The 72089-nt window shown below is 46.8% G+C and overlaps 1 protein-coding gene across 1 annotated transcript; it reads left to right on the top strand.

Moving 5' to 3' along the window:
- Positions 1-59405: 59405 nt before the first annotated feature.
- Positions 59406-59831, top strand: LOC310661357 (cytochrome c oxidase subunit 5B, mitochondrial-like; the record flags this gene model as incomplete). The annotated part of the gene is made up of 1 exon (XM_083407206.1): positions 59406-59831. One exon carries the CDS (start codon positions 59406-59408, stop codon positions 59829-59831), a length of 426 nt encoding a protein of 141 aa, XP_083263332.1.
- Positions 59832-72089: the final 12258 nt, after the last annotated feature.

Here is a 72089-nt window from a genome sequence, read left to right as displayed (position 1 = left end):
GCGCTATTAGCGGTTTAGCGGTTTAGCGGCTATTAGCGGCTATTAAAGGCTTAAGGGATTAGCGGATTAGCTGCTAAAAGGCTATTAGCGGCTATTAAAGGTTTAAGGGATTAGCGGATTAGCTGCTGAAAGGCTATTAGCGGCTTAGATCAGCTGATAAGCGGCTTAGATCAGCTGTTAAGCGGCTTAGCGAACAGCTGAAGCGGCTTAGGGGCTTGGGAAAAAGGCTGGGAGGGGGGGGGGGAAACCCAGGAATCACAAGACATTTTCGTCTTGCGAAGCAAGCCCATAGCAAATTCGTTTTGCGAAGCACCTCCAAAACAGAAAACCCTTTCGTCTAGCGGGTTTTCCGTCTTGCGAGGCATTCGTCTTGTGGGGCACCACTGTATTGAAATAAAACAAACCACAGATAATGCTCTCTCACAATTGGCCTCGTGAACATGCAAGTACAACTGAATGCTAGAAGATTGAGGATTCCATCGCACAGGGGATACAATTAGTCTAGGAGCACGGGTCTTGCAGATAATCATTGTGGACACATAAAGTTTTGATTTAGCTCACCCCAACTTCCATCCCCTTGCAGTTTGTTCCCAACCCCTGCATTCTTGGGCTACCCCTGTTGCTGAGACCCACTGGCAGAAGGGAGGGCGAATGAAACCATGAAAGCCTTTCCTCCCCTTCATTCATCCCCCACTGCCGCCATCTTGGCCAAGAGCAGGAAGCCCCCATTTCTTCACTTGGGGGTGGTGTGTGAAGAGAAAAAAGAGTTTTCACCCTTCCTCCCCCCCCTTTTCATCAGTAGTGGTGCTGTGCATGAGCAATCAATCGGCAGTATGATCCTAGGCAAGTCAAAATATTGGATAGAGAGAAATACAGTATATAAAGAAAGCATAACAGTATATAGAGGAAACAAAATAAAAATAAAATAAAATAATTCCTTCCAGTAGCACCTTAGAGACCAACTAAGTTTGTCATTGGTATGAGCTTTCATGTGCATGCACACTTCTTCAGATATCTTCTTCAGGTATTTTTTTTAAAAAACAGACCATAAAATTTGTGGTAAGGTAAAGGTAAAGGGGAGGACGCGGGTGGCACTGTGGGTAAAACCTCAGTGCCTAGGACTTGCTGATCGCAAGGTCGGCAGTTCGAATCCCTGCGGCGGGGTCAGCTCCCGTCGTTCAGTCCCAGCTCCTGCCCACCTAGCAGTTCGAAAGCACCCCTAAGTGCAAGTAGATAAATAGGTACCGCTTTATAGCAGGAAGGTAAACGGCGTTTCCGTGTGCGGCACTGGTGCTGGCTCGCCAGATGCCGCTTAGTCACGCTGGCCACGTGACCCGGAAGTGTCTCTGGACAGCGCTGGCTCCCGGCCTCCTGAGCGAGATGAGCACACAACGCTAGAGTCAGACACGACTGGCCCGGACATGCAGAGGTACCTTTACCTTTACCTTTAAAGGTAAAGGGACCCCTGACCATTAGGTCCAGTCGTGGCCGACTCTGGGGATGCGGCGCTCATCTCGCTTTACTGGCCGAGGGAGCCGGCGTACAGCTTCCGGGTCATGTGGCCAGCATGACTAAGCCGCTTCTGGCGAACCAGAGCAGCGCACGGAAACGCCAGTTACCTTCCCGCCGGAGCGGTACCTATTTATCTACTTGCACTTTGACGTGTTTTCGAACTGCTAGGTTGGCAGGAGCAGGGACCGAGCAACGGGAGCTCACCCCGTCGCAGGGATTCGAACCGCCGACCTTCTGATCGGCAAGTCCTAGGCTCTGTGGTTTAACCCACAGTGCCACCTGCGTCCCATAAAATTTGTGGTAGTACCATGCAAAAATGACAAAAAAAATAGTTGCGGTGGAGGCAAGGGATGGGGCCCGCGGACCCCCTGAGTATGTTCTGTGGACCCCCTGGGGTCCCTGGGTCCCTAAGTGTGAACCACTGGTACACAGTATATAGGGTGAGCTGCCCAGAGGCCTTTGTGCCTTTTATTGGGACTGTTAAATCATCACGTGGGTATCACTTCTACTCTTAACACAGGCTTCCCTCACCTGGTACCCTCCAGGTGGCATCCGAATACCACCATCCCTGACTATCGACTTCCCTGGCGGAGGCTGATCTTAAAACCCCAACCCAGAAAGACCAGTAAAATGTCCTGGGGTTGATCTGTAATTGCTAATACAGTGGTACCTCGGGTTAAGAACTTAATTCATTCTGGAGGCCTGTTCTTAACCTGAAACTGTTCTTAACCTGAGGTACCACTTTAGCTGATGGGGCCTCCCTCCGCTGCCGCACGATTTCTGTTCTCATCCTGAGGTAAAGTTCTTAACCTGAGGTACTATTCCTGGGTTAGCGGAGTCTGTAACCTGAAGCATCTATAACCTGAAGCGTCTGTAACCCAAGGTACCACTATAAGTATCATTTTTCACATATTAGGGCTGTTATTTCTATTTTTTTTAAGACCTTATGAAATCATTTCGACGACTCATTAAAAACAACTTCCCAGTGGTGAGCCCAAAGTATAGGCGCTGAAGGAGCATGTTCCTCCCTTGGAAAGCACACTTTTGCTTCTCAGCTCTTTTTACTGAGTTATTCTTTGGTTATGTACATGGCCATTAAGTTTTTATGAGGGACCTTTTATGAAAGGGGGTGGGAGGGTGGGAAAGTGGGGGTTTGTCTCGGGGCCGCTTTTCCACATTCCTGCCTTGGCTCTGCTTGCCACTTTTCAAAGTGGGAGGAGCGCTCACAATGATTCTACCTGATCTCAGCCTGGCGTGCTCTGGTCCATGGGGTCACAAACAGTCGGACACGACTAAACGACTAAACAACAACAACATAAATCTATCCCACCACAGGCGTATACTTTTATCCCACCTCTGACACCAACTTTGTGGCGTTCGTACAGAGCCTCTGGTCATCTCACGGACTATTGACCCGTACACCACTAATCCACTGCCACCAACCAGGTCCTCACTTAGTCTCAGTCAGGTTCTCACGTTAACAGTGTAGTTTATTGCAGACACAAACAAACTTTAACTGCATTCCAAACGTTGTTATTCTTTACCTTCTTAGTCTTATTTTATTCTGTCTTTATCTCTTCTACCTCCCCTCACCAACTGCATGAACGGTCTCTCTATTTCCAACTGCTTTTCCAACTGCCTTTCCCAACCAACCAACCAACCAACCAACCAACCAACCAACCAACCCACTAAAACCAACCAGCTAACAACCAACAACTAACTCAAACCTCGGGCTAAGCCCTTTTATATACAGGTAGGCTCCACCTCCGGCTTTCCTATTGGTTTATATATTAACCCTTTCTCTCCCCCAGTACAGACATTTTTTCAAACGAATGGGCAAACGCCACAGAACCCTTTCAAAGTGGACTGGAGAGAGAGGCCCTGAAGCTCACTGGTTGACCTCGGACCAGTCGCCATGTCTTGAGGTAGCCTACCTCACAGGGTTGTTGTGGAGATTAAATGAGGAGGAACACCATGAAAATGACCTTGAGCTCCTTGGAAGGAAGGAAGGTGGTATATAAATGTAGTAATCCAGGGGTCAGCAAACTTTTCCAGTAGGGGGCTGGTCCACTGTCCCTCAGACCTTGTGGGGGGCCGGACTGTATTTTGAAAAAAAATAATGAACGAATTCCTATGTCCCATAAATGACCCAGAGATGCATTTTAAATAAAAGCACACATTCTACTCATGTAAAAACATGCTGATTCCCGGACTGTCCGCGGGCCGGATTCAGAAGGCGATTGGGCAGGATCCAGCCTCTGGGCCTTAGTTTGCCTACCCATGTGGTAAACAAGTAAATACTTTTTGGTGGGGTGAGAAAACAGAGTGCCTAGTCCCTTCTTAAAGTTTTTTATTAACAATTTCAATATAACAAAACATCAAAACATATCATATTCATTCTTTCCCCCTCTTTTTTCCACCTCCCCATCAAACCCTCCCCCTCAAGACTTCCCTCAGCTCCTCTCTCTGATTTCTCAACACATATTATTCTCTGCATACTGTAAAATTGTATAAATCCTTATATTATCTGTCTACTATGTTAACAATCAATAAATTTGTGTATGTTTATTTAAAACCTGCCAAGGAGTCCAATTCATTGTGTTGTCTTTTTAAGTAATTTGCAAAAGCCCCTTCTACCCCTCCATTGCTGGGTTCCATGCTCTGGTCAAAGAAAATTTGCCTTAAAAACTCACACGCACCATAATCTGCCAAAGAGATTGATCAGAAGTGAAAGGTGAGGAGGAGATGTTGTTGTTGTTGAGTCGTGTCCAACTCTTCGTGACTGTAATGTACTGAAGTTCTCACTCTGGGCCAGCAGGGGGGATACTGTAGATAGTTATGCAAATGAAGGATCGAAAGTGAAGTTCAGTGACTGGATAGTTTTAGAAAGTTGTTACAGTAACGTGGTACTGGAGCTCTATATAAGCAGGCTGACTGAGCCCTTCAGTTCAGTTCTGTCCTGGCCTGTGAATAAACAAGAGCTGTTTGAAGAATCTCTGTGTCATCTGATATGTTCACCCACAACTTAACAGTGACCCCATGGACCAAAGCACACCAGGCACTTCTGTCTTCCCTGCCTTCCGCAGTTTGATCAGACTCATGCTGGTAGCTTTGAGAACACTGTCCCACCATCTCATCCTCTGTCCTCCCCTTCTCCTTGTGCCCTCCATCTTCCCCAACATCAGGGTCTTTTCCAGGGAGTCTTCTCTTCTCATGAGGCGGCCAAAGTATTGGAGCCTCAGCTTCACCATCTGTCCTTCCAGTGAGCACTCAGGGCTGATTCCCTTCAGAATGGAGAGGTTTGATCTTCTTGCAGTCCATGGGACTCTCAAGAGTCTCCTCCAACACCATAATTCAAAAGCATCCATTCTTCGGTGATCAGCCTTCTTTATGGTCCAGCTCTCACTTCCATACATCACTACTGGGAAAACCAGAGCTTTAACTATACGGACCTTTGTTGGCAAGGTGATGTCTCTGCTTTTTAAGATGCTTTCTAGGTTTGTCATCGCTTCTCTCCCAAGAAGCAGGCGTCTTTTAATTTCTTGACTGCTGTCACCATCTGCAGTGATCATGGAGCCCAAGAAAGTAAAATCTCTCACTGCCTCCATTTCTTCCCCTTCTATTTGCCAGAAGGTGATTGGACCAGTGGCCATGATCTTAGGTTTTTTTGATGTTGAGCTTCAGACCATATTTTGCGCTCTCCTCTTTCACCCTCATTACGCATGTGAATTTCTGCAGAAGTCACTTTCCAAGAGGACTGAACAAACAGGCAGGCTCGAAACACCCTCTCCGTATCCACCCTTTGTCCCTCCTGAGAAACCTTTATTCCAATCTCAGCTGCTTCCTCCTCAAGATCTGAGAATCCCTCCCTTGTAACAGATGAAGGGCGTCCGGCTCCACCTTTCAAAAGGGAAAAACTCCTCCATCCCCCTGAATCCTTCTCCTGGAACCAATTCCCATGAGAAGAAGTCTGGGGATGCCGCAATCTTCAAGACAGACACCTTTTCTTCGTACCCAGGACAAAGAGTTCACGACCCCTTTTTAAAAGTGGAATTCCAAGGGGAACATGCAACACTCACAACTGCTGCACTGTGAGAAACCTAATCCTTTTTTTTTAAAAAGCAAGAACATTATTCTGTTAATTGGCTGGAAAATCAATCTGTAGGTCTGATCTCTGTCCGGACAAGTCCTATAATTGAGGGAAGGGTACCACCCCATTTTTTATTATTACTGATTTTTTTTAAAAAAGTTTCAAAAACAAACAAACACACACTTCACGGCAGAGGAAGTTATTAAAGGAAGTAAGTTCAGGATGTAAGAGAGGCAATTGTTTCTGATAACAGACCTTTTGATGACTCAAGGTTCACGTTGCTGGTCTGAGTCCAGGCCTACTGTTTCGCCGAGGGAAAGTTTATCTTCCCAATAAGAACGGACGGGAGCGAGGGGCAGATGTCTTCATGGCATCATTGTTGAGAAACGAGCTCTGGAAGGGAGATTGGCAGCGCCCTCTGGGTGGTCCAGCCCTTTGGGCATTGTTGCAGCTTCTGGGAAAATCGGACATATCCGCTGATCTGAATTTTCTCTTTGGGAGCTGTCAGCCTCATCCGATCCCAGGGAGGGTGCAGGATTTTGCTGCTTCCAAGTCTTTGCTTTGGCTTACTGTATGAAAGGAACTCTATTCCTAAGGACAGTCTCACATTAACCTGGAGATCTGCAACCTTTTTGGGGGGGGGTACAATTTAGAAATATAACATGGTGGTGATAATATGCCATATGCTTCCAGCATATGTTGTTGCTTAGACAGGCACTCCTGTCTTCCACTGCCTCCCGCAGTTTGGTCAAACTCATGCTGGTAGCTTCAAGAACACTGTCCAACCATCTCGTCCTCTGTCGTCCCCTTCTCCTTGAGCCCTCCATCTTTCCCAACACCAGGTTCTTTTCCTGGGAGTCTTCTCATGAGGTGGCCAAAGTATTGGAGCCTCAGCTTCACGATCTGTCCTTCCAGTGAGCACTCAGGGCTGATTCCCTTCAGAATGGAGAGGTTTGATCTTCTTGCAGTCCATGGGACTCTCAAGAGTCTTCTCCAGCACCATAATTCAAAAGCATCCATTCTTCGGCCTTCTTTATGGTCCAGCTCTCACTTCCATACATCACACTTCCATACATATATATAAACATAATAAAACAATAAAAACTTCCTTGTACAGGGCTGCCTTCAGATGTCTTCTAAAAGTTTTCTATTTACTTATCTCCTTGACATCTGAAGGGAAGGCATTCCTCAGAGCGGGTGCCACTACCGAGAAGGCCCTCTGCCTGGTTCCCTGTAGCTTCACTTCTCACATTGAGGGAACCACCACAAGGCCCTTGGCGCTGGACCTTAGTGTCCAGGCAGAACAATGGAGGTGGAGATGCTCCTTCAGGTATACTGGGCTGAGGCCGTTTAGGGCTTTGAAGATCAGCACCAACACTTTGAATTGTGCTTGGAAACATATTGTACTATAGCTTTCAGTTACCTCTCCAGATGTTTGCTATTGGATCTTTTTAATAACTTTAATTTTTTTATTTAGCTTTTTGACATATTTTTCATGGACAAAAATTCTGATTATATTGAATTTTCTAAATCATTTTTTCCACTCCACTTAACAAGCTTATATTGTATTTGGGGGATTGAAGTGATGTCCGGGAAGCGGGTGAGTTTGGCTCGCTTATTTATTTTAAACAAGAGTTTGATATAAAACCCATTGCATTTGTTTTTCATGTAATTTTCTTTTTCTAAAAAATACAATAAAGAGTGGCCCACGCTTAATGTGAAATAGCTGCGGAGTTGTTGAGGAGGGTGGTTAAAAGGGTTTTGATAAGATTAGCAATATTTTTTTTAAAAAAAGACTCCCTTCCACAGACCTTTATTTCTAACGCTATTTGAGTTTTGCCTTCAGAGATCCCTTGTGCCTCTATCAAGCCAGTTCCTCTTTCCTATTCTACAGGCTTGGCTAAGTTTCATATCAGTGGGCCAAAGTCTCTCACTCTTTCTGTCTCCCCAGCCACCCAATTGCTGGGGGCTTCAGAGGCCAGTTTTCCACTCCAGAGTCATTCTCCTTCCTCCCCGCCCCAGCTCAGTCTTTGAAGCCTTGAAGCCTTTCTTTATCAATTGCTTTCAAAAAGAAAAAGCACCACGCCTTGGCCTCCGAGGGTTATCCAATTTTCCTTCCTTCCCATCCCTTTATGAGGACTATTATTCATTAAAGAAATGGAACATATTACACCGGCCGAAACTTTCACGCCTAAACAGGGCTGGTCCGCCGTCCAGCAGGCCTTGTGTTCCAGTAACATTTCCTTTTGGAGAGGCTCGGGGAAAGAGATGTGTGGAGCTGGAACGAATATGGAGGAGGAGCGTGACTTATCCCAGCAATTCCACCCTGCCTTGAGATCTCCTCCTTGCAAAATTGTGGCCTTGGGTGGTCCCTAATTCTATCTATCTATGAATCTATCCATCAGTGCTGGATTTACATATAAGCCAAACAAGCTATAACTTAGGGCCCCACTCTCTTGGGCCCCACCAAAAAAAAAATTAAGGGGAAAAACCGCTACATACAGCAACAGTGCTTTGTGTTCTGTAGGCTCCTATGGTGTATCTATCATCTATCTATCTATCTATCTATCTATCTATCTATCTATCTATATCTATTGTCAATTCATATACACCATCAAGGCAGTGCAGGACAATATTCGCATGCAAACACAAGATACTTTTAAAACAATACCAAATAATCAGTAAATGAGTGCAATTTGAGATACTTTTTTTTTGTAAATAAAACAGCCTCTGAAAAATTTCCAGCCCACATTTCTCCTAATGGACACCTGTTTGTATATCGTTTTCACACACATTTTTGCAATGCAATTTCCCCTAATATAAGGTCTCTTCATATGTCATGTGCATGAATATATGCATTTCTACACACAGATTCCTCCAATATGTGTGTTTTCGTACACATTGGTTGGAGAAGTGTGCTGTGAAATTTGGAGAAGGGCCAGTTTCAAATGACAGCTGTGTTTTAGTTTGCAGACTCACTCACCCTACCTCCCAAGTACCGTATTTTTTGCTCTATAAGACTCACTTTTTCCCTCCAAAAAAGTAAGGGGAAATGTGTGTGCGTCTTATGGAGCGAATGCAGGCTTCGCAGCTATCACAGAAGCCAGAACAGCAAGAGGGATTGCTGCTTTCGCTGCACAGCGATCCCTCTTGCTGTTCTGGCTTCTGGGATTCAGAATATTTTTTTTCTTGTTTTCCTCCTCCCAAAACTAGGTGCGTCTTATGGTCTGGTGCGTCTTATAGAGCGAAAAATACGGTACCTACCTCCCCTTTCTGTATAGCTGCCATGAAGTGTCTCAAGTAGAAGAGAGTGTGCAAGCCTATCCCTTTAGGATAAAGGTAAAGGTACCCCTGCCGGTATGGGCCAGTCGTGTCCGACTCTGGGGTTGCGCGCCCATCTTGCTTAAGAGGCCGGGGGCCAGCGCTGTCCGAAGACACTTCTGGGTCACGTGGCCAGCGTGACAAGCTGCATATGGCGAGCCAGCACAGCACACGGAAACGCCATTTACCTTCCCGCTAGTAAGCGGTCCCTATTTATCTACTTGCACCCAGGAGTGCTTTCGAACTGCTAGGTTGGCAGGCGCTGGGAACGAGCAGCGGGAGCACACCCCGCCGAGGGGATTCGAACCGCCGACCTTTCGATTGGCAAGCCCTAGGCGCTGAGGTTTTACCCACAGCGCCACCCGCGTCCCTCTCCCTTTAGGATAGGAATGGGCAAATCAGTCAACTTTGGCTTCTCTTGCTTTCTCGTTTTTCAAATCCTAAATGAATTCTCCACATTTCCACATCCTTTTCTTGTTGTCATTTTTTAAGTCATCGTGAAAATTCACCAGTGTTTCAGTGTGTGTAATTTTGCCTAATATACTTTTTTTTTTTTTTTTGCAAAGTGGTTTCCCCAATAATGTTATTTTTACTAATATATGTGTTTTAATGCACACTTTACCCCAGTAAAGTGTGCATTTTTGTTTTGGCTTACTTGGCTGGAGAACGGCATTGCAAAATTCAGAGAAATGTGGCTCTGTTACAGATCACAAATTGTTTTTGGAAAGTGTCCATTAGTTATATTCACCTTCAAATGTGAACTGAATTGGATTTCTCCCCCATCCCTACTTTGTGGTTGTGTGAATGTGTGTGTAGTGGAGAGTGTGTAGTGTGGGGCTTCTGTCAGCACAGAAGTGAAATCCTTGTTTGCCTGAATGCAATGATAACTGATGGACTCTTCTTGCTCTGGCAAGTGGATAAGGTTGTGATAATGGGGCTTTCAAGTTTGTGTGTGACAGTTTAACAAAGTTAATGTTGCAGAGTGAGTCAAGAAAGTCAAGCAGAGGCTAGCTACCCATTCCCTTTCCTTTGATTGAACTGCTGTTTCAGGCTGGCAGTTTGAATGATAATGCAAGATTCCTGAAGATCTTTTTCTTAAAGCTCATTGTGCTTAACAAGTTGAACCTGTACAGTCAGAAGTCAGCAGTGCCATAGCTGTCAACTTTTCCCGATATATTGGGGGAAAGTGTGCATCAAAATGCGTATAACTATAACATATGAATAGTGATGTATGGAAGTGAGAGCTGGACCATCAAGAAGGCAGATCGCCGAAGAATGGATGCTTTTGAATTGTGGTGCTGGAGGAGACACTTGAGAGTCCCATGGACTGCAAGAAGATCAAACCTATCCATTCTGAAGGAAATCAACCCTGAGTGCTCACTGGAAGGACAGATTGTGAAGCTGAGGCTCCAAGACTTTGGCCACCTCATGAGAAGAGAAGACTCCCTGGAAAAGACCCTGATGTTGGGAAAGATGGAGGGCACAAGGAGAAGGGGACGGCAGAGGACAAGATGGTCGGACAGTGTTCTCAAAGCCACCAGCATGAGTTTGACTAAACTGTGGGAGGCAGTGGGAGACAGGAGTGCCTGGAGTGCTCTGGTCCATGGGGTCACGAAGAGTCGGACACGACTAAACGACTAAACAACAACATGGTCAGCACTACTAAGTCCAGGGGAGCTTAAAGTCAGGAACCCATGCAGGGGATTGCAGTCATGCTGATCCTAATAGATTGCTATGTTACAAAAAATGTTCTGCTATGTACTGCTGTTTTGTGATGTGAGCGTGTGTGTATAGACACACACCAGGGATGGATAAATCTGTCAATTTCAATTTCCTTCAGTTTCCCATTTTCCCAGCACTACGTCCAGTTCTCAGCCTTTCTGTTTCCGTTTGCAAATTTCTTTGTGAGCCTTATGAAAATTCACCAGTGTTTTAACACACATTTCTCCTAATGCATACATGTTCATGTGCAATTTTGGCACATTTTTGCAAAGCATTCCCCTCCAATATAATGCCCCTTTGTGCATTATTTTCACCAATATTTACATTTGTATGTACACATTATCCTAGTACATGCAATTTTGTGTGCACAGTATCTGCAAAATTCAGAAACATCTGAATTTCAAAGGAGGGCTGTGTTTTAGTTCTCATATAGTTTCAGCAAGCATCAGGTAGGTTCACCTTTAAATGGGACCTGAATCTAATGTTATCCTCATCCCAGACACACAGACACAATTATACAATAGCAGATCGATGCGTAATGGCGTTGCCTGCATATTTGGGCTCTCTTTCAGGGCATGGCTATGAGAGATGTACTCTAAGCTCTTCAACTCTGAAAACCTTTACCACGATGCCTGTGTCTGCCTCCTCGCCCAAAGCCTTCCTGGCCTGAAGTCTCGCCTCGGGGCGTGATGGCAACAAGTTCCCTTCATCTTGAATGATTCACAGGCAGCCGCGTTGATGAGGTGCCAGGTTGAGAATTCGTTCCCTCCATCTCTCACTGGCCTTTTTCAGAGTGGAGGGGAAAAGTAAACACAAACAAGGTCTCTCCGGGTTGGAGCTGGGCTGGAAAATGTTACCACCTGCCCGGCTGACATCACCCTGACATCACACCGAGTGCTGTTGCCAAGTAACACAGGCTCACCACCACCTTCCTTATTTATTAGAACTCTTCCTTGTCACCTGGACACGACCCCCAGGTCCACCTCCATCACCCAAGAGGCTCTTGAGAGCTGCTGTAGACCGAGTCAGATTATATCTGGATGCTGCCTTGGTTCCAGGGATGGCCATAGCTCAGGGGTAGAACATCTGCCTTGCATGCAGAAGGTACCAGGTTTAATCCCCTGCACCTCCAGGTAGGGCTGTGAGAACTTCCTGATTCAGTTCAAGGCAGCTTCCTGTGTCCTTAAGTATAGGGAGCTGCCTTGGGTTAGGCTACATTTGTCCATCCGGCTCAAGGTTGTCCACTCAGGCTGGTACTCTAGGGTCTCGCTTGCTACCTGGTGCCAGGGACTGAATCTGGGGTGCCTTCAGCCATCGCCAGAGGGCCTTCTGGCAGTTCCCTCATTGTGAGAAGCAAAGCTACAGGGAACCAAGCAGAGGGCCTTCTCGGTTGTGGCGCCCACCCTGTGGAACGCCCTCCCATCAGAAGTCAAAGAGTTAAACAACTACCTGACATTCAGAAGACATCTGAAGGCAGCCCTGTTCAGGGAAGTTTTTAATGTGTGATATTTTAGTGTATTTTTGGTCTTTGTTGGAAGCCGCCCAGAGTGGCTGGGGAGGCCCAGCCAGATAGGTGGGGTACAAATAAATTATTATTATTATTATTATTATTATTATTATTATTATTATTATTATCGCAGTGCACCTGACTCCATCTCCATCCCTGGAGACCCAGGTGACCTCGGTGTCTAGGAGTGTCTTCCTCCACCTTTGACTGGCAAGGCAGCCTTTTCTGGACCAGGATAGCCTGAACACTGTCATCCATGCACTTGTAACCTCAAGGCTGGACTACCGCAACGCTCACTTTGTGGTGCTACCCCTGAGGTTGGCCTGGAAGCTGCAGCTAGTGCAAAATTCAACAGCTTGGCTGCTCACTGGGGCAGACCATTGCCACCATGCAGGGCCTCTGCTGAAAGAACTGCTGCCAGTTAGTAACCAGGATAAGTTCAAGGCGCTGGTACTGGTGCATAAAGCCCTACACAGCTTGGGACCAGACACTTAATTAATGATAATCTCATCCCATATATATATATATACCCAGCTAATCACTACACTTTGCAGGAGAGGATCTCTTGTGTATACCATGTTATCAAGATGTCCATTCTCCACCATATAGGGCCTTTAGTGTGGTGGCACCTAGGCTCCGAAACTCCTTCCCATTACAAATCAGATCAGTGCCATCTCTATAGTCTTTTTGATGCACGTTGAAGGCTGCCCCTGTCTAAGCGAATATCTTGAAACTGTTTTTGTGTACGAAATAGCTATGTTCTTCATTGTTGCCACTTTGATTGTTCACTGCCAGAAGTGAGCCAGCAATAAATCACACTGAGTGATGAAGTTAACTCTTTATTAGAAGAAACAGGATCTGCTCAGGAGTGCCAGGAAGCAACTCTGCTTCTGTAGGTCTTGCACCTATAAGGCGGTTATGGAGACTGAAGGTCCTCGCCTTCCCACATCTGCCTAACCCACCTCTTCCCCCCGGGTCCTTCAGCAATCTGAGACTACGCCAACGTGTCTGTCTCTGCTCATCCTGCTTCATGCCTCTCCTAGTCCTGGGAGGCTAGGGATGTGTGGGGAGTTTGTCGCAGCAGGAAGGAGAGACTCCCTGGCTTCTTCTTCACCAGCCTGTCTCCCCTCTTCCTCTTGGCCTCCCTCCTTGCCACTGCCCACTTCAGCTTCTACCTCTGATTCTGGACTTCTCTCTGCCACTGACTCTTCCAGTTGACTAAGCCCTGTTACCTCTTCCCAGTCTTTCTCCTCTTCTTCCTCTGACCACACATTGTCATCCCACCACCAGTTCCCTGGCTCTGAGTCTTCTTCCCTTGGGGGTTCCCCAAGCTGGTGCCTCCCACCATTCCTCTGCGTCCAACCAGTCCATGACATTATCTCAGTTCGAGATGTTTGATCTGAAGTCATTTGTTAAAGTGAGGAGGAATTAAAGAACCTTTTAATGAGGGTGAAAGAGGAATATGGTCTGAAGCTCAACATCAAATGAAGAGAATGGTCACTGGTCCCATCAGCTCTTGGCAAATAGAAGGGGAAGAAATGGAGGCAGTGAGAGATTTTACTTTCTTGGGCTCCATGATCACTGCAGATAGTGACAGCAGTCATGAAATTAAAAGACACCTGCTTCTTGGGAGGAAAGCAATGACTAAACTAGACAGCATCTTAAAAAGCAGAGACATCACCTTGCCAACAAAGGTCCGTATAGTTAAAGCTATGGTTTTCCCAGTAGTGATGTATGGAAGTGAGAGCTGGACCATCAAGAAGGCTGATTGCTGAAGAATGGATGCTTTTGAATTCTGGTGCTGGAGGAGACTCTTGAGAGTCCCATGGACTGCAAGAAGATCAAACCTCTCCATTCTGAAGGAAATCAGCCCTGAGTGCTCGCTGGAAGGACAGATCCTGAAGCTGAGGCTCCAAGACTTTGGCCACCTCATGAGAAGAGAAGACTCCCTGGAAAAGACCCTGATGTTGGGAAAGACGGAGGGCACAAGGAGAAGGGGACGCAGAGGACGAGATGGTTGGACAGTGTTCTCGAAGCTACCAGCATGAGTTTGACCAAACTGCGGGAGGCAGTGGAAGACAGGAGTGTCTGGCGTGCTCTGGTCCATGGGGTCACAAAGAGTCGGACACGACTAAACAAAGCACACCCATTGAAGCAGTGTGTGGCTAGGGAATGGCAGGTTCCTCCAGGTACAGTGGTGCATGGTGACCTTTGGGGCAGAAGGCAGGGAGACGAACAGTAGGTTGCGCCAGAGCTAATGAAAAGCAAGGCTGTCTAAGCCCAGTTGTGCCCCCACGTTCCTTCTCTGCTGGGTTCTACAAGGGGCAACACTGAGACTTAGGAGGAGGAAGCCAATAGCTCCTGGACTGGATGGAAGTAAGAAGGTGTGCTGGTCCCGAGGGTCAACCGTGTGGTGAGGTCCGAGTCCAGTCCGAGGTCGAGGGTCTGGTATGGAGGCTGTCCATCAAAGGTGAGGCAGGGTCCAAGACAGGGAGTCGAGTGAGGTCAGGAACTCTGGCAGAAGAGCAGGACAGGGTGCAGGCAGGAACAGGCTGCCAACAATGTTGCTCCTGCAACCTGGGACTGGGGCTGACTGGCTTTTATCTGCCCCGAGGCATAGGGCGGCCCCGGTCCACAGGTGACTCGCTTCTCCTGGCCTGGAGGTGAGCACTCCTCCTGCGGGAACTTAGTTCCCTCCGCCTCTCTGCCCTGAGCCTCTGCAGCTCAGGAGAGGCTGGAGGGTTAACGGACCCAGAGGCAACCTCAGCCTCCCCTGTCAGGGCTGAGAGTGGAGCACCTGCAGGCAATGGGTCCTCCATCACCTCAGGGGCCAGAGCAGATTCAGCTGGTGCCTTCACCTGAGGATCCGGCACAGGTGAGGACCCTTCAGGCTCATGCCCCAGCCCCAGCTCAGCTGGTTCTGGAGGCGGGGAATCCTGTGCAGGCTGGGATCCCTCAGGTTCAGCCTCTGAGTCTGAATCCCAGGCCATCACAGAAGGCAGGCTGGAGGGGGCTGGCTAAAGGCAGACTGAGCTTGGTGTGGCAGTGCCCCACTTGCCCTGGTAGACTAGGCTCCTCTGTGTGGATCCTTCTCAGGGTCCCAGAAGATGTAAGGGCACAAATCATACATTGTGTGTGTGGCCAGAGACTTCCATCTCGACATCATATAATAATAATATAATAATAAAATTTTATTTATATCCCGCCCTCCCCTGTCAGAGTGGCTAACAACAATAAAAGTAACGCAGCATTCTAAAATCAAATCAAATTAATGGAAACCATTGGGCCAGAGTTCTGTGAGGATTGCCAAAGGAGAGGGTCAGGCTGTGTCCTGGCCAAAGGCCTGGTGGAACAGCTGTGTCTTGCAGGCCCTGCGGAAAGATGTCAAGTCCCGCAGGGCCCTAGTCTCTTGTAACAGAGCGTTCCACCAGATTGGGGCTACAGCCAAAAAAGCCCTGGCTCTGGTTGAGGCCATCCTAAACTCCCTGTGGCCCGGGACCTCCAAGATGTTTTTGTTTGAAGACCGTAAGGTCCTCCGTGGGACATACCAGGAGAGGCAGTCCCGTAGGTATGGTAAGGTGCCATAGGGCATATACCTATATTCCTGTAGCAAAGGTTCATGGGATAGCAAAAAGGTCTTCAGTTAGTCCTTCCAGAAGTGTTGACTACTGCAAGAGGCAGCAGCTGTCTCCAAGCCTGAGATCCTTTTGAATGGAGATATAAGGGACAGAGCCAGGAATCTTCAAAGCAAGTGTTCCATCACTGAGCTTTGGACCCTTCTGAATTGGAGAGATTCACCATTAGTTAGCTCCCCGTGACATTTGGCTCTGGGTCCACTAACTGATGGCACCTCTGCTTTCTTCCCTACCATTTCCAATGGGCAACGACCACCATGGGAGACAGTCAGTGAGTTCATCAGGGACAGCAAGCCAGGAACTGAGGTGGGTTCCTTAAATGAATCCCTCTCCTCCTCGTCCCCGTAATAAGATTCTTGATTTAACATCAGACCAGGGCAGTGTTTTGCCACTGACTCAAAAAAAAAGATGAATGTGTCCTCCAAATGATTTTTCCTTGGAGGTCTCCCATCTGCATGTTGGCTCAGTCCCACCATGTTTAGCTTGGATGCCTGAGCTGAATAACACCATTAGGTCGTCGCAGGCTGTGAGGAACATTTGCTTCTAAGTCCTTGTTCTCGATGGAGAACTTTGCTGCTTGAGCTACTGTCCTGCCAGTGACCTTGTGGTTGTTTGGACAGCAACACCCTTCCTAGGGTTCGGGAGTGTTTCCACGTCCAATTTAGGTCAGCCCTGGATCCCGCCGATTGGAAGGCCTTCCAAAAGTGTACTAAGGCATAATGAATGAGCTTCCCCCCAGAGCCAAACTGAGTCAACCCTACACGCCTTGAGAATCAAGGGAGCAGGCGATGATTTAATGCCTGGGTCCTCCGAGGAAGGTGACTTTTGTCCAACGAGATCCAGAGAACAAGCTGCAGTCTTTGCCAGCCGCTCTCTGTCACGAGCGATGGAGGCTTCCATTACACTCTTGTTTTCACTGAAATCAAAACAGCACAAGCATTTTTTTCCCTGCCATGCAGATGTTTTGAGGATACAAGACCACGAGAAAGACCCTCCTAGATGACACCAAGAGTCCATTACATCAAGAATCCTGTTTCTAATCATTGGTCAAAAGAGGTGCTGCTCCACCATTCTCAACTGAGATGTCACTTAGAATCAGCTAAAAGCTTTCTCCTTCAGGATGGAGGGACTAGGAAATAAACCCATAAACAGACTCTGGGAGTTATTTGATCATGTATAACAGGGCTGTCCAACCAGTTGGCTGCAGTCGACAGGTCGATCTCTGGGTGATAGTGGTCGATCGCTTGCTCATTTTGCAGAATGTATCCGCCTCCCGCTTTGCAGTTTCCTTCATTCTCACAGGATCGCTAAAACATAAGACAGAGTTAGCGCTGTCTGGCTTTATATTCGGTGAGTGATTTTTGGCGTGCCCACCCAAATCCCTCCCCCAAAAGCTTTACAACCTTGACCTGCCCCCCTTAAAAAGCTCAACACGTTTGGGGACCCCCGCACAAAAAAATGGGTAGAACGCTGCCAGTTTGTTATTTATTATTTATTTATTTTATTTAGTAGGTCGCAGTCTCTTGTTAGTTGGAATCCTCTGGTTTATAACATTCTAGATGCAACACTTGAGAGGAAACCAGGCATGCCGATCTTCTGCAAATCTGGTTTTCCAAATTCCAAACGCAAATTTCTGAAATGAGAAATTTCGATAGCTCTCTCCCCCCCCCCCCAAAAAAAAAAGTTTGCACAGGCTCTTCCTGTTCAAAATAAGAGCAGGGGCATTATCAATCCTAGGAGAATCTCTCTTGCATTTCTGATACTTACCCCAGACTCTTTTGCCCAGAACATGTGATTTGGGTGGAGATCATAGAATCCTAGAGTTGGAAGAGACCACAAGGGCCATCGAGTCCAACCCCCTGCCAAGCAGGAAACACCATCAGAGCACTCCTGACATATGGTTGTCAAGCCTCTGCTTAAAGACCTCCAAAGAAGGAGACTCCACCACACTCCTTGGCAGCAAATTCCACTGTCGAACAGCTCTTATTGTCAGGAAGTTCTTCCTAATGTTTAGGTGGAATCTTCTTTCTTGTAGTTTGGATCCATTGCTCCGTGTCCGCTTCTCTGGAGCAGCAGAAAACAACCTTTCTCCCTCCTCTATGTGACATCCTTTTATATATTTGAACATGGCTATCATATCACCCCTTAACCTCTTCTTCTCCAGGCTAAACATGCCCAGCTCCCTTAGCCGTTCCTCATAAGGCATCGTTTCCAGGCCTTTGACCATTTTGGTTGCCCTCCTCTGGACACATTCCAGTTTGTCAGTGTCCTTCTTGAACTGTGGTGCCCAGAGATGCCAAGTTCAACATCAGTTGACCAGCAAAGCTCTTCTGTCAGGTGGAAATCCTAACATTGCAGTATCAGTTCACTTCGCTCTTCTTCAGCCACCTGAAAAGAAAAAGGCGGAGGAAGAGGAGGAGGAGAAGGAGGAGGAGGGGTTGTGTCGTTGTCAGACAGGAAAGGATAAAAGTCAACTTTTTATGAAGACTAAACAGGTAGAAGCCAATCGAATCAGAGCAGAAATGTGATTGCTTCATAACAACGTTCTGCAATGTTTCAGCTAAACTCCATCTGCCTCGGTGGCAAGGCTTTATGACTGAGATCAGTGACCATCTGCACCCCCTGCCTGACTTGAATCTAGAAATGGAATATACAAGAGTGTGTGGGTGTGTGTGAGAGAAAATTACAGTAATTCACAAATAAACTGTGGGGGGGGGGGAGGGATGGTGGGTAGGACAAGATCTAGAGCATGGGTAGAGCATGAGGCCCAGGGGCCGGATCCAGCCCAATCACCTCCTGAATCCAGGAATCAGCATGTTTTACATGAGTAGAATGTGTCCTTTTATTTAAAATGCATCTCTGGGTGATTTGTGGGGCATAGGAATTCATTCATTATTTTTTTTCAAAATATAATCCGGTCCCCCACAACGTCTGAGGGACAGTGGACCGGCCCCCTGCTGAAACAGTTTGCTGACCCCTGATCTAGAGATATCACAAGCAAGAGAAAAGATGGAACTGGCACGGGGTCATTCTGGGGCAAAGTCCTAGAAGGTCCTGCGCAATGAACCCAGCATCAAGGAGAAGACATTGAATGCCTTCTCAACGCGTAGTTAAACTATTGAACTCACTTAGACAAGAGGCAGCGATGGTCACCAACTTGGATGGCGTCAAAAGAGGATTGGACGAAAACATGGAGGATAAGGCTATCTCCATGGCTGCTAGCAATGTCGGCTATGTTCTGCCTGCACAGAGCTGGCAATGCTTGCGAATGCCCTGGAAGCCACAAGAGGGGAGAGGGCTCCTGTGATCAGGTCCCACTTGCTGGTTTCTGTGATAGCCTGGGACTTGGGCTCAGACTCGGAACCAGAGGAGTCTCAGTCTGCACCAGATCCTTTGCCTCAGGCATCATCTGAACCAAGTCTGGGGCCTGATCCTGAAGAGCCCCAGTCTGCACAGGTTCCCCTGCAACAAGCACCAGCTGGGCCGAGTCAGGGGCCTGAGCCTGCCCTGGCTCCAGATGCGGGGATGACCTCGTTGCCTTCAGCTGGGCCATCACTTACAGCTGCTCCACTACCGGTTGGGTCAGGGGAGGCTGAGGCGGCCCCTGGGTCTAGGAACCCACCGATGTCTCCTGAGCTACAGAGACTAAGGTCTGAGAGAAGGAGAGACCTGAGTACTCACAGGCTGTCGGACCCCACCCCAGATTGCGGGAGCAACATTGCTGTATGCCAGATCCTGCCTGAGATCCTGTACCTGTCCTTGCCTGGTTTCCTGCCTCGTGTCCTGCCTTGGCCCTGTCAGACTGACTCCTAGCAGAACCTTCGGATTCTGGACCGGACCTGGACCACATTTCTTGGGTTACCCATGGGCCCAGCACAGTTTCTCATGGACATCTGGTTGGTCACTGTGAGAGCTGGACTGGCCTAATCCAGGTGGGCTGTCCTTTCCCTCTTATGTTCTCCCCTACTGCAGTAGGTCACATATGACCTGGGTAATGTCAGACATTCTCCTCCGATGGATTGTGATACAGTCTTGCTTGTTTGGGCAGAGGGAGATACTCATAATATTTTGGAAACACCAAACGTGGTGATATATATATATATATATATATATATATATGCAGGTTTTGGTGTCTTCGGGTGTCTTCCCGTGTAAAAGTTGGGGTGTCTAGGCGACGTTTCGACGAGGTCTCACTCGTCATCTTCAGGCTGGTGCTTTCGGCTTCTTGTTACTGGAACAGAGCAGGATCTCAGTGTTTGAGTTCCTATAAATACTGTTGAGGAGGTGTGGTGTATAGCCTCCAATGTTCTGGGCAGAGAGGAGGTTCCCAGGCTAGTGTGCCTTTTCTTCTTTTGTTCCTTAATTACTTGAGGGATATCTTGAGTGATTTCTTGAGTGATTTCCTGAATCCCACTTAGGTGGGTCATTAGGTGTGGATTAGTTGCTAAAGCCTTCGTGTCTTGAACTCTTGAACTTTGTGAAGAGTTTTTCTGAGAAGATGGCTGTACTGCACTTGGTTGTGCTCTGGCTTGGCTTCGTGTATAGGGGCGAGCTGTGGTTTTGTGGCCTGTGCCAGCCAGATCTGTGTAGGGATTGCAGGGGGGTGCAGCACACAGAACGCCATCACCAATCAACCACACCAGACCCAAACCCAGACCCTCTCCACAGATAAATTACAGACACCATCCAGTAGCCAAACCAGGGTGGCACCGCCGGATGCTGCACCCCCCTGCAATCCCTACACAGATCTGGCTGGCACAGGCCACAAAACCACAGCTCGCCCCTATACACGAAGCCAAGCCAGAGCACAACCAAGTGCAGTACAGCCATCTTCTCAGAAAAACTCTTCACAAAGTTCAAGAGTTCAAGACACGAAGGCTTTAGCAACTAATCCACACCTAATGACCCACCTAAGTGGGATTCAGGAAATCACTCAAGAAATCACTCAAGATATCCCTCAAGTAATTAAGGAACAAAAGAAGAAAAGGCACACTAGCCTGGGAACCTCCTCTCTGCCCAGAACATTGGAGGCTATACACCACACCTCCTCAACAGTATTTATAGGAACTCAAACACTGAGATCCTGCTCTGTTCCAGTAACAAGAAGCCGAAAGCACCAGCCTGAAGATGACGAGTGAGACCTCGTCGAAACGTCGCCTAGACACCCCAACTTTTACACGGGAAGACACCCGAAGACACCAAAACCTGCATTCCTGTACCCGTGAAAATCTACGAAAGCAAATATATATATATATATATATATATATCCCATGGGTATAATTAACTTCCATCTCGGTGGTATTATATGCTTTGCACACACCTATGGGAAGTTCTCTGCATGGCCCAAGTTCCATTACACAATATCGTGTGTCAGACATGTTGACAGCTGAAGCCCAGGCAGAGCTCCTGAACAGCTGGGCCAGGCCTGATGACCCACTGAATCATCAACACATGGGCACCCTGAGATAAAGTTGCCTGCAGCTGAGGATTCCTGACGGTCCGCCAAAGCAATTAATAACCTCCAATGATTGCATAGGTGGCAGGCCCCTCCGATGATTGACTGGTCTTCCCTGGAAGAGACTCTCCATTAAAATGCTTGTTCAGAAGGTCAACATGATCCTGGGAGTCAGTATTTGGAGCCTTCAACATGAGAGCACACACACGCTTCTTTCTTCTTCTTTGACGATTCCTCGTAGCCGAGTAAGATTCTCTTCCATAAACTCGATTTTAACAATGAGTCCGTAAGTGACTGTGGAGGCCAATTCTGGATCCACACGTCCTTCCACAGTGGGGACATTGGTTCCCGGGCAGGAGTTGATCATGGTGAGGTTTGACAAGCATGCCTTCCTCTTAGTACATTTCTCCCTTGTGTCCTGAGCTAGAGTGTCTTCAAAGCCCATGACACCTTTGGTGAAGGCTGTTCTCCAACTGGAGCACTTGCAGGCCAGTGTTTCCCAATTGTTGGTGTTTATACTACATTTTTTTAAAGATTTGCTGTCCTTTAAACTCTCCTGTTGACCATCAGCATTACGCTTATCATTTTTAATTTCGGAATAGAATAGTTGCTTTGGAAGACGATCATCAGGCATCCGCACAACATGACCAGTCCAACGATGTTGATGTTGAAGAATCATTGCTTCGACACTGGTGATCTTCGCTTCTCTGCTTGGGGGCTTTCTGGAGGCATCTGACTGGCCAATGTTGGGAGCAGGATGCGAGGGGTAAGGGACCATCACTCTATCCAGCACCACACAGCCAGGCACCTGGAGATTTATGAAGTAAATTAGGTTCCCACGTAGGTGCCATTATGCTTCCAACAGCTTAAACTGATATTTCAACTGAGGGGAGAGAGAACACATACAGACATGCTATTTTGGGTAGGTTAGTGGCAAAAGTGGAAGAAGACCAGCTGTGGCTCCTTTGCAATTGGTATTTTGTAGTATTGTAGTATTGTACCAAAACCTTTTCAATATTCGCCTCTCCAATTCAGTTCCACTGGGCCTGTTAGCTAGAGATGATGGGAGTTGTCGTCCCAAAACAGCTGGAGGGCCAGGTTAGGCCATGCCTGGACTATGGATACCGTATCTCCTCTCAGTCTCCTCTTTCCCGGGCTAAACATACCCAGCTCCCTCAACTGTTCCTCATAAGGCTTCACTTCCAGACCCTTGATCGTCTTGGTTGCCCTCATCTGCACACATTCCAACTTGTCAATATCTTCCTTAAACTGTGGCACCCAGAACTTGACACGGTACTCCAGGTGTGATACAGCCAAGGCAGAATAGAGTGGAACTATTGCTTCTGAGCTGAACACTAATTGTGGGAGGGAGCACCATAGAGTTGGGTCCACATGTTTTTGGAAGGGTGGACAGTCAGAGGCTACTGGATAAATGCTGGCTTGGTTTGGGAATGGTTACTTATGCTTCAGGTATCTTGCAACTGGTAGCAGTGGTTACATTTTCACATGACCACTCCTCCTTGTGCATTTTTCTAATCTATGGGGTATGTACCTTTGTTCTTCTTATTGTAGTTGTAGCATATGAATTGTAATGTGTGAAGTTTATATAGTTTTCATGTATGCAGGTCATTGTTTCATATTTGAATTATTTCATATTATTTCATATTGAATTATTATGTGCTGAAGAAGATTCCAGTGAAACAGTCACTGTCCGTTGTTATTCACCTAGTTGTTGTTTAGTCGTTTAGTCATGTCCGACTCTTCGTGACCCCCTGGACCAGAGCACACCAGGCATTTCTGTCTTCCACTGCCTCCCGCAGTTTGGTCAAACTCATGCTGGTACCTTCGAGAACACTGTCCAACCATCTCATCCTCTGTCATCCCCTTCTCCTTGCACCCTCCATCTTTCCCAATTCACCTACTACTAGGCCTAAAAAATGTTTTACCGCTTAGCTCACAGGATAGCATCTATTACTTTATTTCAACCATAGACTTTCAAAGCTTGACAGACGTGTGTTCAAATGATTTCAAATATATTAGAGAATTTACAAGTGCACACATTTTGTTTTTGTTACTAAATCATGTATATTATGCAATAAGAATTACTGTGCTATCTAGTATACAGGTCTGCATGTTGCTTGTATTGTTTGTTGTGTTAAGTTTGCAACACAGGGGTTTGTTGTTCTGTATTGGTTTGGCTGGCTTTCCAGAGGCTGGGGGCTAGGCTGTTCTCTAATAAAGTGGATATGGGTTTAAGGTGTACAGTGGTACTTCAGGTTACAGGCGCTTCAGGTTACAGACTCCGCTAAGCCATAAATAGTACCTCAGCTTAAGAACTTTGCTTCAGGATGAGATCAGAAATCGTGCTCCGGCGGTGCGGCGGCAGTGGGAGGCCCCATTAGCTAAAGTGGTGCTTCAGGTTAAGAACGGACCTCCGGAACAACTTAAGTTCTTAACCCGAGGTACCACTGTACTAAGATCCTCCCTGCACCCCAGAAAATGTCCTGCTGGCAAAAACGATCAAAACCCAACACCCAGCTTAGTGAGTGGGTGAAACATTCTCAATAGACATGGAATTTTGCATTTCATGGGGTTTTTTTTGGGGGGGGGGAGGCAGACAACAAGCAGCTGGCTGTAACTCTGAACAGAGCATTCCTTTCTGGAGATGAGGACATTGCTTCTTGAAGGTCCCTTGCGTACATTTGAATATACCAGATGCTTGGGGGGGGGCAGCATGGGAAGGCCTTGCTTGTGAGTGCCAAGAGGAAGCGGAATGATCACCAGAACTCTGAGTCTGATGGACCTTTAGCCTGATCCATTGGCATACAGGGCTATTTTGTCTTCCAACAGTGATGGTGATGACAAACACAATAGAAGAAATAATAATAATAATAATAATAATAATAATAATAATAATAATAATAATATATTATTTATACCCTGCCCATCTGGCTGGGCTTCCCCAGCCACTCTGGGCGGTTTCCAACAAAATATTAAAATACAGTAATGCATCAAACATTAAAAGCTTCCCTAAACAGGGCTGCCTTTAGATGTCTTCTAAAAGTCTGGTAGTAGTCGTTCTCTTTGACATCTGGTGGGAGGGTGTTCCACAGGGCAGGTGCCACCACCGAGAAGGCCCTCTGCCTGGTTCCCTGTAGCTTGGCTTCTCACAGGGAGGGAACCACCAGAAGACCCTTGGTACTAGACCTCAGTGTCCGGGTAGAAAGACGAAAACAATTACAATAAGCACAGCCAATAGAAACCTTAAACAAGCACATGTACCTAAAAGATGGGTCTAGTTTGTATATCCTGCCCCAACAAAGAAGACCACAAATACTTAAAAAGCCTTTAAAATGAGGGCCAAAATCTGAAGGAAAAAGGATAGAGCATTCCAAAAGCAGGGAGCCACCACTGAAAAGGCCCAGACTCACATTGTGTGGAGGAGGCACACAAAGAAGGTATTCAGATGCTGATCATTTAAAAAAATGTATATTTTAGAAACCTTTTGTATCTGTGGCTAGAAACCTGTTACACCTTTGTGCTTTAGGCTAGATTTGGGGGTTTGCCTTTTAATGCAAAGTTACCCGATTTGCATTTCCTGAAACCGGATTTGCATACACTGTGAAGCACAGCTGTTTGTCAAAATTTGCACTTCTCCAAATTTTGCAATCCAGTTCTCCAACCAAACGTGTAAAATAAAAAAAAGGGTGCATAGCTGTGAAAGCAACATGCAATTAAAAATGTGTGCCGGAATTGCATATATCAGGACAAAGCATGAAAAAACCAAAAACTGAAAGAATATGCTTGTGAAAATTAGAAGTAGAAATGCATCACAACGGAAGAAAATTGATTGCAAAAACGTGTATATGGGGGGACGGGGGAACGCATACAAAATCTGTTAGGAGAAATCTGCGATAAAATGTGGATGAGTTTTCATAAGGCGTTCTTTTAAAAAGAAACCACAAACTGATGAGGAAATGTACAGAAAGGGAGATCAGATAAATAAGAAGATGGGAAGGTCATACCTAGACCACGCCAATGGTCCATCGAGTGTAGCATCCTGTTTGCACAGTGGCTAGCCTCCTGCAGAAGTGAGTTCCATAGTTTAAATATGTGCAACATGAAGAATCATAGAATCATAGAATAGAATCATAGAGTTGGAAGAGACCACAAGGGCCATCGAGTCCAACCCCCTGCCAAGCAGGAAACACCATCAGAGTGTTGCCGGAAAAATCCGAGGGCTCCCTTGGACAAAAAGTAAAGACACCAACCAGAGTAAATTGGAGCAAATCAGCAGCCTGTAGGCTTGGCCTTTATTGTACTGTTGCAGCAGGGTGTTCCCCTCACTCGCAGGAGAGAGGAAAGACCCAGAACAATGGTGTGGAAGACCTTATAAAAACTTTTGAAATTCCCCTCCTCTAGGTCAAGCCCACCCCCAGAAACATCATGCATACATTACAGAAAGGAGGGGTTGAGGGAGGAGTTGTGGTGGTAACCTGAGTGTCCTGTCACCTGGCTGGTTCCTCCTTTCTCCCCTCCCCATGAGTACTTTCCAGGTGGCAAAGGGGAGATTGCAGTTTCCTGCCCCCTGAGGGGAAATCCAATCACTGTTCTTTTGTTATAGTCCGTGTTGAATCCACTCCTGTATGCAGTCTGTAGTGTGGTGGATGGGTTTCTGTCTAGGACCATCAGGGTTGGCATAGCAACTGGGCAGGGCTCCTGTGGATGTGCTGGAATGTTCAAGGGATTATGGCTAGCCTGTATCAAACCTTCCCCATTTTGTAGTCCTTCCTTCATGGAGTAAAATAAAAGTGGAACAGTGCAAATCTGATGTATGGTTGATTTTCTATGAATTTATAACAGAAGTGTAGCGTATGTAGTGTGTGAGTGTGAGTGTGTGTGAAGTCTGTACAAACTGAATGATGGGGGGGGGGGGGTTTCCTGCTACAAGAGCACTCCTGACATATGGTTGTCAAGCCTCTGCTTAAAGACCTCCAAAGAAGGAGACTCCACCACACTCCTTGGCAGCAAATTCCACTGTCAAACAGCTCTTACTGTCAGGAAGTTCTTCCTAATGTTTAGGTGGAATCTTCTTTCTTGTAGTTTGGATCCATTGCTCCGTGTCCGCTTCTCTGGAGCAGCAGAAAACAACCTTTCTCCCTCCTCTAGGTGACATCCTTTTATATATTTGAACATGGCTATCATATCACCCCTTAACCTCCTCTTCTCCAGGCTAAACATGCCCAGCTCCCTTAGCCGTTCCTCATAAGGCATCGTTTCCAGGCCTTTCACCATTTTGGTTGCCCTCCTCTGGACACGTTCCAGTTTGTCAGTGTCCTTCTTGAACTGTGGTGCCCAGAACTGGACACAGTACTCCAGGTGAGGTCTGACCAGAGCAGAATACAGTGGCACTATTACTTCCCTTGATCTAGATGCTATACTCCTATTGATGCAGCCCAGAATTGCATTGGCTTTTTTAGCTGCCACGTCACACTGTTGGCTCATGTCAAGTTTGTGGTCAACCAAGACTCCTAGATCCTTTTCACATGTACTGCTCTCAAGCCAGGTGTCACCCAGCTTGTATTTGTGCCTCTCATTTTTTTTGCCCAAGTGCATATTGCAGTACTTGCAATATTTATATACTTTCCTCTCTCTCTCTCTCTCTCTCTCTCTCTCTCTCTCTCTCTCTCTCCCACAGCTGGGTCTGTGGGAAATCAGTTTTCATTAGCATCCTCTCGCAGTCCCGATGACAAGGGTGTGTGCCAAGAGGTTACGTATCGTTCCGTGACTAACACAGCCCAGTATAACGACTTCGCATATCTCTTTGCTGCCTCACACGGGAAATCCTGCTGGCTGGGGAGCACTTCCCGCCCCACACGCCATCCCTCCGGTGATATGTGGTCGGAACAGATTGCGGGACTGATTTACGACGGGAGCCTGCGAAGGCGAGTCCCTCCCGCTCTGGTGCCCACCGTCGTGCCACGGGGTGGCGAAAAGGAAGGATTAGCCATGCAAGGGCTAATCATTCTCGCGGCTGACCTCAGAGCTGTCTGGCCTTCCCCGTCACACTCTCGCGGTGGGAAATTGGAAACAGCTGTGAGCTCCACAACCGCCTCATAGGTGACAAACACAGGGAGAGAAGCCTGAAGGCAAAGAACTAGCTAGTCCACCTCCCTCTCACCTTGACCTCCTCATTGCCTGCTTATATGGGAGTGGGTGGCGCTGTGGGCTAAACCACTGAGCCTCTTGGACTTGCTAGTCAGAAGGTCGGTGGTTCGAATCCCCACGACGGAGTGAGCTCCCATTGCTCTGTCCCAGCTCCTGCCAACCTAGCAGTTCGAAAGCACGCCAGTGCAAGTAGATAAATAGGTACCGCTGTGGTGGGAAGGTAAACGATGTTTCCATGCGCTCTGGCACTCGCCATGGTGTTCTGTTGTGCCAGAAGCGGTTTAGTCCTGCTGGCCACATGACCCGAAAAGCTGCCTGCGGATGAACACCGGCTCCCTCAGCCTGAAAGCGAGATGAGCACCACAACCCCATAGTCGCCTTTGCCTGGACTTAACCACCAGGGGTCCTTTAACTTTACCTTTTTTTTACCTTGTTTGTTTATAGCTCGCTCAGTAGAGTATGAGATTCTTAGTTTCAGGGTTGTGGGTTCAAGCCATGAACTTTAGGCAAAAGATTCCTGCATTGCGGCGGTTGGACTAGATGACCTTCATAGTACCTTCCTACTCTGCAATTCTGTGATTGGTGCTACAGTAGATGCAATAAATCATGGGTAGGCAAAAGGCCCGGGGGCCGGATCCAGCCCAATCACCTTCTCAATCCGGCCCATGGAGGGTCTGGGAATCAGCATGTTTTTACATGAATAGAATGTGTGCTTTTATTTAAAATGCACCTCTGGGTTATTTGTGGGGCCTTCCTGTGTTAAATGGGATTGGAATAGGTTACTCTTGGGAAGCGTTAAAAATGTAAAGGGACCCCTGACCATTAGGTCCAGTCGCGGACGACTCTGGGATTGTGGCGCTCATCTCGCTTTACTGGCCGAGGGAGCCAGCATACAGCTTCTGGGTCATGTGGCCAGCAGGACTAAGCTGTTTCTGGCGAAACCAGAGCAGCGCACGGAAACGCCATTAACCTTCCTGCCAGAGTGGTACCTATTTATCTCCTTTCACTTCGTGCTTTCAAACTGCTAGGTTGGCAGGAGCAGGGACTGAGCAATGGGAGCTCACCCCATTGGGGGATTTGAACCTTCTGATCGGCAAGCCCTAGGCTCTGTGGTTTAACCCACAGCGCCACCCACGTCCCACGGGAAGCGTTACAGCTCTGCAATTCTATGCTATGGATTCTTTTCTCAGGGTCCAGATCTGAGGAGGGGAACATTTTACAGCTCAACCTGCACCTTTCACTGTGGCCAGTCTTTCAGAGGGGAGGTACATAGCAGCAGGGCCAGATTTAGGTGTGATGAGGCCCTAAGCTACTGAAGGTAATGGGGCCCTTTATAGGTCCAGCTGTCCTTTGTCAACAACAAATTGTCACTGGTTTTTTGTGTTGAATATATGCTATATGGTAATTTATGGACCTAATAGGTCTCTAAAGCCATTTGCACATAAGAAAGTATGTATTTTATCTAAGTAATTGTTGAACTGAAATACAATTAAGAAGTCTATGAATAATGAAGGCACCCTATATATAGAAATGAGCAAACCAGTGATATTTTAGGGAGGAGGCTAGCAGGCAGGACCCATAGGAGCCTACACAACCCAAAACACTCTTGCTGTATGTATGTTTGATTTTATTTGTTTTTATATCTTATATTTTGGAAATGTACATCCAGTTTTTTTCCCTTTAATTTTTTTTGGGGGAGCCCCCAAGAGAGTGGGGCCCTAAGCTATAGCTTGTTTAGCTTATACGTAAATCCGGCACTGCATAGCAGTGGTGCCTAGGCAGTGACCGGCCCAATGGTGACCCAGTGATGTTTATAGTTGGGTGGAGATTCGAACCCTGATCTCCCAGGTCCAACACTCCAGCTGCTCGCCAAGGACCAAGTTAGCTGGTCTTTGCCTCACTTGATCGCTTCTTTTCCCCTTTTCCCTCAAGGACAATTTCTCAATTTCTTCCTTTCACAGTCCATTTCCTCTTCTAGAACATGGTTTGGAGCTGATAATAATAATAATAATAATAATAATAATAATAATAATAATAATAATAATACAGTGGTGCCTCGCAAGACGAAATTAATTCGTTCTGCGAGTTTTTTCATCTTGTGAATTTTTCGTCTTGCAAAGCACGGATATGCATTGACGGTTTCCCATAGGAATACATTGGCGGTTTTAAGAAAAAGGCGCAAGACGTTTTCGTCTTGCGAAGCAAGCCCATAGGGAAATTCATCTTGCGAAGCAACTCAAAAAACGAAAAACTCTTTCGTCTTGCGAGTTTTTCATCTTGCGAGGCATTCGTCTTGCGAGGTACCACTGTAATTTTATTATTTATACCCCACAGGGTTGATGGGAGTTGTAGTCCCAAAAAACCGCACAACATCTTGTTGGCGAACGCTGATGCATCACATCTTCCGAAATATTTGCACTCCATAAATAGTTGGGAACAGACCCAAATCTCACCCCCTGCAGAAGGCCTCACATCCAAGAGAGCATCCAGAAGTCCACACCAGGCTCTCGGCCCTGCTTCCCTGCTCTGTATCTTCTGGGGTGAAAGAGGCAGATGCAGCCAATTAGAGGATGACTCAGTGGCTTTCAACAGTTTATTAACCCTCATTAGCAAGCTGTTTGGATTCTTCTGCGAGGCTCGCGTGCAGGGCCATCCTTAGCATATGTGGCGCCGGGCTGCAAAGATTTTTATTATTATTATTCACATATAAAACACATACATTTACATTTACACAATACACGTACACAACCCACTACCATATTTTCATAACATAAAACATACCTAAAAATGTAAAGGTACCCCTGCCCGTACGGGCCAGTCTTGACAGACTCTAGGGTTGTGCGCTCATCTCACTCAAGAGGCCGGGGCCAACGCTGTCCGGAGACACTTCTGGGTCACGTAGCCAGCGTGACATCGCTGCTCTGGCGAGCCAGAGCCGCACATGGAAACGCCGTTTACCTTCCTGCTAGTAAGCGGTCCCTATTTATCTACTTGCACTTAGGGGTGCTTTCGAACTGCTAGGTTGGCAGGCGCTGGGACCGAGCAACGGGAGCGCACCCCGCCGCGGTGATTCAAACCGCCGACCTTTCGATCGGCAAGCCCTAGACGCTGAGGCTTTTACCCACAGCGCCACCCGCGTCCCAAAACATACCTACATTACTCTATATAATACCTACCTATACTGTACATATCAACATACCTACACACCTACCCCACACGGACACCCACCAAGTGACTTGACTTCCAGCCGTTCTTGTTACGCTACTTTATTTTTCCAACTAGCTTAAACGTATTTCATTGTTTCTTTAATCTTTTCTTCTGTCTTGACTTTACTCTCCTTTCACTCTAATCATTCTCTGGATTCACTCAATATCTGTCAGAAATTCTACCTTTTCCCACATAAATTTTGATGTATTCCTTAAAGATAGCCCACTCTTTATTTACTTTTTGTACCATATCTCCTCTTATCCTCCCTGTCAGTTCGGCAATATGGAAGTATTCCATCATTTTAGATAGCCAGTCTGTTTTAGTTGGGACGCTGCTGCTTTTCCAATTTTTGGCAATCAATAACCTTGCCGCCGTAGTTGCCTCCTGCAGTTTGGTCAAACTCATTTGGTCAAACACCATTCTTTGGCGATCAGCCTTCTTTATGGTCCAGCTCTCACTTCCATACATCACTACTGGGAAAACCATAGCTTTAACTATACTCTAGGTACTGCATAGGGACGCGGGTGGCACTGTGGGTTAAAGCCTCAGTGCCTAGGGCTTGCCGATCGAAAGGTCGGCGGTTCGAATCCCTGCGGCGGGGTGCGCTCCCGCTGTTCGGTCCCAGCGCCTGCCAACCTAGCAGTTCGAAAGCACCTTCGGGTGCAAGTAGATAAATAGGGACTGCTTACTAGCGGGAAGGTAAACGGCGTTTCCGTGTGCGGCTCTGGCTTGCCAGAGCAGCGATGTCACGCTGGCCACGTGACCCGGAAGTGTCTTCGGACAGCGCTGGCCCCCGGCCTCTTGAGTGAGATGGGCGCACAACCCTAGAGTCTGTCAAGACTGGCCCGTACGGGCAGGGGTACCTTTACCTTTACCTAGGTACTGCATAATACCGTTCCACATTTGTAAGAACTCCGTCTTTTAGTCTTTGGAATCTTTGAAACTCCGAGACCAGGGAGAAGAGTCGGTGGAAGAAGACAGGAAAAAATTTAAAGCCTATCTACAAAAACATTGTAAAATTAATGAATGTTAGAAGGATGCTGGAATGAAGTTATATGGTTTTAGCAGAAATGTAATTAAGACTTAAGTAAAAATGGATTGATAACGGGATAAAATGGAAAATTTAAGGTTAGACTGTTAAGATAAATTATAGACCAAAAATTGAGTAAGATGAAAAGAACTTGCTGAAATAGTTAATTGAAATAGAATACAAAAAAGGGAGGTGTGAGGAGGTTGATGAATCAAGTTAATGAAAGGTAAAGATATGGAATTTTGGATGTGCGTGTTTAATGTATTTTTTTGTATTTTTTTTGTATTGTTGTAGTGGTTTTTTTTAATTGTAATTGTAATGTATGTTTTGTTAACTTTATATTGTTTCCTTTTCTTTCTTTTCTTTCTCTCTGTAATTTCCAAACCTCTAATAAATATTCTTTTTAAAAAAAGGAATCTTTGGAACTCCCCGCCTATTGATATCAGGAAGGCGCATTCACTGTACTCTTTTTGGCGCCAGCTAAAAACATTCTTGCTTAGACAAGCCTACCCAGATGTTGAGAAAGTCAATGCAAAGTTAAATCTGTTTTCCACCTATTGTTATTTTAACTTTTCAAAAAAATTACATTATTTCTTATTGATAGTTCCATTGCCTTATCATTTTTTTGTAAACCATTTGGTGGAATTTTATTTTATTTTATTGCAATCAAGAAGTGTATGAATTGTTGCAAAATAAATAAAATGAAACAATAACACAGATGCTGCTGCTGCTGTTGTTGTTGCTGGAATGACAGCAGTTCCTAAACTCGGTAGCGGTCCTCCAGAAATCTAAAATGTAATTGAGGGTAGAGAAATCCAAACATTTGCAAGCTAATTTGACTCAGGTTAGAAGGGCGGCGGGAGAGGATGGATTCAAACCCCACCCCCCCTTCTGAGAGTCATTTTAGATCTAGTGTGTGTGTTTGTCTAATGAGAGCGTGGGCTTCAAGACGGTGGGAGGGAAAAAACCCCTCCCCCCAGGGTCTGGGGCAGGGGGAGGGAGTTATATTGCGACCCTTGCGGAAAAGAGGCCCTAAGCAAACGAGGTGAACTTTCTGCACCAGCTAGCACAGCTGTATAAACCGAGGCCGCGCGTTCGGTCCTCGGTGGCCAGTTATTCCTGCAATGCAAGCGAGACGCGGAGCGTCACCCGGAGACAGATCCGTCAAGCGATTTTGCACCGTGGCTCAGGCCGTCTGCTCTGAGTGAACGGCGGCAAGGGGTGGGGAGGTGATGGAGAGGGATGCAGCCAGAGGCAAGGCCCGAAACCGATTCGCCTCTTGCAGGCTTCAAATGATGGCAATTTAATGTTGCTGCATGATCTATAATCAGCAAAGACACTTTAGACAACGGATGCCTCCCAGGCTGCCCGTCACAATGTGCTTTTAATCAGAGCACACTTGTGTGCCTAGAGTTTTATGCAAAAGAAGCCTTTTCCCCCTTTCTGTTTGTTTATCGAAGAGTCAACTATGACTTAATATCTCTCTCTTTTTGTTTGTTTCGGGGCTCCTTTTTTTAAATATCCCCGTCACGGGTATTTGACTTTCGATGGTATCTTTTCCCAGCGCAACGAGAGCATGTTTTGTGGGTCTAAAGGGGCGTTTTAAATTTGAGTGCAGGGGCTTAATAACTCTGCCGCTGACCCAATTCCAAAAGGGGCCCCAAGCCAAGAGGGAGAAACAGTATTAAAATCGATATACGTGGCTATGGGAATGGGGAGAGGCAGAGAGTTCAGGTTATGATGTGTAAATCTAAGGCTCAACTCTAGATTTGAATATGATTAAGAGTGGACAAACCTGTCCGTTTCAGTTTCTCTTCCCCCCCCAAATCTTTGGTTCAGTTTCCCACCTTTCTGTATCAGGTTGCAATTTATTATTTTTTAAAAAAGTGCTTGGGGAAAATCACCAGCATTTTATGGATTTCCCTTAATACAGTGGTACCTCGGGTTAAGTACTTAATTCATTCTGGAGGTCTGTTCTTAACCTGAAACTGTTCTTAACCTGAAGCACCACTTTAGCTAATGGGGCCTCCTGCTGCCACCGTCCCGCTGGAGCACGATTTCTGTTCTTATCCTGAAGCAAAGTTCTTAACCTGAAGCACTATTTCTGGGTTAGCGGAGTCTGTAACCTGAAGCGTATGTAACCTGAAGCGTGTGTAACCCGAGGTACCACTGTATATCTAGGCTAATATACATAGCCCAAGACACATGCTTTTGCAAAGACATTTTCTCCAATAAGGAGAGTGGTTAGAGCGCCGGACTAGGACCTGGGAGACCAGGGTTCAAATCTCCACTCAGCCATGGAGCTCACTGGGTGATGCTGGAATCAGTCACTGCCTCTCAGCCTAACCTACCTCACAGGGAAGTAGAAGAGGAGGAGAACCACGTATGACCATCTTAAGCTCCTTTGAGAACAAGTCAGCCTATAAATTCTTTTTTTGTTTTGTTATAATTTTTATTAAAGATTTAAACAAAACATATTATCCAAAAACATGTCATCCTTAATCCCCCCCCCATTTTCCTCCCTCTCCCCACCCTCCCATACAATACCCACCCACCTCCCGACTTCCCTCAGTTCCAGTCTTTGGTTTCTTTGTGAATGCTGTTCTCTGCATGTTACAAAGTTGTAAAAATCCTTAAATTGTTTAACTGATTATTGTCAATAAAAACATTTGTGAACGTTTATTCAAAACCTGCCAAGGAGTCTAGTTCACTTTGTTGCATCTTCAAATACTTTGTAAAGGGTTCCCATTCATCTTTAAAGTCACAGTTATCCTTGTCCCGTAGCTTGTGTGTCAATTTTGCCAGCTCTGCATAGTCCATCAATTTTTCTTGCCACTGTTCTTTAGTTGGAATTTCTTCAGTCTTCCATCCTTGTGCTATTAGGACTCTCGTGGCCGTTGTCGCATACATGAAGATGTGTTTCAATTTTTTTTGGCAGGTCTTTCCCTACAATGCCTAAGAAAAATGCTTCAGGTTTTTTAACAAATGTTAAGTGGAACATTTTCTTCAATTCGTTGTATATCATTTCCCAATTTTTTAAAATTACATTACATTCCCTCCACATATGATAAAATGTCCCCTCCTTTTCCTTACACTTCCAACATATATTTGAACTAGTTTTGTACATTTTCCCTAACTGCACTGGTGTTGTGTACCATCTGTACATCATTGAATTTATAAGACAGCCTATAAATTCAATCAATCAGTTCATCCATCCATCCATCTATTATCTGGGTGATTTAAAAGGTTTGATGGCCTCCTACTTTACATGGAATGGGGAGGTGGCATAATGTTTTATGCCACCTCCAGGACAATGTTTTGATCCAGCCTTGAAGGCCACCTACCTGGTTCATGGCAAGGTCACCCAGTGTCTATGTACCTTGATTTCAGCAAGGCATTTGACAAGGTGCCCCATGATATTCTTGTAAAGAAGCTGGTAAAATGCGGTCTTGACTATGCTACCACTCAGTGGATTTGTAACTGGCTGACTGACCGGACCCAAAGGGTGCTCATCAATGGTTCCTCTTCATCCTGGAGAAAAGTGACTAGTGGGGTGCCACAGGGTCCGGTCTTATTCAACATCTTTATCAACAACTTGGATGATGGACTCAAGGGCATCCTAATCAAATTTGCAGATGACACCAAACTGGGAGGGGTGGCTAACACCCCAGAGGACAGGATCACACTTCAAAACGACCTTGATGGATTAGAGAACTGGGCCAAAACAAACAAGATGAATTTTAACAGGGAGAAATGTAAAGTATTGCACTTGGGCAAAAAAAATGAGAGGCACAAATACAAGATGGGTGACACCTGGCTTGAGAGCTGTACATGTGAAAAGGATCTAGGAGTCTTGGTTGACCACAAACTTGACATGAGCCAACAGTGTGACGCGGCAGCTAAAAAAGCCAATGCAATTCTGGGCTGCATCAATAGGAGTATAGCATCTAGATCAAGGGAAGTAATAGTGCCACTGTATTCTGCTCTGGTCAGACCTCACCTGGAGTACTGTGTCCAGTTCTGGGCACCACAGTTCAAGAAGGACACTGACAAACTGGAACGTGTCCAGAGGAGGGCAACCAAAATGGTCAAAGGCCTGGAAACGATGCCTTATGAGGAACGGCTAAGGGAGCTGGGCATGTTTAGCCTGGAAAAGAGGAGGTTAAGGGGTGATATGATAGCCATGTTCAAATATATAAAAGGATGTCACAAAGAGGAGGGAGAAGCGGACACGGAGCAATGAATCCAAACTACAAGAAAGAAGATTCCACCTAAACATTAGGAAGAACTTCCTGACAGTAAGAGCTGTTCGACAGTGGAATTTGCTGCCAAGGAGTGTGGTGGAGTCTCCTTCTTTGGAGGTCTTTAAGCAGAGGCTTGACAACCATATGTCAGGAGTGCTCTGATGGTGTTTCCTGCTTGGCAGGGGGTTGGACTTGATGGCCCTTGTGGTCTCTTCCAACTCTATGATTCTATGATTCTATGATGGCTGCCGTAAAAGTGCCAAAGTCACCAGATGAAATGCAGTGCTCAATTTCATCCTGAGCATAAGCACATCCAAAAAACACCCACACCATTGTCTGAGTTACTTTCATCTCCACCCTGTGCTCCAGACAATGTCAGCATCAGCCTACTAAAATGCCACGAACCACTCCTTACTGCCTATTCTAAGCGGTTGGCTGTAGATGGTTTGATTAGTCTATCAACAGCTTTTATTTAACTTGTGTTTCCAGGAAGGTCAGTCATCAGCACCAGAGAGGTATTTCTTTCCTTTGAACAACAACAACAAAAAGTTATTTAAACTTTTTTCGGATATCACAGACAAGTCAGCTGGGTTCAGCTTTCATCCAACAGATCATTGGGAAGCAGCCTTTATTTGTTTTGTTCCAAGATCTCTCCCTCTCCACCCCCCCACCCCATCCTTAAGACAAACACCTTTGAATTTATCATTTGGAAGAAAGGAAGGAAGAAAAAGCTGAGCCAAGGATGAATCAGAGCTTATGGTGCTGTTATCAGCCAGCTAGTCCGCTCATTTTCAAGTCTATCCTTTTCACAAATCGACAGCTCCAGATTTCCAAGTCAAATGAAAGGCAGTCCCATCTCAGCACTCTCAGGGTTTATCCATTCTTTCCTTTGCAGAAATCTTCCATTCATGCCTCGAAGAGTTGCATCCATACCACGTGAGTTTACATGGATGGAAGGTGACTCTGGAGGAGACAGGAGGCCCAGAAGAATAAGAAGAAGAAGAGGAGGAGGAGGAGGAGGAGGAGGTGGTTTGGATTTTCTATCCCGCTTTATCACTACCCTAAGGAGTCCCAAAGTGGCTAACATTCTCCTTTCCCTTCCTCCCCCACAAAAAACACTCTGTGAGGTGAGTGGGGCTGAGAGACTTCAAAGAAATGTGACTAGCTCAAGGTCACCCAGCAGCTGCATGTGGAGGAACGGGGAAGCGAACCCGATTCACCAGATTACAAGGCTACCTTTCTTAACCACTACACCACACTGGCTGGGGGAGCAGGCTGTGGTCTTCTTAGTGGGGCATGGCCTTCCACATCACTCCTGATGCCTCTTGAATCTTGCAATCATCCCTCACCTCACAATAAGTTCTAGTGAGGCCTGTGTGCAAGCTATAAACACCCCAATTTCTAATCTCACATCTGCCACAAAGTTTGCTTGAATGGGAAGTTGATGGTGAAGTCCTCTGTGTTCAGACTTTCTTCTCAGAAGGCTCCTGAGCTTTCTCTGAGGGACCTCAAAGCTGAGATAATTATGAGATGAACTGGGGGAGCTCAGGTATAAATGCTAGAAAACAGATTCTGCATGCAACGCAATTTCTTTTTTGAAAGTATTTTGTGCAAATTTCTCCTAGTAGACACATGTTTCTACGCAATTTTCCCTAATACGTTTGCAAACTGTTGTCCTCTAATATAATTCACTTCATATGTTATGTTGTTGTTTAGTTGTTTAGTCGTGTACGACTCTTCGTACCCCATGGCCCAGAGCACGCCAGGCACTCCTGTCTTCCGCTGCCTCCCGCAGTTTGGTCAAACTCATGCTGGTAGCTTCGAGAACACTGTCCAACCATCTCGTCCTCTGTCGTCCCCTTCTCCTTGTGCCCTCCATCTTTCCCAACATCAGGGTCTTTTCCAGGGAGTCTTCTCTTCTCATGAGGTAGCCAAGTATTGGAGCCTCAGCTTCACCAATCGCCTGCCCAATCGCCGCAGCAGCCAACAGCCAGCAGGCCTTGCCGCACCCACCAATCGCCTGCAAAAAGGCCACTGACAATCTCCTCGCGGCAGGCACCAATTGCCCGGCCCACCTCTCCACTATCAGTGTAAAAGACGACTCCCAATTTTTAGCATAATTTCTTAATAAAATAACCTCGTCTTATACATGGAAAAATACAGTGAATATGGAAAGATGTGTAACTGCAAAGGTTATGACAGCCTGGTGACACCATGAAGTCATTTTCCTGGGTTGAGGAATGCAATAGTAGGGATGTGCAAGAAATGCAATTCAGTTTGCATTAGAAGGTGAACCTACCAAATTTGGTAGCAGCTGTGATGGGTGGAGGAAGCTGGAGGAAGCAATGCTTCTGAAGGCCAGTTGCTGGAAACCACAGGAGGTGAGAGCGTTCTTGTGCTCAGATCCGGCTTCCTGGTTTCTCACAAGCATCTGGTTGGCCACTGTAAGAACAGGATGCTGGACCAGATGGGCCACTGGCCTGATCCAGCAGGGCTCTCCTTATGTTCTTACTTTGCACTTTACAAATCAGTGCATGAACTGAAACACAGCCTTCCTTTGAAATCCACACCTTTTGTTTGCATTTCTCCAGCCAAGTAATGTGCACCAAAAACCCCAATATATTGGGGGAAAGTGTGCATCAAAATGTGTATAACTATAACATATCAATAGTGATGTATGGAAGTGAGAGCTGGACCATAAAGAAGGCTGATCACCAAAGAATTGATGCTTTTGAATTCTGGTGCTGGAGGAGACTCCTGAGAGTCCCATGGACTGCAAGAAGATCAAACCTCTCCATTCTGAAGGAAATCAGCCTGAGTGCTCACTGGGAGGACAGATCCTGAAGCTGAGACTCCAAGACTGGCCACCTCATGAGAAGAGAAGACTCCCTGGAAAAGACCCTGACTAAACAACAGGCGATTGGTGGCTTTGTCAACGTGCGTGCGATTGGCTGTGTGCGGGTGAGCGATTTTCGGCAACCCCCCCCCCCAAAAAAAGCTCAACAAGTCTGGGCAACCTCCCCCCATTTTCTCAATTTGGAGTCTTATACATGGGGGCGTGTTATATACTGAAAAATACAGTACTTAGATCACAGAAGGTGTTGGACCATTTCAAGATGACTTCAGTTGTTTTGATGGGGAAATGCAATGACAGCATCTTGTAACAAGCAGTTGCCGTTTGCAAGGATGCATAATATAGACAGCATTGTGCAGCTGTTTTTTATTTTCCTCCGCTTCTCCAAGCTGACCCTACATAAATTTTGGGGGTTTTTGTTGTTTGTTTAAATGGGGGGGGGGGATAAAAGTGAGTGAGAATTAAAAAAGAAAAAAAATACTGTTACCTTACCTTACATTAATACAGTGGTACCTCGGGTTACATACGCTTCAGGTTACTCAGTCCGCTAACCCAGAAATAGTGCTTCAGGTTAAGAACTTTGCTTCAGGATAAGAACAGAAATTGGGCTTTGGAGGCGCAGCAACAGCAGGAGGCCCCATTAACTAAAGTGGTGCTTCAGGTTAAGAACAGTTTCAGTTTCAGGTTAAGAACAAATTAAGAACTTAACCTGAAGCACTCTGGAACGAATTAAGTACTTAACCTGAGGTACCACTGTATACAGATGTGTATATTCTTATTTTATGTGTATTAGGATATGGAGGCAGAGAGGTAAAAATAAACAAAAAAAACCCCTAAGCAACTGAGCAGAATGGAGAACACTGGACTCTCCTCGCCCCCGCCAATCATCAGCTGAATTGCACGAGCCGGTCGCCAAACACATTTGGATTTGATTTGCATCGCAAAGCATCATTTCCCATAACGTTGACTGCTTTCCAACATTTCCAACATTATTTTTCTGGATGATTATTTACTGGTTTTAATGACTGCTGAGAGATGCCGTCTCCCTTGTTTTATGAGTTTACATCCTGGAAGGCAGAATACATTTGTGCGGAATGAATGGAGGCCCTCGGTGATATTTCAAGTGAGGGGGGAGGGAGGCGGTGGTGGAACCTTATGGACTGTGATGCGGTCGAGTAAACAAGACAGATGAAGCAGAGTTTCCATGTCTTGAGAGGCAAAGCGCTGGGATTGTTACGGTCTCGATGTAAAACCTTGGCAAGGCCGAACGATGCAAAGTCTGGCTGGTTGAAAAAGCATCTGCAGTGCAGAACCAGAACTGGTATAGTGGTGCCTCGCAAGACGAAAAGAATCCGTTCCGTGAGTCTCTTCGTCTAGCGGTTTTTTCGTCTTGCGAAGCAAGCCCATTAGTGGATTAGCGGATGAGCGCTATTAGCGGTTTAGCGGCTATTAGCGGCTATTAAAGGCTTAAGGGATTAGCGGATTAGCTGCTAAAGGGCTATTAGCAGCTTAGTGCCTTAGAAAAAGGGCGTGGGGAGCGGAAAAAAACCCCAGGAATCGCAAGACATTTTCGTCTTGCGAAGCAAGCCCATAGAGAAATTCGTCCTGCGAAGCACCTCCAAAACGGAAAACCCTTTCGTCTAGCGGGTTTTTACGTCTTGCGAGGCATTCGTCTTGCGGGGCACCACTGTACCTTTCATTTGCAGCCCCACCTGCTAGTGACAAGGAGATGGTCACCATCCCATTGATCTGCCAGTAGGAATGCTATCATAACTGGCAGGCAGGGTTTCAGGCAGGGGATATTTCCAGCCATACTTGGAGATGGACTGTGAAAGGGCAACCCGAAGGAAGAAATTGAGAAATTGTCCTTGAGGGAAAGGGGGAAAAGAAGCCATCAAGTGAGGCAAAGAACAGCTACCTTGGTCCTTGGCGAGCAGCTGGAGTGTTGGACCTGGGAGATCAGGGTTCGAATCCCCACCCAACTATAAACATCACCGGGTCACCGTTGGGCCAGTCACTGCCTAGGCACCACTGCTATGCAGTGCCGGATTTATGTATAAGCTAAACAAGCTATAGCTTAGGGCCCCACTCTCTTGGGCCCCCCAAAAAAATTAAAGGAAAAAAACCGGGACGTACATTTCCAAAATATAAGATAAAAAACAAATAAAATAAAACCTACATATAGCAAGAGTGTTTTGGGTTGTGTAGGCTCCTGTGATGGAAGTCATGGGCCCCGCCTGCTAGCCTGCTCCCTAAAATATCACTGGTTTGCTCTTTCCTATATATAGGGTGCCTTCATTCTGCATAGACTTCTTAATTGCATTTCAGTTCAACAATTACTTTGATAAAATACATATTTTGTTATGTGCAAATGGCTTTAGATTCCAAGTAGGTCCATAAATTACCATATAGCATATATTCGGCACAAAAAACAGCGACAATTTGTTGTTGACAAAGGACAGCTAGACATAGAAAGGGCCCCATTACCTTCAGTAGCTTAGGGCCTCTTCAAACCTAAATCCGGCCCTGGTAGCATTCATATGAAACCTTCCCATTTCATTTCCATCCTTCCTGAAAGTGACATGTACACCCAGGATATTAAAGGTAAAGGCACCCCTGCCCATACGGGCCAGTCGTGTCCGACTCTAGGGTTGTGCGCCCATCTCACTTAAGAGGCCGGGGGCCAGTGCTGTCCGAAGACGCTTCTGGGTCACGTGGCCAGCGTGACATTGCTGCTCTGGCGAGCCAGAGCCGCACACGGAAACGCCGTTTACCTTCCCGCTAGTAAGCGGTCCCTATTTATCTACTTGCACCCGGGAGTGCTTTCGAACTGGCAGGCGCTGGGACCGAACGATCGGAGCTCACCCCATTGCGGGGATTCGAACCGCCGACCTTTCGATCGGCAAGCCCTAGGCGCTGAGGCTTTTACCCACAGCGCCACCTACGTCCCATACCCAGTATATTAACTATCAGTAAAAGCCACCACCTTCCTGGCAAGGATGGTTTCTTCCATGCACTCTGGAAACAGATTCAGCTTGCTGTGGCTGGGGAAGGGTGAATTGATCCATTTGGATTTCCTGCTTCTCCTTTTCCTAATTTTAAATTCTGTTCCCTACCTTACTTTTCAACATAGTTTTAAAGTGAAATAAATAAAGTAAATCAATATTCTAATGTGAATTTCTCCTAATATACACTTAGCTTTTTGATGCAATCATGCACAGGGGGACGGAGGAATCATCTAATTTTCTTGATCCATTTTGGGGACATTCACAGGGAAACCAAAATGCTTGTTTACAAAGCTATTGTATTACCAATCTTACTATATGCTTGTGAAACATGGACCACTTATAAAGGCCATCTCCAACTCCTCGAAAGATTCCATCAATGGTGTCTCCGATAATTTTTACACATCACTTGGGAAGACAGGCGAACTAATATCAGTGGAAGAAGCAAAGATCACCAGTGTGGAAGCAATGATTCTTCAACATCAACTTCGCTGGACTGTTCATGTTGTATGGATGCCTGATGATCGTCTTCCAAAGCAACTACTCTATTCCGAAATTAAAAATGGAAAGTGCAATGCTAGTGGTCAACAAAAGAGCTTCAAAAACAGTCTCTAGGCAAATCTTTAAAAATGTAGTATAAACACTGACAACTGGGAAACACTGGCCTGCGAACGCTCCAGTTGGAGAACAGCCTTTACCAAAGGTGTCATGGGCTTTGAAGACACTCGAACTCAGAATGCAAGGGAGAAACATGCTAAGAGGAAGGCACACTTGGCAAATCCACACTGTGATCAACTCCCACCAGGGAACTAATGTCCCCACTGTGGAAGGATGTGTGGATCTGGAATTGGCCTCCACAGTCACTTACGGACTCACTGTTAAAACCGTGTTTATAGAAGACAATCTTACTCAGCTATGAGGGATCACCAAAGAAGAAGAAGGTGGTGGGAAGCCTGCAGTCTGGACCTGAACTTTCCCCTCTTGTGATTCCTGGCATTCATCTGGCATTCAGAGGCATACAGTGAACATAGCCATCATCTCATCCTCCTTGAAATCAACCCAAGTCGGTGTCTCTACTACTTCTTGTAGGATCAAATTCTATTGCTTAACCATGTGCTGTGTGAATAAATTATTTCTGTTGTCTGTCCCGAATCTACCAACACTCAGCTTCATTGGATGACTCCAAGTTCTAGTCTTATGAGAGAGGGAGAGAAATGCCTCTCCATCTCTACCACGTCCCACTTTTTCGCTAACCCCCCAAAGCTAACATCATGGCCACTGGTCCCATCACCTCCAGGCAAATAGAAGGGGAAGAAATGGAGCCAGTGAGAGATTTTACTTTCTTGGGCTCCATGATCACTGCAGATGGTGACAGCAGCCACGAAATTGAAAGACGCCTGCTTCTTGGGAGGAAAGCAATGACTAAACTAGACAGCATCTTAAAAAGCAGAGACATCACCTTGCCAACAAAGGTCCCTATAGTTAAAGCGATGGTTTTCCCAGTAGTGATGTATGGAAGTGAGAGCTGGACCATAAAGAAGGCTGATTGCCGAAGAATGGATGCTTTTGAATTCTGGTGCTGGAGGAGACTCTTGAGAGTCCCATGGACTGCAAGAAGATCAAACCTCTCCATTCTTAAGGAAATCAGCCCTGAGTGCTCACTGGAAGGACAGATCATGAAGCTGAGGCTCCAGTACTTTGGCCACCTCATGAGAAGAGAAGACTCCCTGGAAAAGACCCTGAAGTTGGGAAAGATGGAGGGCACAAGGAGAAGGGGACGACAGAGGACGAGATGGTTGGACAGTGTTCTCGAATCTACAAACATGAGTTTGACCAAACTGCAGGAGGCAGTGGAAGACAGGAGTGCCTGGTGTGCTCTGGTCCAGGGGGTCACAAAGAGTCGGACACAACTCAACGACTAAACAACAACAAAGCATGCTCATGATTGGCTTGCACAACCCCTAGTATTTTCACCCACCAGCCCTTCACTGACCATGCAAGCCTTTGTACCCGGGGCAGTTTAGTCAGCTTGGTTACGTTGAGTTACAGGTGTTCGTCTCTGGGCGACTTTTCCACATTCATGGCTTGTTGGTTTTTTGCAGAAGGAAAAAGTTCGCCTTGTTTTTTTTCTGCTTCCCTCAATTTCACCCTCGGTCCTTATTATGCCCCTTTTATGTTTTCTGGGTTCATGAAAGAGGCAGCCAAGAGCCTTGCATTCTTCATCAGGATAACTTTGCAAGCATTTCCTATGAGTTTCCCATAGCTAGAGAAAGGAAAGCAGGTTTTCTCCACCCCACTCATTTTTTTATTTTATTTTTTTTGCAGAAATACACTTTGCTGTCTGTAAAATCAGGTGGTGCACAGAAAAAGTTAAAAGTCAGCAAAATGGTAACTTTTGGAAAGAAAGAAAAAGAAAGGAAGATGACTCAGAAGTTATTGAAAGAGAATTTTGGGCTGGTGTTTGTGCTTGGGACGCGGGTGGCGCTGTGGGTAAAACCTCAGCGCCTAGGATTTGCCGATCGCATGGTCGGCGGTTCGAATCCCCGCGGCGGGGTGCGCTCCCGTCGTTCGGTCCCAGCGCCTGCCAACCTAGCAGTTTGAAAGCACCCCCGGGTGCAAGTAGATAAATAGGGACCGCTTACCAGCGGGAAGGTAAACGGTGTTCCGTGTGCTGCGCTGGCTCGCCAGATGCAGCTTGTCACGCTGGCCACGTGACCCGGAAGTGTCTCCGGACAGCGCTGGCTCCCGGCCTATAGAGTGAGATGAGCGCACAACCCTAGAGTCTGGCAAGACTGGCCCGTACGGGCAGGGGTACCTTTACCTTTACCTTTTGTGCTTGCTTGCTTGCTTGTTTTTGAGGGGGTGGAGGTTGCTTTCTTTAATTCACATTTTGGGTGGGGCAAGGTGGATTTTGAATGTGGGGGTGCATGGCCAATGGTCTGGGAGTTGTAGTCTTACAGCATCTAGAGTGCCACAGGTTATGAATCCAGTGGCCGCTGGGGTTGCGAACGTGATCTGTGTGGGATGCAAGTTTGCAACCCGCAATTTCATTTGTAGGAATCTGTAAACTGCCTTGGGATCTTATTTTTAAAAAACAAAAACAGATAATAATTAGATGCTCAGATCATTCTGGGTAGGCTTCCTCAAACTCGGCCCTCCAGATGTTTTGAGACTACAATTCCCATCATCCCTGACCACTGGTCCTGCTAGCTGGGGATCATAGGAGTTGTAGGCCAAAAACATCTGGAGGGCCAGGTTTGAGGAAGCCTGATTCTGGGTATCTTGGCCGCTTGGTAAACAAAACCACACGCAGGTTGCAATTCAGTGCTTCTGCGCATGCGCAAAGTGTGATTCAGTGCTTCTGCGCATGTGTGACTGCCGAAACCCGGAAGTAACCCGTTCTGGTACTTCCGGGTTTCGGCAGTCTGTAACCCAAAAAAACGCAAGCTGAAGCGTCTGTAACCCAAGGTATGACTATATAAGATTAGCCTGCTGGATCACGCTCATCTAATGCACGCTCATCTAATGCAGGATCCTGCTCTCACAGTGGCCAACCAGATGCCTGTGGAAAACCGTCAAGGAGGACGCGAGCACAAAAGAACCCTTGCCTTCTGCAGTTTCCAGCAGCTGGTGTTCAGAAGCACAACCACCTCCTACCATGGAGAGATACAACATGGCCATCACCGCGGACAGCCACCCCTGGTTTAAAGAGACCAGCTACAGGTCCAGTAATGGGCACCATCTCATTTACTGGACGGACACATTTACCAACACTGACTATCTAGCCGCCTCCCGGCATTCAAGAGTGCCATTTCCACCAGGAGGAAACAAGCCAGGATAAGGTCAACCTCAAAGTGCCGTCTCCTTAGAACCCCTTCCCGTTCTTCTGGCAACAGAAAGGCAGATGTTCCTTTCATCTTGATGGCTTTCTTCCTCTGGGATGAAACCCGTCTGTCATTTTTACGAGCTCTAGAGAAGGAGAGCTGTCAGACCACCCTGACCTGCTTGCAATTTTATTCCCCAGACCCCCAACTTGAGTCCCTGAGAAGCCCCTGTCCTTCAGGGGGGTCAGACAAGCATGTGAAAGACAGGCAATCCACTCAAGTTCCCGCCCCCACACACCCTAGTATTTCAAAATACTGCTGCTTTGAACCACAGAAAGAGGCAACATTGGGAATCGGATGAGGTTTTGTTTACCAAGTGGCCAAGATACCCAGAATCAGGCTTCCTCAAGCTTGGCCCTCCAGATGTTTTGGCCTACAACTCCCATGATCCCTAGCTAGCAGGACCAGTGGTCAGGGATGATGGGAATTGTAGTCTCAAAACATCTGGAGGGCCGAGTTTGAGGAAGCCTGCCCAGAATGATCTGAGCATCTACCGTATTTTTCGCTCTATAAGACGCACTTCCCCCCTCCTTAAAAGTAAGGGGAAATGTGTGTGCGTCTCATGGAGCAAATGCAGGCGGGAGGCTCTGTCAACGCTCCCTTTAAAGAGCTGCATGGAGCGTGTGTGCGGCTTTTGGGGGCTTTTCCCGAGGAGGGAGAATGGCTGCCCTTCTGCGTGCGACTCTGTCCCTTCCCCCACCTTCCAGAAAAGCCCCCAAGAGCTGCCCTCCCTTTAAAGAGTGCTCGGCTTTTGCGTGAGGAAAGCCAGTAGGCTTGCTTTTGCTGAAGCCAGGAGAGCAAAAGGGATCGGTGCGCTCCAATCCCACTTGCTCTCCTGGCTTCAGGGGTAGCCCCGCAAAGCCTCCTGAGCGAAGATGGAGGAGCGCTCCCTCTTAGCTCCGGATGCTTTGCGTTCCTTTCTTATTCCTTGTTTTCCTCCCCTAAAAACTAGGTGCGTCCAATCGTCCGGTGCGTCTAATAGAGCGAAAAATACGGCAATTGTTATCTGTTTTTGGTTTTTTTTAAAAATAAGATCCCACAGCAGTTTACAGATTCCTACAAATGAGATTGTCCTTACAATCTAAAGGAGGATACAACATCAAAGGAAAGATGGCTCCCATTACCTTGTCGCCCCACCTGATGAGCCCCCCATTTCTCCTTACCTTCGCTGCGTAAGGACTGATAAGCAAAGACTGAGCTTGCAAGAGGGTCCTTGTCAAGTTGAGTTCTCATTTCAATGCTCTTTCCATTTTCATGTGGGGCCCTTCCACCGAAGTCTGTTAAAATGCTTTCACTGGCTCTTTATTTTTTCCCCAAGCACTCAGATATTACCTTTCCCTCGAATGGAATCAGGAATTAAAATTATTATTCTTAGACCAAACAGTGGAAGCGGGCTAGAAAGGAAATGGTTCTTTCCTAAATGGGGATGGTTGGAAAGGAGACAAGAATCTGAGGATCCAGAAGCCTTGGTGAGCACATTACAGACAGATCAGGGAGGGGGGCTCCTTTCCATAAAGGTCCCATCTCAGAGCCTCTTCCCTTTGGCAAACATCAAGTGGGAGTGACAGCCGGGAGAGGGGGGTGTTTCAATTGCTCTGCTAATCATATCCTATAAAGTAGTGGCAGCCAAACTTGGCCCTCCAGCTGTTTTGGGACTACAATTCCCATCATCCCTGCCCACTGGTCCTGTTAGCTAGGGATGATGGGACTTGTAGTCCAAAAACAGCTGGAGAACCAAGATTGGCCACCACTGCATAGAGCAACAGTTTTTGCCAACCTCATGCCCTCTAGAGAACTTGGACTGCAACTCCCATCAGTCCCAGAACCATCTAGCAGTCTTCACCAACCTGGTGCCCTCCACATGTTTTGGGCTACTCACATCAACCGTGGTCAGGACAGATGTTGCAATCCAAAATATCTGGAGGATAACAGAGACTGGGCTCAGACTGCAGCCCAGCTCCCACCACTTCTCAGAGGGAGTAGACAACATATGGGGGAACATCTCTGGCCAACCAGTAGTTGTTGGGCTTCAACCCATGTCAGCCTCTGTGTTGAGAACCTAGTCAGGACTGAAGAACAACTCATGAAACACCAGAGCTCTGGAAGGCTGTGTTGCTCAAGTGAAGCTGCATGGCAACAGGAAGTCCTCTTCTACCTCTTCATGTCCAGAGAGATACAGTGACCAGCCCTGAGAAGCTGGTGCCTGATGTTTTGCCACTCAGGGGAGCTGTCTACAGATCCAGCATCTCTCGACGGTTCCTTCCTGTTGGTCTTGTTGCCACTCCCTTTCCTGATAACTGGAAAGAGTGTGTGAGATGGCTGTGCTGGTAAGGAGCAAGAGCAGCAAGACTAAGGGTCTCGGGTGGGTGTGTTAGAATCACAGGATTGTAGAGTCATCAAGTTCAACCACCTGCAATGGAGGAATCACAGCTAAAGAATCCCGGGCAGAAGCCCACCCAAAACTTCACATGAAGCAGAGGCCACCACCTTCCAAGGTAATCCATTCCACTGCCGAACCATCTCCTGTCCTGAAGTCACCTGATTGGCTGCTGTGGGAAGTAGACCGTTCATCTCAATGGACCTCTGGTCTGCTCCAGCAAACCTCTTCTTATGCACCTATGGAAATTTAGCATTGCAGAGACTTCATGGTGACCCTTCCCCATGGTAGGAAACCATCAGTGGAGACTGGTCCGTAAGGGCAAATGGGGCACTGCCCCACCAGCCTCAGTCTGCCCTCAGACAGCCCCCACCTGCCCACCTTCTTACTTACAATGCCCAGTCCAGGGAGTGACCTTGGCTGTCAGCGTCGTCCTCCTTAATCTCAGTGTTGCCTTTATAGAACTCAGCAGGGAGGAGGATGAGAGGGAAGCTAGATTTAGTTGCCTGTCCTTAATAATAATAATAATTTATTATTTATACCCTGCCCATCTGGCTGAGTTTCCCCAGCCACTCTGGGCGGCTCCCAATCGAGTGTTAAAAACAATACAGCATTAAATATTAAAAAATTTCCCTAAACAGGGCTGCCTTCAGATGTCTTTTAAAGATAGGATAGTTGCTTATTTCCTTCACATCTGAAGGGAGGGTGTTCCACAGGGTGGGCGCCACTACTGAAAAGGCCCTCTGTCTGGTTCCCTGTAACCTCACTTCTTGCAATGAGAGAACTGCCAGAAGGCCCTCAGCGCTGGATCTCAGTGTCCGGGCTTAACAATGGGGGTGGAGACACTCCTTCAGGTATACAGGACCGAGGCTGTTTAGGGCTTTAAAGGTCAGCACCACACTGTGAATTGTGCTCGGAAACGAACTGGAAGCCAATGCAGATCTCTCAGGACTGGTGTTATGCGGTCCGGGCAGCAACTCCCAGTCAGCAGTCTAGCTGCCACATTCTGGATTAATTGCAGTTTCTGGGTTACCTTCAAAGGTAGCCCCACGTAGAGTGCATTGCAGTAGTCCAAGCAGGAGATAACTAGAGCATGCACCACTGGCGAGACAGTCCGCGGGCAGGGAGGGTCTCAGCCTGCGTACCAGATGGAGCTGGTAGACAGCCGCCCTGGACACAGAATTAACCTGCGCTTCCATGGACAGCTGTGAGTCCAGAATGACTCCCAGGCTGCGCACCAGGTCCTTCAGGGGTACAGTTACCCCATGCAGGACCAGGGAATCCCGCACACCTTCCCGCCCCCTGTCCCCCCAAAACAGTACTTCTGTCTTGTCAGGATTCAACCTCAATCTGTTAGCCACCATCCATCCTCCAACCATCTCCAGGCACTCACACAGGACCTGTCCTTGGCTCTGATGCCACCAACTCTTGGTCTTCTTGCCTGCCAGTCTCAATGGGCATCAGCCACAATTTCTCTGCCCACCTGGTGAATGCCGACACTGCCTCTTATATTCCATAAATTGCGGCTGAGGACAAAAGTAGAACGAGCTGCCTCTGCCTATCATTGGCTCTGACTCTGGTGCCCCCTAGTGCTGGGCTCCCTGCCTTCTGCCTCACCAGTCCCAAAGGGTACCAGCTACTGCTGGCAAGCATGCCAAGAAAGCTTTTTGGGACAATCAGAATTTTGAGGTTGGGAGGGGCAGGGAAGCCCCCTTGCCCCCAAAGCTTTGCATTCTCTCTCTCTCTCTCTCTCTCTCTCTGAATGACAAACCGGAAGGCATGCCGTTCCTTCTGTGCTGGCAGCGTCCATCCACCGTCCTCACCCCACTCTCACTGCCATGCTCGCCACTCTGCGACGACTCATTAAGATGCCGCAATCCAGTAGTACAAAAGTGGCTACTGTTCGGTGTGCTGAGCCGGAGCCGCGCATTTGCCTTGGCACTGCGGGAGACGATATTTGGCGGTTGTTGATTCAGAACTGTTAACTGTATTAATCATGTAACAAACATTCCCCCGGCCCTGCCAGCCCTCGTAAATCCATCTAGCGTGCAAACCTCCCATCGTAAACACATTCAGAAACACTTAAGCAATCCCTGCGCCTGGAAGGGGTGAGCGCGAGTTTCCCATCACGTGCCTGGGTGGCTGGGGAGCCGGGCGGTGGCAGCGGCGAGGCCGGGAGGGAACGACGTGCGAGTGACGGAGCGGACGGTCTCTTGGACCTGCATGGCTTCCCATTTGCTCCGAAGGAGTCCCTCGCCTTCCAAAGGCCTGTCAAGGGAGACTGGTGGACTCAGGACTCGGCACATAGCTGAACTATGGAACTCTCTCCCACAGGAGGCTGTAATGGTCACTAACTTGGATTACACAAACTCATGGAGGGAAATGCTACTAGTGACTACTAGCCATGAGGGCTATGCCATGCCTCTACTGTCCACAGTCATTCTTCTGAAAGCCACAGAAGGGGAGAATACTTGGGTCCTGCTATCTACGGGACCGCCTCTCCTGGTATGCCCTGCAGAGGACCTTAGGGTTCATGAATAACCATAGTTTAGAGATCCCGGGCCCTAGGGAAGTCAGATTATCCTCCACCAGGGCCAGAGCCTTTTCAGTGATGGCTCCAACCTGGTGGAATGCTCTGTCCCATGAGACTACGGCCCTTCAGGATTTAACCTCCTTCCGTCGGGCCTTTAAGACAGAGCTATTCCGCCTGGCCTTTAATTTGAATTCAGCCTGATCTCTTATTTCCCTTCTCTTTCCTCCCCCTCCCCTTTTATGAAGTTTACCCACTCTGAGACCCCACAGCTAATTCTCCCCTGGCCCAAGTAGGACCAATTCAGCCAGCTAGCCCTGGGGATTATCTAATTGATTTTTGAATTTTATTGTTATTCATGTTTTTATACTGTACTTTATGCTGCTTTTATAATTAAGTGTTTTAAATTTGTTGTTAGCCGCCCTGAGCCCGGCTTTTGAACCGAGAAGGGTGGGGTATAAATAAAAAAATATTATTTATTATTATTTATTATTGTAAGTTTCCAATAATGGGCATCTGGTTGGCCATTACCAATGGGCCATGACTAGATGGGCCATTACCCTGATCCATCAGGCACTTCTCATGATGTCATGCATGGGAAAGGTAAAGCTACAGGTGCCAAGGAATCATGAGGTGGGTCTACCAGGGTTCCACTATAACCAGCAACCTCTCCATCAACGCTGAGGTGGACAGGTGTGTTGGAGAGGCAGCTACAGCAAGGGCTTGCTTCTCTGAAAGGTTATGGGAGAATGTGATGCTACTGACCGATATCAAGATGAAGGTCTACCAGGTCTGCATTTTGAGCACACTGCTTTAAGGGAGTAAGTCATGGGCTACTTACACCCATCAGAAGTGACTCCTCAATGCCTTCCAGGAAGATTTTGGGCATCACATGGCAGTCTCAAAGAAAGATGTGCCCACATACCTAGTGTGCTGGTCCCATGGGTTACCCAAGAGGGGAGGTCCAAGTCCGGTCCGTGGTCAAAGGTGCAACATGGAGGCAGTCTGTAGTAGCTGAAGCTGGGTGCAGGGCAGGGAGTCGGGTGAAGTCAGGAGCAGGCTTGCAAGCGGGGAGCCAGGGCGGGTCAGGAGCTCAGGCAGGAGAGCAGGACAGGGCTCAGGAAGAACTGGCTACCAACAATGCTGCTCCCACAACGTGGGACTGGGGCTGGCCGGCTTTTATCTGCCCCGAGGCATAGGGCAGCCCCGATCCTATGGTGACTCATCTCTCCTGACCTGGAGGTGAGCACTCCTCCTGCAGGAACTTAGTTCCCTCCGCCTCTCTGCCCTGAGCCTCTGTAGCTCAGGAGAGGCTGGAGGGTGACCGGACCCAGAGGCAACCTCAGCTTCCTCTGACAGGGCTGAGAGTGGAGCACCTGCAGGCAATGGGTCCTCCATCACCTCCGGAGCCAGAGCAGGCTCAGCTGGTGCCTGCACCCAAGGATCCAGCACAGGTGAGGACCCTTCAGGCTCATGCCCCAGCCCCAGTTCAGCTGGTTCTGGAGGCGGGGAATCCCGTGCAGGCTGGGATCCCTCAGGTTCAGCATCCGAGTCCAAATCCCAGGCCATCACACCTAGCATGTTTGCACTTCTGTCTCGGCGACGTCTACGCTGGCTTGCTCATGTCCACAGAATGGAAGACGGCAGGATCCCTACGGATGTTTTTTAAGGGGAGCTGGCTTCAGGCCCCATTGGCAGATCAATTCCGCATTACAGAGTCGTCTGCAAAAGTGACATGAAGGATGGTGACATTGACCCCTCCGTGTGGGAATCCCTTGCAGATGACCGCAGTGCCTGAAGACAGTCAGGTCATGTATCCACACCAGTGACCAGAGGAGGAATGACCCCTGGGAGGACCACAGAAAGAAGAAATGCCAGGATGCATCTGTAGCAGCACAACTGGATGCCTGCATCGGTCCCTGCTGCTATAAAACATAGAATAGAATCATAGAATCATAGAGTTGGAAGAGACCACAAGGGCCATCGAGTCCAACCCCCTGCCAAGCAGGAAACACCATCAGAGCACTCCTGACATATGGTTGTCAGGCCTCTGCTTAAAGACCTCCAAAGAAGGAGACTCCACCACACTCCTTGGCAGCAAATTCCACTGTCGAACAGCTCTTACTGTCAGGAAGTTCTTCCTAATGTTTAGGTGGAATCTTCTTTCTTGTAGTTTGGATCCATTGCTCCGTGTCCGCTTCTCTGGAGCAGCAGAAAACAACCTTTCTCCCTCCTCTAGGTGACATCCTTTTATATATTTGAACATGGCTATCATATCACCCCTTAACCTCCTCTTCTCCAGGCTAAACATGCCCAGCTCCCTTAGCCGTTCCTCATAAGGCATTGTTTCCAGGCCTTTGACCATTTTGGTTGCCCTCCTCTGGACACGTTCCAGTTTGTCAGTGTCCTTCTTGAACTGTGGTGCCCAGAACTGGACACAGTACTCCAGGTGAGGTCTGACCAGAGCAGAATACAGTGGCACTATATCTCTCCCATGTCAGTCTCTACAGCCACAGCAGGCGCTGCAACTCTCCAGTGGTTTGACTTTACCCCACTAGTGTAAAGTCCATTGTCTGTAATGGTGTAAAGTCCATTGACTTTACCCCGATGGTGTAAACTCCATTGTCTCTCGAGGCAAACGGATGCCAACAAACCTTCACATACACATTTTTTGCAAAGCCATTTGCTCTTATACATTTTACAATATTATTTTCACTATTATGTAGATTTGTATGTACACCCCCCCTCCCAATACAGTGGTACCTCGGTTTAAGAACAGCCCTATTTACGAACTATTCGGTGTATGAATTCCGCAAAACCGGGAGTAGTGTTAACAAACTTTACCTCGGTTTACGAATGGAAGCCGAATGGTGGAAGGGCACCAGTGGCAGGAGGCCTCATTAGGGAAAGTGCACCTTGGTTTGAGAACAGCTTTTGTTTAAGAATGGATTAAGTTCGTAAAGCGAGGTACCACTGTGTATGAATCTTTGTACGCTTGGCTGAAGAATTGCATTGCAAAATTCAGAGAAGTATGAATTTCAAACGCCAAATGGGTTTCGGTTTGCATCCTGTTTCAGAAAGTCCAAGTTTAGCAAGTTTGCCTTTAAATGTGAGCTGCATCAGATTTCTCCTCGGTCCCCAGCTGAAAATGTTGATACAGTGGTATCTTGGTTGTCAAGCAGCTTGGCTCGCAAACAAACCGGCTCCTAACCGCTGTAAACCTGGAAGTAAGTCTTCCAGTTTGTGAATGTTTTTTGGAAGCTGAACATCCGATGTGGCTTCCACGGCTTCCAATTGAGTGCAAGAAGCTCCTGCAGGCAATCGGAAGCCGCACCTTGGTTTTCGAACAGCTCCAGAAGTCAAACGGACTCCAGGAACGGATTCAGTTTGACAACCAGGGAACCACTGTACCTGCCACCCTCAGTTCCGCTGAAAGCTTCTCTGTTCTTCTACGTTACGGTGCAGAGGATGGATGGCTGTGACTTTGGTTGGCCACTGTTAGAGCATAATAATAATAATAATAATAATAAATAATAATAAAAGTTTATTTATATCCTGCCCTCCCCAGCCGAAGCCAGGCTCAGAGCGGCTAACAACAGTAAAAATAACACAGTTTACATAAAATCACAATCAATTAATTGAAATACATTCTAAAATCAGTTCAGAATCAAATGAATGGCAACCATTGGGCTAGAGTTCTATGAAGATTACAGAAGGAGAGAGGGGGTCAGACTGTGCCTTGGCCAAAGGCCTGGTGGAACAGCTCTGTCTTGCAGGCCCTGCGGAAAGATATCAAGTCCCGCAGGGCCCTAGTCTCTTGGGACAGAGCATTCCACCAGATCGGGGCCAGTACTGAAAAGGCCCTGGCCCTGGTTGAGGCCAGCCTAACCTCCCTGTGGCCCGGGACCTCCAAGATGTTTTTGTCTGAAGACCGTAAGGTCCTCCGTAGGACATACCAGGAGAGGCAGCCCCGTAGGTACGAGGGTCCTAGGCCATATAGGGCTTTAAAGGTCAAAACCAGCATCTTAAACCTGATCCTGTACTCCACCGGGAGCCAGTGCAGCTGGTAGAGCACCGGGTGAATATGATCCCGTGGCAACGACCCCGTAAGGAGTCTTACCGCAGCATTCCACCCGCTGGAGTTTCTGGGTCAGTCTCAAGGGCAGCCCCACGTAGAGTGAGTTACGATAATTCAGTCTGGAGTGACCGTCGCTTGGATCACAGTGGCTAGGTCAGGGCGAGACTAGATGGGCCATTGGCCTCATCCAGCAGGCATTACCTATGTTCTTACATTCACTTTGTAGGATGCTGACTGCTATAGTAAAACTGCATGAGAAATAGAGCAGGCCTTTTTGTCAGTGACCACCTGCCATACCTACTGCAACTTATGCTTCTATGAATTCTTTCTTTTTTCTTTTTCTTTCCCCCAAGTGAATTTTTATTGTTTTCCTTACATATTCTTTTCCAACAAATCGTAATAGCACCATACATTCCCTTTGACTCTGCCGAGTCACGACCCCCCTCCCTCCCCACAACTGGTATATTTATCCTCTTTCCATCACACACATCATTCTCATATTAGTACTATTATACATTGGAGGTATTCTGTCAATCCTGCTAGTGTCTTGACCTCTTTACAATTCTTCTTTAAATATCCAATAAATTTACTCCAGTTATCTTGGTATCTTTGATCTCCCTGGTCCCGGATCCTCCCTGACAGTTTGGCAAGTTCTGCATATTCTGTCAACTTCGCCTGCCACTCCTGTATACAGTGGTGCCCCGCAAGACGAATGCCTCGCAAGACGGAAAACCTGCTAGACGAAAGGGTTTTCCGTTTTGGAGGTGCTTCGCAAAACGAATTTGCTATGGGCTTGCTTCGCAAGACGAAAATGTCTTGCGAGTTCCTGTGATTTTTTTTCCGCTCCCCACCCCCTTTTTCTAAGGCACTAAGCCCCTAATAGCCTTTTAGCAGCTAATCCGCTAATCCCTTAAGCCTTTAATAGCCGCTAATAGCCGCTAAACCGCTAATAGTGCTAATCCGCTAATAGGGTTGCTTCGCAAGACGAAAAAACCGCTAGACGAAGAGACTCACTGTAGTTGGTATATCTTGTACTTTCCATCTTTGGGCCAGAAGGGTCCTCGCAGCAGCTGTAGCATACATGAACAAATTTTGATCTTCTATTTTAATTTCTGTTCCTATTAAGCCTAATAGACACGCTTCCGGTCTTTTGGGGTCTATGAATTATTTCTACGCAGGGAAGCGGGAGGAGATTCGTTTCCTCCCGACTCCATCTCCATGTCCTGCTCCGTATTACAGAGTAATGCTTCCGCGAATACTTTCTTGATTAAGCTAAAGCCATGTTTAGCCGCGAGCCTGGCGAAGGAGGGAAACCATGTGAAACTCTATCAATCTCAGGCAGCTTAACAGGTTAGAAAAATGTTTGGACAAAAGGGGACGGCAATAATAATAATAATAGAATGCATCTGGGTTGATAAGCAAGCCTGCCAATTTATAAATTCATACAGACGTCTGGAATCCTTAACGTGAGGGATTCCGGAGCACCGGGTAATAATAGGTTACTTCATTCTTGCTACGAGAAATGTGCGGTAACCTTCAGAAGGCGAGGGAGGACTCTTGATCAAAGAGGTCCCGAATCAAGGGCTGGCTCGTGGCTGGGAGATGCATGCGCTGCCTAAACAGCTGCACATGGACGCGATACCAAAACATTGTGAGTGGCTTGTGGGAGTCAGTGTGCAAAAGCCGCTGAGAAGTCAGCCTTGGTTCACAGTTCTCAATTGTATATATACTAAAGCTGTGGTGGGTATGGTGGGTACTTTTTCAGTCCAGAGGGCCAGTGTGGTGTAGTGGTTAAGAGTGGTGGACTCGTAATCTGGGGAACCGGGTTCGCTTCCCTGCTCCTCCACATGCAGCTGCTGGGTGACCTTGGGCCAGTCACACTTCTGTGAAGTCTCTCAGCCCCACTCACCTCACAGAGTGTTTGTTGTGGGGGAGGAAGGGAAAAGAGAATGTTAGCCGCTTTGAGACTCCTGAAGGGGAGTGAAAGGCGGGATATCAAATCCAAACTCTTCTTCTTCTTCTTCTTCTCTCTTGAGCAACCTGCCAGGGGCCACATGTCCGTAGTGGGCAGGGCCAGAGGAAAAAATGGGTGGAGCGATGGATGTGACTTCTGACTTTGTACAGTAGGTTGCATTCTAGCTATACAGTGGTACCTCGGGTTACATACGCTTCAGGTTACAGACGCTTCAGGTTACAGACTCCGCTAACACAGAAATATTAACTCGGGTTAAGAACTTTGCTTCAGGATGAGAACAGAAATCGTGCAGCGGTGGTGCAGCGGCGGCAGGAGGCCCCATTAGCTAAAGTGGTACCTCAGGTTAAGTACAGTTTCAGGTTAAGAACGGACCTCCAGAACGAATTAAGTACATAACCAGAGGTACCACTGTACAGTCGTACCTCATTCTGAGTCCGCCCCATTTAGGGTCCATTTCGTCGATCATCCGCAGAAAACCCAGAAGTACCGGAACGGGTTACTTCCGGGTTTGCCGCTCGCGCACATGCAGAAGCGCTAAATTGTGCTTTGCGGATGCGCAGAGCGATGCTTTGTCAAGCGTCCGGGACTCCAGAACAGATCCCAGACACAAAAGGAGGTACGACTGTACAAATGTCAGAGAGGAAGGGGTGTGGCCTAGGGAGAATCCTGTGAGCTTGATTGATTAGCAGGGTCTGGAGAATTGCATACAGCCTCTGGGCTGTATTAAAGGGTGTTGGAGGGGTCACTGTTGTGGGATACTATTGTAGTCCAACCAACAATTCATGCTTTGCCAGATAGGCACATGAAAGGGCTGAGGCTCAGAGAGCTTTCCTGTAAAGTTTGCTAAAGAGAACTCTGTGAGATCGCTTCCTTTTTTGCCTGCTCTTCCATCTGGGGCTGCCACACCATGCCAGATCCACACAGAGCTGAGGGGAACATGACATGCCACCATTAAAGTAGCCTCCAAATTAAACATTGGGTGAGATGACAAAGTTCTTGTCTGAGACAAATTAAACCAAAGATTGATGAGATTTCAAAAGGTGCAAAGGTTGTTTTCTGCTGCTCCAGAGAAGCGGACACGGAGCAATGGATCCAAATTACAAGAAAGAAGATTCCACCTAAACATTAGGAAGAACTTCCTGACAGTAAGAGCTGTTCGACAGTGGAATTTGCTGCCAAGGAGTGTGGTGGAGTCTCCTTCTTTGGAGGTCTTTAAGCAGAGGCTTCACAACCATATGTCAGGAGTGCTCTGATGGTGTTTCCTGCTTGGCAGGGGGGTTGGACTCGATGGCCCCTGTCATAGAGTCAACTCTATGACTCTTCCAACTCTATGATTCTATGATTCTATGTTAGGAACACAAGAAGTTGTCTTGCACCAGGTCAGACCATTTGTGCATGTAGCCTGTAAACTTTTTCTGGCCAGCTGGCAAGATCCATACCTTCCACCCCTACTGGGCTAAATTTGACAGGTGGGTTGGGCCACTCATCTGTCAGTCACCTGACATCACAGTGATGCAAGGTGAGCCTGAGGTTTGAAGCTCTTGCTTGTTGGGACTTCAATGTGCAGCACGGGGGCTATTTAAAAGCCCTTTTGCAAACAGTTCCATACTGCTTGCAAAAGGACGTTCAAACTGCCTTGCACTGCTCTTTGGACCTCTAGTTTTCAGCAGTGCTGGAGGAGAGGAGCAGTTTCCATTGAAACCGCTACTAAGCTCCTGATTGCTCCTTTGAAGCCCCACCCTCACCTGCCCCTGACGTTGTCCCTTATGTTCCTGGAGCAGAATGCTGAGCTTTCCGTACAGCTGCTGCCAAGGGAAGTGCCAAGGTTCACATACAGCAGAAGCCAAGCTTTCTTCAGAGACTATTAATGGCTTCCACATGCCACTGAGATGTTCTGGGCTTGCCAAAACTGTCTTCTCCTCCTTTTCCTGCCTCGCTCCCTGTCCACCTTTAGGAATTGATGGACGCAAGCCCTAACAATCGGATTCATAGAGAATGCGTGCAGGTTGTCCTGTCACAGCTTCCACTCATTCCCCAGTGACTGGCAATGCAGTCCAGATGTGCTCTGATTAAAGACTTACGGGAGATGGTGGGGCGTTGCACTCCGGGCAACTCCCCGGACTTGATAAACAACATTTTCTTTTAGGGCTCGTTGTGTAACGAGGAATGGGAAACAGCTGCTTTTTTGTGGGGACGGGGGGGGAGGGTGTATCTATTTTTATTTATTTACAAGGTTGTGAAGATGCTTTGAGGATAGAAGATGGGAAATGGGAACCTTTATCATGGCCAGCTTGAACCATGATGGATCGTTCAGTACATACAGATGGAAAGGGAACGTGTGTGATGGGGGGTGCGTTGAATTTATCAATTTCACTGTCTCTCCGTTTCCAAACTTACCGTATTTTTCGCTCTATAAGACGCACCAGACCACAAGACGCACCTAGTTTTTGGAGGAGGAAAACAAGAAAAAAATATTCTGAATCTCAGAAGCCAGAACAGCAAGAGGGATCGCTGCGCAGTGAAAGCAGCAATCCCTCTTGCTGTTCTGGGTTCTGGGATAGCTGCGCAGCCTGCATTCGCACACACATTTCCTCTTACTTTTTAGGAGGGAAAAAGTGAGTCTTATAGAGCAAAAAATACGGTAAGTTCAGTTCTGCACATTCCCGCATCAGTTTATGGTATTATTTTTCAAAGTCCTTATGAAAACTCATCAGTGTTTTAGTGCAAATTTCTCCTGTCTTCAACTTTGTCTAATATGCACATCTTGACTGCCTCTCTGCGCCTCTCTCTCGCTCTCCTCTGAGGGTTGCCATGGCGTCAAGGTTACTGAGGGTGTGCGAGACCCTGCGAGGCCTCAGCGCGGGCCGGAGTTCCCTGGGCCAGGGGCCGCCGCGCCTGACGGGGGCCGCCCGCTCCATGGGGGCCAGAGGTATTCCCAGTGATGAAGAACAGGCTACAGAAATGGAGAGGAAAACCACGAAAGCTTTCGAGAAGGGGCTGGATTCTTACAACATGCTACCACCCAAACGATATCCTGGGACAAAGGAAGACCCCAACATAGTCCCTTCAGTTACAGACAAGAGGCTTGTGGGCTGCATCTGTGAAGAGGACAACAGCACTGTGATCTGGTTCTGGCTGCACAAGGGAAATCCCCAGCACTGCCCCTCCTGTGGAGCCCATTACAAGTTGGTTGGCTACCAGTTGCCCTGCCCTGATTTGGCTTCAAAGCTTTGCTGAGCTCTCCAATTATAATTTCTGGATACAGGGCTGAGCTATGTAGCTGTTTAATATACACATCTTGGTAAAGCACCTTGTTCTGTGTTCTTTTTCACTAACATTGATTTTTGTGCACACTTTATCCTGATCTATATATATTTTCTACATGTTGCTTTGATAGAGAACTGCAACTTTGGAAAATTCGCAGAACGGCAAATTTTTAAAAGAATGACTGTGTCCCAGTCCTGGTATTCCTTCAGAAACTGAAGATTCGGTAGATCCATATTTAAATAAATACTGAATCTTTCTTAGATTCTTGAGCATATTTTATGCAGATCTGTACTACATTTCATCCTCTTACTTGTGGTGCTGTTCTTCTCAGCTTCTCCTTCAACACTGCTTCAGCTTGAGAACATGGCTCTGTCATCATCCTTGCATTTCTGATCCACAACGATATAGGAAGATGTAGCTTCAGAAGTTTTTGTCCATGGAGTTTTCTTGGCAGGGATACTGGAGAGGCTTGCCGGTTCCTGCTCCAGGTGCATCACATTTAGTCAAAAATCTCCACTTTTCTTGGGAGAAAATCGACGACAAACCTAGATAGCATCTTAAAAAGCAGAGACATCACCTTGCCAACAAAGGTCCGAATAGTTAAAGCTATGGTTTTCCCAGTAGTGATGTATGGAAGTGAGAGCTGAACCATAAAGAAGGCTGATCGCCGAAGAATGCATGCTTTTGGATTATGGGGCTGGAGGAGACTCTTGAGAGTCCCATGGACTGCAAGAAGATCAAACCGATCCATTCTGAAGGAAATCAGCCCTGAGTGCTCACTGGAAGGACAGATCCTGAAGCTGAGGCTCCAAGACTTTGGCCACCTCATGAGAAGAGAAGACTGCCTGGAAAAGACCCTGATGTTGGGAAAGATGGAGGGCACAAGGAGAAGGGGACGACAGAGGACGAGATGATGGGACAGTGTTCTCGAAGCTACCAGCATGAGTTTGACCAAACTGCAGTAGGCAGTGGAGGACACTGGCATGCTCTGGTCCATGGGGTCACGAAGAGTCGGACATGACTAAACGACTAAACAACGACAACAGCTTCAGAAGTGGCAATGCGGCCAATTTAAAGATGGTTTGCATCCATTTAAAGATGGTTTGCAGCTCTCACAAGGTGGTGGAGGTTTCGGAAGATGCTGCTTGCTTTCTGGTTGAGGCAACATCTTCTCCAACTCAGCCAACAGGGCCCTCTGGGAGCTGCCCAGGGTCCTGATTTGCCTTGACTTGCCTTAAACCTGATCTGGACCAGGAGTGGGAGAGGCTTGGGTATGTTTGTTACCATTTGCCCTGTGGGCCCAAAGACCCAGCAGAACAAAACTGTATGCTTCATTATTCTCCATCCCTGCCTCTGAGCCTCCTAACTGACACTTGTTCAAATTCGAGAACTTATTGACAATGTTTCAACACTTATTTGCAAAGCTCTCCAAGAACCAAACTCTTGAGATTTTATAACATGCACCGATACTACAACCAAAACATACAAGCAGACTTCAGAATGTTGGTTTATATATATATATATATATATATATATATATATATATATATATATTATTAAGACTTTTACATAGAAAAAGAAAAAGAAAAATACAAAAATAAAAAGAAAAACAAGTAAAAACAATTCCATTTTCATAGTATTTATTACATTTGCTTGTTTCCCAGACTTCCCCACACCTCCCCTCTCTGTATTCCAATTCAAATATTTAATCTGCAAATCCCTTCCCTCTGTCTTATCTTTATCTTTATCTTAATATATTAAACCTTTAATTCTTCATCTTTTTAACCTTCAAATTTTCCATGCTCCTTCACCACATTATTACTAATAACCTTTTAACCTCCATCCGATGTCATTCTAACATTCATTAATTTTATAATATTTCTGTAAATAGTCTTTAAATTTCTTCCAATCTTCCTCCACCGTCTCTTCTCCCTGGTCTCTGATTCTGCCAGTCATTTTTGCCTGTTCCATGTAGTCCATCACCTTCATCTGCCATTCTTCCAGAGTGGGTAGTTCTTGTGTCTTCCAATACTTCGCGATGAGTATTCTTGCTGCTGTTGTGGCATACATAAAGAAAGTTCTATCCTTCTTTAACACCAATTGGCTGACCAGACTTCAGAATGTTGGTTTCAAAGTGTTAAACATGGATTTCTGTAAACAACTGTATTTCTTTTTTAATTATTCCAGGTGCACAAATACGGACTCAAATATTATTGCATTTAGTTCAGGTATTTGTTTTGTTTTTCTGCTTTTATGCTGAGATCAATAGATGAAGGGAGGTATACATTTTTAAAAACCGAATTGTCTGCCCTTTGCATGCATTTATTTTAACCATATATGCAAATGAGCCATGTTTCCCCTCTCCCTCTCTCTTTCTGTGTGTATTAGAAGAGGCGGCAGAATGTCTCCAAACTAATATGCAGAAAATGTTGGCTATAATCTTTCCTAAATGTTTAGAATCAAGGAGTAGATGGAAAAATCAGGTAATTTGCCAAAATGACCTCATAGGTCTCTGCCCATTATGACTATCACTATAAAATTGATGAATAGTAACACATAATCAAAAGTTTCCACACCCCCAGACAATAGACTGGGCCGAATTCTCAAGGCTCTTTCCGAATCCATGTGCTGGTCACATCAAGTGTGGGAACTTCACATTACCTCCTCTGGCCCCCAGAAAGGTCATGGGGCGCAGACATGAAGCTGCCATATAGTTTATTGGCCAGCTGTCTAAGACCCAGTCCAGTCGTTCCGTTTGTGGCGTGGCTGTTTCTCTCTCTCAGTTGGCTCCAACACTCCAGTGATCGTATCTCTGAAAGCCTAAAGGACAGGAGTTTCATTCCAAATGTGCCAGTATCATTCCCCACCCTCCTCCCTTCTGCAGAACTGATTTTCAAGGCTGTGCAAAGTCACCAGACCTAGAGGGGGCCACTTGTGACCAAATCATGCACCACCCCATCACGACCTAGGACCCTCGTACCTACGGGACCGCCTCTCCTGGTATGCCCCACGGAGGACCTTAAGGTCCATAAATAGCAACACCCTGGAGGTCCCGGACCCTAAGGAATTCAGATTAGCCTCAGCCAGAGCCAGGGCCTTTTCAACACTGGCTCCGGCCTGGTGGAACGCTCTCTCTCATGAGACCAGGGCCCTGCGGGATCTGATTTCTTTCCGCAGGGCCTGTAAGACAGAGTTGTTCCTCCTGCCCTTTGGCTTGGAGTCAATTTGATTCCCTCCCCCTCTTTCTTTTTTCCTTTCTCCTCCTGTGTTGAGGCTGCATTTTAATGTTTCAATGTTTTAATGTATTTTAATCTTGTTTTTAAGTTGTATTCATTCAACTTGTTTTTATTATTGCTTGTTAGCCGCCCTGAGCCCGGCCTTGGCTGGCGAGGGCGGGGTATAAATAAAATTTATTATTATTATTATCATCACCCTCTTGCTCTCTATTTCACTCACATCCATGGGATACTTGAATGTACATTTTTGCTGCTGCTTCCAGGAAGCCATTATGGAAGTGAGGAAGTGGACAGGCAATGTGAACAGGCCCACAAGAGCTGGGTGGGTTGTGGCAGCAATGAGGTGGGGGAACCAGCAAATGGGGGGGGGCACTAATGAGCCACTCCCAGCCAACTGAAGGAATTTGCCTCAGTTTGCCTAATGGATACAGTCCAGGGCTCAGTCCAGTACAATCTGTCAGTTGGATCATTTCAGCTCATTCTGCTTCAGCAAGCCTTGTTCTTCTATATGCTTTGTAATTCAGCAAGGCTTGCTCTTCTATATGCTTTGTAATTCAGCAAGGCTTGTTCTTCTATATGCTTTGTAAATTCAGCAAGGCTTGCTCTTCTATATGCTTTGTAATTCAGCAAGGCTTGTTCTTCCATGTGCTTTGTAAATTCAGCAAGGCTTGCTCTTCTATATGCTTTGTAATTCAGCAAGGCTTCTTATTCTATATGCTTTGTAATTATCAAGGCTTGTTCTTCTATATGCTTTGTAATTCAGCAAGGCTTGCTCTTCTATATGCTTTGTAATTCAGCAAGGCTTGTTCTTCCATGTGCTTTGTAAATTCAGCAAGGCTTGCTCTTCTATATGCTTTGTAATTCAGCAAGGCTTCTTATTCTATATGCTTTGTAATTATCAAGGCTTGTTCTTCTATATGCTTTGTAATTCAGCAAGGCTTGCTCTGATGTATGCTTTGCAATTCAATCTTTAACAATGTTCCACACCAGTTTTCCAGGGTCCAATGTCTTGCTTGTGGGCTTCTCATCATGGGGATCTGATTGCCCACTGTGAGAGCAGGATACTAGATCCGATATGCCTGTTGGTGTAATTCAGCAGGGCCCTTCTTATACACCCCCTCAGTTGATCACCTTGTTCTGTGTAACATACAGATCAGCTCTTGGGTTGCGGAGAGAGTCTGCTTTGAGACTTTGGGGAGGTATCATTCCATGTTCCTCTTTCTTTCCCCATCCCACCTCTCAGCAAGCCTCCTCCTCCTGTCCCCCATGAAGCCATCTGGTCTCAGCCTTGGTGACACATTTTGTACTATACATCGACCTTTCAGGCAGCTCTTCTGGCTTAGCCTCCCAGCGGAGGTAATTGGCCCCAGCTGCTGTTCTGGATTTTATTAGCAGATCCCGTTGGTGATAGCTAAAGAACAAAGTGTGCGAAGGTGGCTTGCGCTTTGAAGAGTGGCGATGCTAAAAAGACCCAAGTGTCACAACGACTTATTAGAATTCCAGATCCCACCAACCGCCCCTTCCAAATCGCCTGGCCTATCTTCTCAAATCAGCTCCTTTCGTTAGATGTCGAAAATGCTACGTCTGCAGTTTTGGCGTTCTACGCTATACAGCCTGACGTGGAGGAGGGAAATTCTGATACAAATTTCTGAGATTTTCTTCTTCCCCCTTCCTCCTAGAACAGGGGTAGGGGACATTTTTAATCTTGAGGGCTACATTCCAATCTAGGGAAACATCTTGCGGCCACATGCCAATGGTGGGTGGAGACAGAAGTGAAAGTTGGAGGCGCAGCGAAAGTGAATCTTACCTTTGTAAAGTCATTTAGTTTCTACAAACACTCACATATCCATCCTGATGATGCTGATGATTTCGATGATTTTATCATTTGTACCCTGCCCAAAATGGGACGCGGGTGGCGCTGTGGGTTAAACCACAGAGCCTAGGACTTGCCGATCAGAAGGTTGGTGGTTCGAATCCCCGCGGCGGGGTGAGCTCCCATTGCTCGGTCCCAGCTCCTGCCAATCTAGCGGTTCGAAAGCACACCAGTGCAAGTAGATAAATAGGTACCACTCCAGCAGGAAGGTAAACAGCGTTTCCGTGCGCTGCTCTGGTTCACCAGAAGCGGCTTAGTCTTGCTGGCCACATGACACGGAAGCTATACACCGGCTCCCTCGGCCAATAAAGTGAGATGAGCGCTGCAACCCCAGAGTCTGCCACGACTGGACCTAATGTTAAGGGTCCCTTTACATTTACTTTACCCTGCCCAAGCCACTCTGGGTGGCTTCCAACATACATAAAAACATAATAAAACATTGCACATTAAAAGCATACCGATACAGGACTGCTTTCAGATATCTATGGAAGGTCATAAAATTATTTATCTCTTTGACATCTGACAGAATGCATTCCACCGGGTGGGAGCCACTACTGAAAAGGCCCTCTGCCTGGTTTCCTGTAGCTTCACTTCTCGCATTGAGGGAACCACCAGAAGGCCCTCGGAGCTGGACCTCAGTGTCCGGGCTGAAAGATGGGGGTGGAGACACTCCTTCAGGTATACACCATCCAGGCCAAAAAGGGAAAGCTCTATGAGGATCTAATATTCCCATTCACCTCCAGGCTCCAGTAGGACCTTAGGAGAGGCAGTGAGGTCTGTTGCCCTCCTGTGTCAGTGGCTCCTTGTGATATCATTCTTGGTTGTCCATTGCCACAGTTGAACTCAGAACTACTTATCGACATCATGAAATCCATTGAGTTACTCCGTCACACGGCATCTGTGGCTTCAACCCTCAAGAGAAGGAATTAGGGTGGTTCCAGCAACTGAGCATCTTGCCAGAAGAAAATCTGCCGAGCTTTTGATGAACACTACAAATCCCATGATGCAGCGCAATCCGATAGATGGGCGCATGAATTCTAAGGTGGGTCTGAGTGTGACAGTCCTGTGGTTCCAATTCAGCAGAGGTCAGAGCAGTTTCCAAGAGGGGGGTTTCATGAGACGCAAAACAAATGGCGAGAGGTGTTTGGTGTGTGCGTGCGCATGCCTTCAGAATTCTCTTTTTATTAACAAGAAGGGACTTTCAACCGTTAACATATGAACCAGTTTTCCCCGCTGCCATATTTTATTACTTTAGTCTGTTGAACAAGCTGCTGCAAGTATATAATTCAGTTCTGATTAGGCAGACATATATAGCCTCGCTTTCATATGAATGTTTATGTGAGCTTGGAATATAACTGAAACATACATTCTTGTCTGTGAAATAAAACACATAGTCAAGTAATACGATGTATAAAATGCATTTCAACCTTCTCTTTAGCAATATGGTGGGGTCGCCAGTTTCCATCGCACTCACGAGCTATGTAGATCAGCCTTCCCTAACCTGAGGCCCTCAAGATGTTCTTAGCACCTCAACCTGCAACAGCCCCAAGCCAGCATGACCAATGGTCAAGGTGATGGGAGTTGCAATTCTGTAACATCTGGAGGTCTTTAGGTTGGGGGAGGTGACTTTGGAGCCCCATCTTTCATTATCTTGCATGCGTAATCTGAGCTGATGTAAAGAGATGTTTTTATTTGCATTGGGGAGGGGCGTTACACGGAGAAGTCTCAGGAGTGCTTTATCACATGATTCTGCTGAACACGTAGATGTCTTCTTGTTGTTGCTGTTAAATTTGTATACCACCCTTCACCCCAAAATCACAGGGTGGCTCACAACATAAAAATTCATAAGGAGAACACCTGATTTCCTTTAGAATGAATAGGTTTGATCTTCTTGCAGTCCATGGGACTCTCAAGAGTCTCCTCCAGCACCACAAATCAAAAGCATCAATTCTTCGGCAATCAGCCTTCTTTATGGTCCAGCTTTCACTTCCATACAGCAGGCTGGACCCCTTTGAATGAAGCAGCCCCTCTCATGGAAGGTTATGCAAGCTACTGAGACAGACCTGCAGCTCTGATTCAGACAACTGCTGAAACTACATAGAGTCTACTGGTCTGATACCTGCATGGAGCTGTCCAGGGTAGCATGGCAGTATTACCTCACCTGTCAATCAAAACAGAACAATGTGAAGAGATGTCAGAGCCAGAATTGGGATCCTTCCATTCTTGTGTGCAGCTGCCCCTTGTGGCGAGCCACCAGAACTGCATCTTGGGTTGTCTTCCTCGCAGACTGACGACACCCAACAAATCTGGCCATTGGGTTCTCTATAACAGGACTGGGCTGCTTCCTGTGTGGGCTGGGACCTAATCTGGAGCTGATGTATTTCTGTGTCTCCCTTGACCCTGAGTTGGCTTCTACCTGAAGGAGCATCTCCACCCTCATTGTTTAGCCCGGACACTGAGGTCCAGCTCCAAGGGCCTTCTGAAGTGAGGGAACAGGGAACCAGGCAGAGGGCCTTCTCGGTGGTGGCACCTTCCCTGTGGAATGCCCTCCTACCAGATGTCAAGGAAATAAACAACTATCTTACTTTTAGAAGACATCCCTGTTTAGGAAAGTTTTTAATGTTTGATGTGTTTTTAATATTATTTTGGGAGCATCCCAGAATGGCTGGGGAAACCCAGTCAGTTAGGTGGGGTATAAATGATATGATGTTGTTGGTGTTGGTGTTGTTGTTACTCAATGCTGACAACTACCTCTGTCTAAAATCTTGGCATGTAACAGTGAGTCATTTTGGGGGGAGGTTAGCATTTTGTTCTGCCTTTAGAGATGTGTTCAACACCTCCACCCACAAATCTACACAATTTTGTCAACCTCCTTGCAATTCTTCAAAAATCCTAAATATGTTCTGTTTGAGAATGACTTTCCACAAGAATTATAAAGCATCAGAATCGAGATCTGGAAAATATGGAAACAACAAGGAGAGGCAGGGCTGAGATGTGGAGGTATGCTTCAGAGCTCCAGACCGTGGGGAGCTCCGAAAAATTCATAATTATAATTTGGACTATAATTTGGTTTTTTTATTTTAGTTTTTTTTATTTTAATTGGAGTTATTACGATTGGATATATTAATTGGATATTAATTGGATGTTTTTTCTTGGAAAATCAATAAAATGTTTTTTTTTTAAAAAAAGAGAGAATGACTGAATTACCTTTAGAGGTGGAATTGGGGGAGACACTGCTCAAAGGAGGCTGCTTTATATGGAGCTAGATCAGTGGTCCACTTGGCTCAGTATAATGTCTAGTGAGGATTTTAGACAGAGTTCTCTTCTCATTCTTCCTGGAGACGCCGGGGATCGAACTTGGGACCTTCTACATGCAAAGCACATGCTCTGCCACTGAGCTGTGGCCCTTCACCTCCCCAAGAGCTGGCTGTAACCTTGTCTCGACCTCCCATCATTAGGATCCACTCATAAAACCATGATCCCTGCAGATGGTGATAGCAGCCACGAAATCAAAAGACGCCTGCTTCTTGGGAGAAAAGCAATGACAAACCTAGACAGCATCTTAAGAAGCAGAGACATCACCTTGCTGACAAAGCTATGGTTTTCCCAGTAGTGATGTATGGAGGTGAGAGCTGGACCATAAAGAAGGCTGATCGCCGAAGAATGGATGCTTTTGAATGATGGTGCTGGAGGAGACTCTTGAGAGTCCCATGGACTGCAAGAAGATCAGACCTCTCCATTTTGAAGTGAGCCCTGAGTGCTCACTAGAAGGACAGATCCTGAAGCTGAGGCTCCAAGACTTTGGCCACCTCATGAGAAGAGAAGACTCCCTGGAAAAGACCCTGATGTTGGGAAAGATGGAGGGCACAAGGAGAAAGGGATGACAGAGGACGAGATGGTTGGACAGTGTTCTCGAAGCTACCAGCATGAGTTTGACCAAACTGTGGGAGGCAGTGGAAGACAGGAGTGCCTGGCGTGCTCTAGTCCATGGGGTCACGAAGAGTCGGACACGACTAAACGAATGAACAACAACAACAAAATAATAAGTTGCTGCCTACACACACATACATACACACACATTCTCCAGACTGTAACCACATAGCAGCCCCCTTATCTTTTATATAAGGCGGGGATACTTTCGAGTCTGTTTGAAATGCAGCCGCACTGTATTTATTTCCGTATTAAATGCAATTTATTAGGTTTACAACCTTGACAGTGTGAATACCCTGCCATTTATTAAGTGCTGGCACTGTATGAAAACATCTGCTGCATTATAAGAAACTTAGGACATCACAGGGTAACCCCCCCCCTTTTTTTGTTCTGTCCAATGGAATTACCTTGGAAAACACTCCAGATGAAAAACACGTTGGCTCAGAAGAAAAAGGCTTCTTGCAAGATGGGGCTGCCAGGAATTCTGGGCACCACAGTTCAAGAAGGACACTGACAAACTGGAACGTGTCCAGAGGAGGGCAACCAAAATGGTCAAAGGCCTGGAAACGATGCCTTATGAGGAACGGCTAAGGGAGCTGGGCATGTTTAGCCTGGAGAAAAGGAGGTTAAGGGGTGATATGATAGCCATGTTCAAATATATAGAAGGATGTCACATAGAGGAGGGAGAAAGGTTGTTTTCTGCTGCTCCAGAGAAGCAGACACAGAGCAATGGATCCAAACTACAAGAAAGAAGATTCCACCTAAACATTAGGAAGAACTTCCTGACAGTAAGAGCTGTTCGACAGTGGAATTTGCTGCCAAGGAGTGTGGTGGAGTCTCCTTCTTTGGAGGTCTGTAAGCAGAGGCTTGACAACCATATGTCAGGAGTGCTCTGATGGTGTTTCTTGCTTGGCAGGGGGTTGGACTCAATGGCCCTTGTGGTCTCTTCCAGCTCTATGATTCTATGATTCTATGAATCCTAGCCTGAGACCCACATTGACTTGTAGGGTGCAGAAACACACAGGTCTCGTTTCCCAAATGGAGATCACAGAGGGACAGGTTCAGTTGTTCGCTAAAGCGGCGATCCCTAAATTGTGCAACTTTTTTTTAAAAAATGTAGCATTCTCTCTCCCTCTCTTCTCACAATTTTCCTTGCTAGCACTCATCAACCTCCTCGAAAGGTTTGGAGGGTGGCAACACGAGGACAGGGCCTTCTCTGCAGTGGCTCCCCGTCTGTGGGATTCTCTCCCCAGGGAAGTTCGCCTGGCACCTTCATTATACACTTTTGGCTCCAGGCAAAAATGTTCCCTTTTAACCAGGCCTTTGGTTAATTTGACCAAAATCCCATACCCTTTTAAAATGCGACTCTTTTTTGAGGGGGGCTATTATTGGTTTCACGGGACGCGGGTGGCGCTGTGGGTTAAAGCCTCAGCGCCTAGGGCTTGCCGATTGCAAGGTCGGCGGTTCGAATCCCCGCGGCAGGGTGCGCTCCTGCTGTTCGGTCCCAGCGCCTGCCAACCTAGCAGTTCGAAAGCACTCTTGGGTGCAAGTAGATAAATAGGGACCGCTTACTAGCGGGAAGGTAAACGGTGTTTCCGTGTGCAGCTCTGGCTCGCCAGAGCAGCGATGTCACGCTGGCCACGTGACCCGGAAGTGTCTTCGGACAGCGCTGGCCCCCGGCCTCTTTGAGTGAGATGGGCGCACAACCCTAGAGTCTGTCAAGACTGGCCCGTATGGGCAGGGGTACCTTTATTATTGGTTTATTGCTTTTATTTTATATTTTATATACAGTACCTCAGGTTAAGAACTTAATTCGTTCCAGAGGTCCATTCTTAACCTGAAACTGTTCTTAACCTAAAGCACTACTTTAAATAATGGGGCCTCCCGCTGCCACCATGCCGCCGGAGCACGATTTCTGTTCTCATCCTGAAGCAAGGTTCTTTACCCAAGGTACTATTTCTGGGTTAGCAGAGTATGTAACCTGAAGCGTCTGCAACCTGAAGCGTCTGTAACCCGAGGTACCACTGTACTGCGATCTTTTTATCTGAACCGCCCTGAGACTTCCGGGTATAGGGCGGTATATAAATTTAATTAATAATAATAATAATCTACACCTCCCAATCAAACTGAGCATGACCTCTCGCCCCTCAGCCATGGCACTGATCTTCAGGGCCTGCAATGGGATGTTTTTTGATGACCCAACTACACATGGCATGAGAAATACTGTACATAAACGCATCTCCTAGAACCTTTTGTTGCTGTTTGGGGCATACCCAGTGCCGGATTTATGTATAATCTAAACAAGCTATAGCTTAGGGCCCCACTCTCTTGGGGGCCCCAAAAAATTTAAAGAAAAAACAACTGGATGTACATTTCCAAAATATAAGATAAAAAAATAAAATAAAACCTACATACAGCAACAGTGTTTTGTGTTGTGTAGGCTCCTAGGATGTAAGTCATGGGCCCCGCCTGCTAGCCTGCTCTCTAAAATATCACTAGTTTGCTCATTTTTATATACAGCGGTGCCTTGGTTCTCAAACTTAATCCATTCCGGAAGTCTGTTCCAAAACCAAAGCATTACAAAACTTCTTCTTAATTGTATTTCACTGTGAATATACTTAAGGGACGCAGGTGGTGCTGTGGGTTAAACCACAGAGCCTAGGACTTGCTGATCAGAAGGTTGGTGGTTCGAATCCCCGCAATGAGGTGAGCTCCAATTGCTCGGTCCCTGCTCCTGCCAACCTAGCAGTTCAAAAGCAAGTCAAAGTGCAAGTAGATAAATAGGTACCACTCCAGCAGGAAGGTAAATGGCTTTTCCATGCGCTGCTCTGGTTCGCCATAAGCGGCTTAGTCCTGCTGGCCACATGACCCGGAAGCTGTACGCCGGCTCCCTCGGCCAATAAAGCGAGATGAGCTCTGCAACCTCAGAGTTGGCCACGACTGGACCTAATGATCAGGGGACCCTTTACCTTTTATGAATATACTTCTTCTTAATTGTATTTCAGTTCAACAATTACTTTGAGAAAATACATATTTTGTTACGTGCAAATGGCTTTAGATACCTATTGGGCCCATAAATTACCATATAGCATATATTCAACACAAAATACCAGAGACAATTTGTTGTTGACAAAGGACAGCTGGACATATCAAGGGCCCCATTACCTTTAGTAGCTTAGGGCCTCATCC

Source organism: Podarcis tiliguerta (genome assembly GCF_965153285.1).
Source record: "Podarcis tiliguerta genome assembly, chromosome: 12".
NCBI classification, from domain to species: Eukaryota; Metazoa; Chordata; class Lepidosauria; order Squamata; family Lacertidae; genus Podarcis; species Podarcis tiliguerta.
The sequence above is the reverse complement of the archived record's forward strand: the minus strand, read 5'-3'. Positions and strand labels throughout refer to the sequence as shown.